Genomic DNA, 56,531 nt, shown 5'->3' with positions numbered 1-56,531 from the left:
AGATCTTGTGAAGCTGCGCCATCTTGATACCAGAGGATCAAATTCTTTGAAAGAGATGCCGAAGGGAATGAGCAAGTTGAAGCACCTGAACTTCTTAAGTGGTTATATTGTCGGGGAGCAAGTGGAGAATGGGATAAGAGAATTGGGAGCACTTGACAATCTTCATGGCAAACTTTGTATTTCCAAATTACAGAATGTGAAAGACAGCGGTGAAGCTTTGGAGGCAAAGATGGATAGCAAGGAGCACATCAGCATTTTAGAATTGAAATGGCGTAGAGAAGGTGATACTGTTGATGTTGAAACTGCAAGAGATATACTTGAGGAGTTGCAACCTCACCGAAACTTGAAAGAGTTATCAATTGATGGTTATAGGGGTGAAATATTCCCTGATTGGTTAGGCCTTTCTTGCTACTCCAATTTAACCGAATTGAGTATGTATCTTTGTAAGAATTGCCGTCAGCTTCCTTCACTGGGACAGTTACCCTCTCTAAAGGATCTCAGGATTTCTGAATTCGATGGGTTGGAGAGAATTGGTGGTGAGTTTTACAACAACGCTGAATCATCTCATCAGGGCACACCCTTCAGATCTCTTCAAACTCTGGAATTTGCTCATATGCCTCGCTGGCGAGAGTGGCATATTCCTGATGACTTTGACGGATTTCCCAAACTTAAAAGCCTTTCCATAGTCAACTGTCCGGTGTTAAGAGGAGATCTGCCTGCTCACCTTCCAGCTCTGGAGAAACTTAACATTGTTGACAGCGACGAGCTTGCATGTTCACTGCCGAGAGCTCCCAAGCTTCACCAATTACTTGTAATGGGTCCTTTGTATGAGTCTGAGGGGTATAAGCATTTATCGAAACCGCATGAGGTAGTAATTTGTAATGAGTAAAGAAAATGAAGTAAGGACAAAAGGGGTAATTCAACCACAAAGAAAGCCAAATGCAGAGTTAGTTAGAGTTGAGGGACAGATGGCAACAGATCAAATACGCAAAAGTTTGAGGCAAAGGCAAACAAATACTCAACTCAAGGACTATGTGCTGTAGGCAATGAGTGGTAATTCCTTTTCTATCTGAATATTCTTCTCTTCCCTCTGCTCCCTCTCTAGTCACTAAATCTCTTATCATTGTTAGGTTTATTCCCTTGGAAGAAGACTTGAAGGCTTGTGCTATGTCTACTGCTTGAAGACTTTTATTATTTTTATTGAATTCTTCTTATATGGTTGGCTACTGTTACATTAAGGAGCCATTATGAACTCTTGCTATTAATTCTGGTTTATTCTCCTTTCTAGTTAATTCTAGTTACGTTTCATTGGTGCTTTCATAGAATCATGGCAGAGAACACCCGAATGAAGGATTTGGATGCAGGTCTCAAGAATGCCCAAAAAGACCTAAAAATGCTACAATCGTTGATGGAGCAAAAAATCGAAGAACAGCGTGAGTTTGCGCTGAAATTAGCTATGGATCAGCGAGCGCTATCACTGAAAATGGCTGAGGATAATCAGCAGCAATTTGACGCACTACGCGCTCTCATCGAGTCGGCTAGTACGAGACAAAGAGATTCTCTGGACCATGATCCGAACTCTGCGTCTGGTGCCGTTTCCTTCAACCGTACCATGCCAAGCCCGAGAAAGCTCAATTTCGATTTCCCAAGATTTGATGGTACGAATGCCATATCTTGGATTTTTAATGCAGATCAATATTTCAATTATTACAATACACCAGAACAGGAGAAGTTGGCAATTGCTTCAATTCATATGGACAAGGGCACAGTACCTTGGTATCAAATGATGCAACGTAACCAACCCTTTACGTCTTGGTTTGAGTTAAAAAGGGCAATTGAAATTGAATTTGGCCCGTCCTTGTTTGATTGCCCACGAGCTGCTCTTTTTAAATTGACCCAAAGAGGATCTGTAGCAGATTATTATTCGGAATTTATTGCCTTGGCTAATAGATCTGAAATTAATCCCCCGGAAGCATTAGTGGATTGCTTTGTTAGCGGCTTAAAGGCTGATATTAAACGAGATGTGATAGCTCAATGCCCTGGTTCCCTAATCCGAGCAGTCTCTCTGGCCAAATTATTTGAAGAGAAGTACACCACTAATTTTCGTCACTCTTTTGGCTCAAATGCCAACCGAATCACTTCCACTCCTAACAATAGCCTCACACCGAAACCACCACCTAAACCACCATTACCACCATTGCTTCCAACCCCAAACACAAAACCTCTTGCTCGCCCTATTAGAAATATGTCCCCGGCTGAAATGCAATTGCGCAGAGATAAGGGGCTCTGTTATTGGTGTGATGAAAAATTTTCCTTTGATCATAAGTGCGCAAATAGAGGCCTCTTAATGTTGCAAATGGAAGAGGCTGAAGAATGTTATGTCACAGCGGATGAGTTGGATACACCACAGCAACCGGAACAGGGCGATACTCAGCAAGCTCAATTAGCAGTGGCTCATCACCTCTCGTTCAATGCGATGAAAGGGATTCCAGCCTTGGGAGTGATTCGCTTCAAGGCACTTATCAATGGAATGGAGGTGCAGGTTTTAATAGATGGGGGTAGCTCAGACAATTTCCTTCAACCAAGAGTTGCAAGGTTTTTGCAATTGGCAGTGGAACCATCACCAAGATTTCGGGTTGTTGTGGGAAATGGTCAAGTTATGGATGCCGAGGGGTTTGTTAGAGAATTGTCGGTGCAAACTCAAGGTCATACATTAAAGATGCCAGCTTACCTCCTTCCGTTCTCCGGAGCTGACCTGGTACTAGGTGGTACTTGGTTAAAAACTCTTAAGGAGCACTTAGCTAATTATGATGCTTTAAGAATTCGCTTCTTCCATCATGGAAAACTGATTACTCTACAGGGAGATTGCAACTATTTACCACAGGAGGCCCAATTCCATCATATCCGCAGGTTGCAAAACACAGATGCTATAGCGGAAGCATTTACCTTACAATTCACACAAGTGAAACAAGAGCAGTTGTCAGAAAAGTTGCTTGAATTACCTTCTGATATAGCTCCAGAATTGGCATTACTACTGCATAATTATAAGGATGTATTTGACCAACCTGAAGGCTTACCACCTCAAAGAGTTCATGATCATTGCATTCCATTACTGAGCAATGCACCTCCAGTGAAAGTCAGACCTTATAGATACCCACATAGCCAAAAGGAACAAATTGAAGTGATGATTGAAGAAATGCTAAGAGAAGGTATTATTCAACCAAGTAAGAGCCCGTTCTCTTCCCCTGTCTTATTGGTAAAAAAGAAAGATGGAACATGGCGCTTTTGCACAGATTATCGTGCTTTAAACGCAATTACAATCAAAGATTCTTTTCCTATTCCAACGGTGGATGAACTTCTTGATGAATTATTTGGTGCTAAATATTTTTCTAAATTGGACTTAAGATCTGGCTATCATCAAATATTGGTTACTCCCGAAGACAGGCATAAGACTGCTTTTAGGACTCACCAGGGACACTACGAGTGGTTAGTAATGCCATTTGGTTTGACGAACGCACCAGCCACATTCCAAGCATTGATGAATGATATTTTTAGAGAGTTCTTGAGGAAGTTTGTTCTTGTATTTTTTGACGACATCTTAGTTTACAGTTCTACATGGCCTTCACATTTGAATCACTTACAAGTTGTTTTGGAGATATTGAAACGAGAGTCTCTTTTTGCCAAACTTTCGAAGTGTTCTTTTGGTGCAGAAGAAATAAATTATTTGGGGCATACCATCAACGGGCAAGGCCTGAATATGGAGAAAAATAAAATCGTGGCAGTGGCAGAATGGCCAATTCCAATGAACTTGAAACAACTTAGGGGATTTTTGGGACTTACAGGTTATTATAGAAGATTTATCAAAAGGTATGCATCCCTGGCTAGCCCTTTGTCTGACCTATTGAAGAAAGATTCTTTTATATGGAATTCAGAAGCTGCTTCAGCTTTTGAGAAATTAAAGAGTGCTATCACATCTGCACCAGTCCTCGCCTTGCCGAATTTCGCTCAACCCTTCATCATTGAGACTGATGCATCTGGATCCGGGATTGGAGCTGTCTTAAGCCAAAGTAGTCACCCTATTGCCTATTTTTCGAAGAAATTATCCCCTAGAATGCAGAAACAGTCAGCATATGTTCGGGAACTTTATGCGATCACAGAAGGCATTGCCAAATTTAGGCATTACTTATTGGGACGAAAATTCATTATAAAAACTGATCAGAAAAGCTTAAAGTCGCTCTTGGAGCAATCTTTACACACACCGGAACAACAGCAATGGTTACATAAATTCCTTGGTTATGACTTTGAGATACAATATAAGCCGGGAAAAGAGAACATACCAGCTGATGCCTTGTCTAGAAGCCTCTTTGCTGCATGGTCTGAGCCACAAGTAACATGGTTACAACAACTACAACATGCTGTAAGTGATGATGCTGAGCTTAACCAAATTACACAAGCATGCATGGATCCCAACCAGATGGAATATCCAAATTACTCACTCAGAAATGGAGTTTTGATGTGGAAGGAACGCATAGTTATTCCAGAAAAATCTCAACTGCTACAAGATGTCATGACTGAGTTTCATACCAGCAGGGTAGGGGGCCACTCAGGAATAGCACGAACAATTGAGAGAATATGTGCTCAATTTTACTGGCCCAAGATGCAACGTCAAATCAAAGAATTTGTCCTTAATTGTGTGGTATGCCAAAAGGCAAAGACTGAAAATCAGCTTCCCTCGGGCCTCCTGCAACCGCTTCCGATTCCTTCACAATTATGGGAAGATATATGTATGGATTTTATCACAGCACTACCTCCCGTTCAATCTTATACTGTCATTATGGTGGTAATTGATAGGCTCTCTAAGTTTGCCCACTTTATTCCCCTCCGATCAGATTTCAATAGTGTTACAGTTGCTGAAGCCTTCATTAGTAATGTCGCAAAGTTATATGGATTTCCCAAGTCCATAGTTTCAGATCGGGACAAGGTCTTTATTAGTCATTTTTGGCAGCAGTTGTTCAAGCTGCAAGGCACTACACTCACAATGAGTTCTTCATACCATCCCCAAACCGATGGCCAAAGTGAAGTTCTTAACAAGACTTTAGAGATGTACTTACGCTGCTTCTGCTATGAGAATCCAAAAGGTTGGCTGAAACTTCTCCCATGGGCTCAATATTGGTATAACACTTCATTCCACAGCAGTATCAAGATGACTCCTTATAAGGCATTATTTGGCAAGGATCCCCCGAGACTCATGCGATACCACAAGAATTCCAATGATGCACCTCACTTACAAACTATGTTGCAAGAACGGGACCAGCTTCTTGAGAGGCTCAAAGTTAACATTTCCAAGGCTCAACAATTTATGAAAGATCATGCTGATGAAAAAAGACGACATTGGGAGTTACAAGAAGGGGACATGGTGCTGGTTAAATTACAGCCATATCGTCAACAATCGGTTGCGTTACGAAAGAATCATAAATTAGGGATGAGATTCTTTGGCCCCTTTAAAATTCTTACCAAACTCAGCCCTGTTGCATACAAGCTGCAATTGCCAGAAGGTGCTAAAATACATCCAGTATTTCACATTTCTTTATTAAAGAAGTTTCGTGGGAATGATACTCAACAATATATTCCACTGCCATTGACAACTAGTGAACAAGGTCCAATAATAATGCCACAAGTGATCTTAGCCAAAAGGGTGATTATGCAAGGCGGTAGTGAGGTACTCCAGCTGTTGGTGCAATGGGAAGGCACTCCTCAAGAACTTGCTACATGGGAAGATGCTAAAGAGTTCATGAAGTCTTTTCCTCACTTCAACCTTGAGGACAAGGTTGTCTTTAAAGAGGAGAGTATTGTAATGAGTAAAGAAAATGAAGTAAGGACAAAAGGGGTAATTCAACCACAAAGAAAGCCAAATGCAGAGTTAGTTAGAGTTGAGGGACAGATGGCAACAGATCAAATACGCAAAAGTTTGAGGCAAAGGCAAACAAATACTCAACTCAAGGACTATGTGCTGTAGGCAATGAGTGGTAATTCCTTTTCTATCTGAATATTCTTCTCTTCCCTCTGCTCCCTCTCTAGTCACTAAATCTCTTATCATTGTTAGGTTTATTCCCTTGGAAGAAGACTTGAAGGCTTGTGCTATGTCTACTGCTTGAAGACTTTTATTATTTTTATTGAATTCTTCTTATATGGTTGGCTACTGTTACATTAAGGAGCCATTATGAACTCTTGCTATTAATTCTGGTTTATTCTCCTTTCTAGTTAATTCTAGTTACGTTTCATAATTTTAGAAACTTTGCTTACCAAGTCCGTATTGGAGTGCCTGCCCCACATCCAATGTTCGTGTGTCCAACGTTTGACAATCGAGAATCTTTGGCCAGCACTATCATTTTCAGGAGATTATTTGCCCGATTCATTACAATATCTGCAAATCACTGGGTGTTCAAACTTAACATTCTCAGGGCCACTGCATTCCAAGTCCCTAACGGAGATACTTGTCCAAGAATGTGATTCACTGACGTTGTTGCCATTGGGGGCCCTTCCAAATCTGAAGACACTCTATATCATAGATTGCCCAGAAATGGATTGTTTTGGAGAGGAGTGCCTCCCGCCGAGCTTGACAACCCTTCGGATCAGAAGATGCCAAAAACTAGAGAGGTGGATAACTTGGAGGGGTTTGCAGAGTGAAGGCCTTACCCGTCTTTTCCTTGAAGACTGGGATGAAGTTAAGTCGTTCCCGAGAGAGGGTTGCCTTCCTGCTTCCCTCGAGTATCTATCTTTGTCGTACTTTTCAAATCTGGAGACGCTAGACTGCAAGGGCCTTCACCAACTCACCTCCCTCCAAAAATTAACAATTCAATACTGTGGAAAGCTGGAGAATATCACACAACAAAACCTGCCTGCCTCCTTATCAAAATTCATCATCAACAGTATATGTCCATTGAGGAGTAAGCTGGAAGAGATGAACGACCCACGAATTCAATTCGACACAGGTAATTGTTTTTGCTCTCATCTTCCCTAAACTCACTGCACGCTCTCCAATTATAATGCTAAATTGTTGCCACCAAACATTCTCTTTCCCTTGTTAATATGCCAAACCAATTTTTCCCCTTAATTTTAAATATATCTTTTCCCCTTGATTGCAGACTAGGAGGACTAGTTTCGTTGATTTCTGCAACATGCAAGGATTCTGTCTATTAATAATTTAATATGTTAAGGAGGAGGTGCGTTCGTACTTTATGAAATACATTATTCCGTTTGATTTGCAAAGTCATACCAATTCTCGAATTACGAAACAGAACATACTTTAGTTATGCCATTTAATTTCAGTTTTCTATTTCTGTCAGATTTTAGTTCATACAATTTTGCTTTTTATTTTTTAATTTTTGGACTCTGTTTATCTCATACTAATGTGTTCTATGTTGGTTTCCATTTATAATTGGTAAGGTGGAAGCAGGAGTTTCAATTCATGGATGTGGTAAGGTGAGAATGGGGGTGAACTAAAGTAAGTTTTGGCATATGTTCAAGCTTTGATGTTATTTATTATTTGAAGTTTTCTACAATGCCTCCTACTTTTTCCTTGTCTCCATCTAATTATACTTTTCTTTGTCCAAAATGCAGAGTTGAATGTTCCAAGAAATTCATAGATATGATAATGCAAGCATTCTATGAAAACCAGTCCAAGGATGTTGTGGTTTCAAGCGTCTTGTGAGTTCTTGGCACAGCACACTCTTCATCCTTTTTAGATGGGTAATTGCAATAGAAAATTTCTCATCTTTAGTTTAGAAGTCATAACCTGCAGAACCTCAGTTCCCATGCCGTAATGAAAAAATTAAATTGATTACATATTTGTATCTAAACGTAATTCTAGCTCCATTGGTTGGTTTATGTTTTCATCTTTCATAAAACAAATGTTCTTCTACTTTCTAACCAATCAGCATTGTGCGGTACTATCTCATTATGCTTATTATAATAAAACTGGTCAATTTTTGTTCTATGCAGGTTTCTCATGATCCAGACCCTGAAATACAATATGGATTTCTTTGCTGGAATGCTGAAATACAATACGACTGGGACTGCCATTCGTTCAAGTTTCATGGTCAACCATTACTAGTTCATTAAGTCCAAACTCAGTTTTACCAAGGAATACCCTGAGTTTGAGTTGGGAAGTTAGGACCCATTCTGTATATTTTAGTTAGGGTGTTAATTTCTGCTTTGCTCTTTCTGTTTGAATCTGTTTTGAATCTCTTATTCTATTGGATAGTTTCCTCACATATATAAGATTGCCTTTTGTATCTTATGTATAATCAATGAATGAGGTTATTCAGTCTCATATCATTTATCTCACAAAGTCCTGAAGCTTTTTCTTTCTACACATTTTATATTGCAGCACCTTCATCAATGCCTAGTGTCAATAGAGGGCATTAAGATTCCTAAGAAACATGATAATTTCTGTTTGCTGAGTTTGTTGAGTATGCAGTTTTTCTTTACTCACTATTTGTAGTGTAAATTTGTAAATTGGAACAAACATTATAATGCCGATGTTTTCATTCTAAATGTGATAGGAAAATGACGCGAAAGGAAAAGATACAAAAGTAGGTCAAGTATGGTGCATTAAAGAAGAAAAAATGAGGCTTACTATGTATTTGAAAGAAGGAAAGCCAAGTAGAAAGCTATTCTTTTGGAAGTATTTCTTCGAAAAGCATGAATGTAAGAAAAGCAGTACACTTGACCAAAGAAAACTGTAAGAAGGCAATTGGGGTGTCAGTGTATTTATAGTGGTGATCTAATAACCACCGTTAGAGTAGTTCCACTTCTAAAGGTGGATAACCGTTCTTTTTATCTTAGAGCTATTGGGTTATGCCTCTTGGAAGTGGGTTGAGACTTGAGAGATTTTAGGAGCAGTTACTTATTTGAATAAGTGTTATCTGTCAGCTATCTATCGAGTCCGACTTCTTTGGGAAGGAGTCTGTGTTGAACCCGACCTCTTCTACGGAAGTCAGTGGGTAGCGAAGGCCAATATTTAGATTGAACCTTTTGGTTTATTTAGGACCGGGACATAGTGTTAGAATAGGATATGAACAGTAGAATATATAAATAGGACAAATTAAACAGTAATATAAAACAGTTGTTCGTCCAAATGATGCGATCGATGGCATTCTTCTTCCAATAATTCACAACTTAAATAATAAATCATTTTTCTAAGAAAAAATATTGGGTTGCCTGAATCTGGAGTGTGATGGGGGTGCATAATATTATTGATTTCACATGGCTTTCTGACCCTACAAGGAGTTAGGGTTCATTTCCCAATCACTCAAAGCAATATTGTATCAATAGAAATTTACAAATAGACATAGTTGAATCTAGTCTATCTACCCACATCTAAGCTCACATATATTTTATTATCATAGAGGAAAGGACCACAAATTTTAAAAAACACAACAATAAAAATATAATAATATACAAGAAATATATATAATAGTAGAATATTATATTTTATATATATATATATATATATATATATGAAACAAAAAAGACAATAAAAAATATATGCAAGTCAACAATTTACAAAAAAATATCTCCACAAGAATACATAATAGGACGAAAAAAGAAACAACTCCAACAACAATTAAGAGGACAAATACTATATAAGAAGACAAATTCGTCAATTAAAACAAATCAAAAATAACAAATAACAAATAAAGATGTAACTTTATACAATTTTAATATAAAAAATGTTGCATTACAAAATATTTTAAATAAAAATAAAATTTAATATTAGTTGGTATTTATTTTAATAAAATATATTATATAATATCATTAATTTATCAATTTGCGTATTACACGGTTCAGAAATTATTTTTAATATAGAGATGAAGATGATGTTTTTGTTAAATATTAATATTTAAAGTGTATTACATTATTATTATAGATGTACCGAAAATGTGTCCAACATGTTGGACAGAATGTTGACACGTATCCAATACGTACTTTACCTATTAACTTTCTACCTACAAAATCTACCCACATATAACTACATCAAATAATTTTATTTTAACAAAAATACGAGGCTGTTTTTTTTTATATGGAAAAAATATTGGTGTTTTTTTGAAAAATGAGATTATTTGGTGTAATTACAGATGGGTGGATTTTGTAGGTAAAAAGTCAACACGTGGGGGGCGTGGTGGACACGTGGCAGCATCCTGGCCAACACGTGGGGGGCGTGTTGGACACGTGGCAGCGTATTGTGCAACACGTGGGGGCGTGGTACAACACGTGGGGGCGTGTTGAATGAGTTCCATAATACTGTAATACACTTCAAATATCAATATTCAACCAAAACACCATCTCCATTTCCATATTAAAAATAATTTCTGTACGAATGTTTTTTTCATATAAAAAAAATTAAACGTCTCGTCTCACGCTGGTCATTATTTTATGGGATAAGTATAATTTTGGTCCCTAACGAAGGGGCTGAAAATTTTTTTCGTCCCTCGCCTTTTTTTTGCTCCAAAATAGTCCCAAAGTTTCAGTTTGTTTTAAAACCGTCCTTCGGACCAAAATGACCCTATCCCTTCTTCCCCAAAATTCTCCCTTCCCCACCACCACCACCACCACCACCGCTACCGCCGCCACCGCCACCGCCACCAGAACTCAGTATCAGAACAACCACTACCACCACCACCACCCACCATCCACCGCCACTCCATCACCAGCATCCATCACACCAAAACATTAGAAAAATCAGAAAAATCAACATCAGAAAATCAGAAAAACCAAAACATCAGAAAATCAACATCATCATCGTCCTCCTCATCAAAATCCAAAATTCAGAAAATTTAGAAAAATTAAACAACAATAATACTCAGAATCAGAAAATTATCATCATCATCAAGAATCCAGAATCAGCAAGAAGAAGAAGAAGAAGTGGCGGGCGGCGGACAACAGCTCGGCGGTGGTGTCGGCGGGAAGAAGAAGAAGAAGAAGAAGAAGAAGGGTCGGCGGACAGCAGGCGGCGGTGCGGCGGTGGAGAAGAAGAAGAAGAAGAAAAAGTGGCGGTGGGGTCGGCGGGCGGCGGGAAGAAGAAGAAGGGTCGGCGGGCGGCGGTGCGGCCGCATGGCGTCCCTCCCCCACACCTTTCTCGGCCCCCCTCCCCCCCCCTTTTCTTTCTTTCTTTCTCCCCCCCCTCTCCCACCCCGCTTCTGTATCCCCTTCTTTCTTTTTTTTCTTTTTTTTATTTATTTTATATTTATTTTATTTTATAATTTTTTTAATAAAGGGTAATTTGGTAGTAAAAAAAATATAATTGGTAAAAAGGACGATTTTAAAACAAACTGAAACTTTATGGACCATTTTGGAGCGAAAAAAAGGCGAGGGACGAAATAAATTTTCAACCCCTACGTTGGGGATCAAAATCATACTTATCCCTTATTTTATTATGAATAATTGAATATGAAACATAAACAGCTCATGAATCATGATGATTTTTGCTTTAACACAATTTCTACAGAGACTACAATTTTCCATTGATCCTTCAAAGACAACTTCAACATAGCCCATCATCTCTCATTCTCTCTTCATCATTTAGTCACATGGTCAGTTGGTCACTGCTCCTTCGCTGCCCCTTGCATCATTCTATTAAAATTATAGGAAAGCTTTCACATATACCACACTACTTTAGTGGAAATGTGCTATTCCATGTACGGTCCGTTTTCAAGTTAATCATTTGTTTTTTACTGTATACGGAAATTACTAAAGAATCCCTAAAATGATACCTAAAATGACAAAAAAGACTAATCTAATAAGCGGCTTTCATGATACCTTGAATTGAGTCTGAGGCGAATTGAGCCAAACTATTGTTCCAATGGCTTGAAGTTATTGGATAGCATTTCGGACTTGTAGAGCTGGGCAAATCCTGAAAAATTTATTGCAAATTATTTGGCCATAATTTTACCATTTTTTCTCACTTGTGCCCAATCATAATTTTTCTACAATACAGTTATCCTCCAAATAAAATTAAAAAAAAAAACTAAAAAATTATTAAAATTTATTATTTTTTATTATTAATTAGTAGAATAAAATATGTTGTTGGATTATTAAACTAAAAGAGTAAAATATCGTTTTTGTCCTCAACGTTTGGGCTAAATCCTATTTGTGTCCCTAACGTTTAAATCGTCCTATTTGTATCCCTAACATTTGTAAAAGTAATTCAATGTTATCCTGGCGTCAATTACACATCATGAGCGCTTTAGTTTGAGTTTTAAAAATCTTTTCTTGAAATTAGAATACAAATGTCTGGGATAGGATCGATGATCTATTTCGAAAAATAGCTCATCAAATGTTGAAACTAATTCCTACAATATTTACACAATTCACTTTTTTAGGGACATAATTGAATCTAAACACAAATAGTGGGTATAATATTAAAATCGAACACATCCAAGTGAGACCTAATTGAGAATGAATACATTCAAGTGAGAATAATTGAAAAATATAATCTAATTTGTTAGTATAATTGATAGTAGGATAACATTGAATCACTTTTATAAACGTTAAGGATACAAATAGGACGATTTAAACGTTAGGGACACAAATAGGACTTACCCCAAACGTTGGGGACAAAAATGATACTTTACTCAAACTAAAATAACTGAATTGATGGCTAAAAATAATGACAAAAAACAATAAATTTTAATATCGCTAGGGAGTTAGTACTTAGTAGGTTTTGTGATTTGTAGTCATTAATTAATCATTATTAATATTTTTAATGGTGTAAAATTACATCTAATAATTTAAGATTACTCACTTTTCTTTTATTAATTAAGTACGGACTAAATTTTAATAAAAATACTAGGCTCTTAGACTTTCTTAATTACCCTCTAACAGTCTAACAATTTTCAAAATTCAATACACATTTATTAATACATTACTTTTATCATCTGAAACAATTAAAATAAAATTTAATTAACTTGTGTTCTAAAAAAATAAGGACACATTTTAAAAAAATAACAATAGAATTTTTTTAATATTTTTGATGTATTTAATGCATTAAAAATATAAAAATAAATCATTTTTGTAATAATTTTTATAAAATATATATTTTTTAATTTTTATGGTATGCTTAATTTATGTTCTTAAGGGACGAGTTAGCAAAATTCTTAAAATAATACTACACAAATAAAATAGTAAAATTTATATATTTAAGGTGATTTACATAAACAATTTAAATGCACTTTAATATTATATCAATGTCCTAAAATAAAAAAGAATAATTTTTTATATCTGATTTATTTATAAGTTTTATTGGGTATACTTTATATATTGTTTTTGGACAACCTTCCAACAACTAAAAGATTCATTCGAAGAACACAGAGACTAGTTGAAGTAATGAGCTCTTAATATATCAATATTGGGGCTTATTACTTCAATAGAGATGATGAAAAATTATTTCGTCTTTTTAGTTGGAGCAATTACTTAGAAGTACATTTTTTGAAATAACCCTCCCTAAACGATCCCATGATCTTGAACTGATCTTACCTGGGATTGCAAATCCCAAGTTTATATATGAAAAGCAGATCTAATTATATTAGTGTCTATAATGATTTTTTTTATAATACTAATCGATAGGACCTCGTTGATAATTGCTACAAGATCTCGTACATTAGAATCCATAGTTATGGTTATGTATCCGAGTCCATTAGTAGGGAACATTCTCCTTTCCAAGTGAAATCTCCTAGTATATGAAAGAGTGAAAAAGTACTTTTGTTGTTGTAGAATAAGAAGCCTTCGTATCTTAATGCATGTATTTAATTTATTCGGAGCTATTAGAGTGGGATTCACTTTTTAAGGAATATGAGTCGAAGCAATAACAAAAATATTTCTAGTGGAACATCTTTCATAATTGCTAGAGAGATAATTCACTAATAGATCAAGAGATAAGTAATTCGATTCATTCACATCTATTGAATAATGGAAATGCAATAACCGTTAGTTGATTAGGACATCCTAATTTTAGAGATAAAGAGGGGCATAAAGTTTTTGTAAAGTGTATGTCTAATTTTTGAGACATTTTCAGTTGTTTTAGAGCCAATATTCTTTTTCGAAATATAATATTAAACAAATGTAATTGCTTCTACAGAATAAATGTAAAAACTAAAAAAAATAATTAATTTAATAAAACGTAAATTATAGTATCATAACTATTTTTTTATCCACAGCCATAAATTTCTTTAATTTCTATTTATATTCTGTTGTGAACATACATTTTTATTTATATAATTTTTATTTTTTATGTTTTTAATATATAAATATTATAATTGATCGAATTTATTTGATCTAAAGATAATTTTATTTTTTTACTTTAAATTTTTTTATGATATTAAAATGATTATTTATTAGATATTATTAAACGAGTATATTTTACATACTCTATTCAATACTTAATAAAATAAATTAATTAACAAAAAATAAAAAATAAATATGTTTATATCTTATAAGAATAAAGATAACTTCTTTATTTGACAAAAATTTATTAATATCTTTTAATTAAAAAATACTAATTATTATATATTATTAAATATATAATATTATAATTAATTGTAAAAAATTTTAATTTTCAATCTCTTTTCTACTAAAATTTAAGATCCATCCTGTCCAAAACTTTTTTTATAGATAAATTGTGATAAGTGGCTGGATATTAAGTTTATCATAAAGATTCATAATAGTACCAAAATTTAATAACACAAATTACACTAAACCAATTATCACCATTTAGTAAGAAAATAGAAATTTTAAGATCCAACCAATCACCAAGATTTAGTAAAAAATGACATAATCACTAAACTATAGTAATAGATTCTCATTATTTAGTATATTTATGTAAAAAAATAAATATATACAATAATTCTTATCGAATCAATCACTTATAATTATTTATAAAATCTTTACATATTTTATTTAAGATTAGAGATGAGAGTAAGTTAAACCAAACTAACCTCAAAATTCAAGTTCAGGTCATCAAAAATTCACTATCCGAACTTAAACTCACGAATTGATTAAATAATAATATAAATATAATCAATAATTTTATATATAAATAAATTATAACTTATATATATTATTTATCTATCAATTATAATTTATTTCTTATTTTAAATTATACATGAAAAGATCGATGACTATAAAATTTTATATCAAAACATTAATTAAATTTATTACATTTTAGTTCATCTTTTATTCAACCTCTAATAAAATAAAGAAAAATATTTCAATTTAGATATGACAAGATAAAAAGTAATGCACAGTTGCACACTCATTTTAATAGGCTTTAGTACTAAAAAACCCGGAAATCGGGGACCTATGGTGGCCAATAGACTCCCAAAAGTTTAAAAAGTTTTTAGTAGTTAGTAATATTAGTTTAATTATATGTTAATATGTAAGTGTGTGTTAGTATGTAGTGTCTACTTATGAAATTTTTTGTTAATGTACTATAATGACGGATTAGTATAATAATTTTTATCTATTTATGAGTAGTGATAATAAAAATAATATAAATTAATAACTTAAAAGCTTAAATAATAAAAATATTAGTCCAATATTTTAGTTGAGACTCGAGATTAATTTTTTTTTGTGTTTATATTTATTATTTCTTGTACAAATACTTTGATATTTTAAATGTTTATATAATTATTTATTTATAAATTTATTGTCCAATATACTTTTTTAAATTGGATTTGAGACTTTGAGTCATGCTTAGTGTAGACTTAACTTGGCATGCATAAAGACATAATTTATAAATAAAATACTCATTTTAAAGTAAAATTAATAAAAAATATTATATTTTTATATTGTAATTGATATTTTTATAATATATAATGTTATTTTTATTTTAAAATATTTTTTATATAAATATTATATAATTATTAAATATAATCTTTAAAAATAAGATTTTATGAATTTATTATATAAAATTTACAAAATTATATATATTGAATTAATTGACCTAATATAAATTGTTGTTTTTAAATTGTCACCAAAACACACTTGTTGTTTTTATATTAAGTTAGACTAAAATTTGAATATTTAAAATAAGTCTAACAAAAATATTAATATTTTATTGCAATACACCAATCACTGTTACAAATTACAATAATCTACACGGTATTTTGTTTCCATATCCAAGGTCCATCAAACCATTAAAAAAAAAAATTCTTAACCCAATATTTTACAATCGGCTCCCCAGGCAATTAGGCAACCGACTTCCCACTATGGCTTGATGCGTTTAGGAAAACACAAGGGTAATTGACAACATGGTGCTTTTGGATAAGGGTATCACAGGTTGAAGGTTTTCCTTGCACTCTCTTTTTATGGAGTATATTGCAGATTTCTGGCAATCAATCATGTCCATTACAATATTTTAATATAGATCTGAACGCCTATAAATAATGGAATAGCAGATTTTCAATAAAGTGGTTTGGTACATGTGAAAACTTTCCAAAATTATAAGGATGTTTTCAAAATTACAAATTACACGTGAAGACAAAATCCTGACCGAATACCTTATCGTACCTGCTATAGCGCTATACCAATAAAGTAAATGGTATATGTGAAAATTTTCCTATTTTATTATGAATATGAAACATAAACAGCTCATGAATCATGATTATTTTTGCTTTAACACAATTTCTACAGAGACTACAATTTTCCATTGATCCTTCAAAAGTTAGTTGGAATTTTCCACGCCTTGCTTTCACATTGCATCTTTCAAAAGATTGCTAGGACATGATTAAAGGTTTTAAGCAATTACATTGCACCTTCCAAAATAACAATTAACAATAACAATTAAAAATTAGAAGTATAGTGTTATAATTAAGAGCCAGCAAGACACTCCACTAAATTTTTTTAATGTTACCACTGAGACCCCGAGTCAATTGACAATTGCCTTTGTCTTTTTGCCAACAAATTATGGCGTGAAACCATCTATGAACCTTACATTATTTTATTACTTAAGGTGTCTAGGGAAATGTTCCTTTTGAAAAAAAAAGAAAGAAAATATTGCTATTTTAATAATTTGTTTCATCATTCAAACAAGAATTTACAAAAATCATGAGTTACTACTTTGAAATTTAAATTATTTTAAGTTACCTCAGAGACTTGCCTGACACCTTGGTTGTACACTTGATTAAGAAAACCACTCTATCAAGTTCACTCTACCCGGCAACCATTGTTCTCTTACCTTTCTCTGAAAATCCATTCACTTTGCTGTTGTTGTTGAGATCATACCATGGCTGGTGCACTTGTAATAATAATAATAAAAAAACTGATTGCTGGAATTTAATTATGATAGTGACAAGTTTTTCCCCCTCAAGTTTTATGTAAACATGACCTAAGGCTCCTTTTAATCAATATTTTATTTCATTTACTAAATTATATATTATATTAATCCTAAAGCCATTAGTTAATCTAAAAAGAAGTTTTACAAAACAAAAAATAGAAAAGGAGTGTGAACAAATTCATGCTGGAAATAAAGCAAAAATATCCCCACTATAAGCCTGCTTTATAAGTCTTGTTATGTTTTGTATTTTTGGTCCAACAATTACAAATCAATATTCTCTTATCACACGACCTCTCCATGTGAAAGGGCCATGCTCACCATCAAAACTTTCAGTGATTGGTTGCCGTATACATCAAAAGGTGGCATGTCATGTCCACATTGATAAGCCATGTGAATTTGTCTCCAAGACCATAAACTCATCAAGTCAATTTCTCTATTATTTGAGTGCACTTTGAAAAATATCTTTCACTTTTTTAGTTTTTACTGTAACGATATCATCACCACCACACAAAACACAACAAATAATTAAACATGTAAGGACACTGCGAACACTTAACTGTGCTTGAGAAAACCCAGATATTTGAGTGCATTGCTATCTACCTACAACCACTTCCCGAGTCACCTTTCTTTCTTTCTTTCTTTCTTTCTTCTCTTTTGTTGTGATCTCATCATCCCCTGAACTTGAGCCTCAATCATGGCTGCAAAACTTCAGGGTAGAGCTTATCTCTCTTCCTTTGTTGATGCTGTTTTGAACAAGCTGTCTTCCCTCGATGTCAACTCAACCCCAGAAGCAAAGAGGTTAGCTGACCAGAAGTTGTTTCGAAGGCTGAGAGCGAGTCTTCGTGCCACTCGACCTGTGCTTGATGATGCTGAGCAGAAGCAGATCCGAGATCAAGAAGTCAACAAGTGGCTTGTTGATCTCCAAGATGCTCTTTATATGGCTGATGACTTGCTCGATGAACTCTCCACTAAAGCTGCCACTGCCACTCCCACTCCCACTCAGAGGGATCCAGGTAACTCTTCTTCCTGGTCTCACTATGTTGATTCAATTTTGGAAGATAGTGATGACGATGAGATGGGGGTAGTGACTAGCATGCAAGACATAGTTGACAAACTAGAGTCTATTGTTGAAGAGAAAGATGATCTTGATCTGAAACAAGGGGTTGCCAAAGATCTGGAGGACATGTCATGGAGAATTCAATCATCCCTGATTGAAAGTTCTGATATATATGGCAGGAACGATGACAAAGAGACCATCATAAAATTTTTGTTAGACGACACTTGTGATGATAATTTGTCTGTGATCTCTATAGAAGGTATTGGTGGAATCGGAAAGACTACTTTGGCTCAATTGGTTTACAACGATGCCAGAGTGAAGAAAAAGTTTGCCATTAAAGCATGGGTGTGTGTTGCAACAAAATTTGACCCGGTTAATGTTACCAAGGCTATAATGGAAGACATAGCTTCTTCTCCTTGTAACATGGTTAACTTGAATTCAATTCAAACAGAATTGAAGGAAAAGTTAACTGAAAAGACATTTTTGGTAGTTTTAGATGATGTTTGGGATAATCAGCAAAACTTGTGGGACAATTTTCTAAAACCTTTTTTGAGTGGGAATAAAGGAAGTAAAATTCTTTTAACTACTCGTACTAGAAATGTTGATTCTGTAATGTCAACTACAAATAGGCATTACAAGTTAGATATATTGTCCGACGAGGATTGCTGGTCTTTGTTTTTGAAACATTCATCTATTTCTACTAGTTCTAGAGAATATGTAATCTTAGAACAAATTGGTAAAAAAATTGTTGAAAAATGTAAGGGATTACCTTTGGCTGTGAAGACACTCGGGGGTTTACTGCGCAATAAGGATAATGTAGAAGACTGGGAGAATATACGGGAAAGTAAAATTTGGGAGCTTTCTGAAGATGAGAGTAAGATTGTTCCTGCATTAAGAGTTAGTTATCACTATCTTCCTTCGCATTTAAAGCGGTGTTTTGTTTATTGCTCATTATATCCTGAGGATTATCAATTTGACAAAGAGGAATTAATCTGGTTGTGGATGGCTGAGGACTTCGTACAAACAATAGAAAGTTACACATTGGAAAATATTGGTCGTGCATATTTTGATGAATTAGTTGCAAGGTCATTTTTTCAGCCTTCTAGTGAAAATGCTAGCTTATTTGTAATGCATGATCTTATGCATGATTTAGCAACATTTTTTGCTGAAAAATTCTATTTCAGAGTCAGTGAATTAGGAGATCCACAAAAGATTTGCAGCAAAACTCGTCATTTGTCATATATGGTAAATCCTCGTGATCCAATTTTAAGACTTGGAGAGGCCTGTAAGGGAGCAATACATATGAGAACCTTTTTGGATGTACGTTTTCCTCATCAGCCAGATGGATTAATTAAGTTAGAAAGTGATTTTTGGCTCTTACAATTACAAACGAGGTGTTTAAGAGTTCTGTCATTTAAATGTTTTCCTATTGAGTCATTGCCTGTTTCAATAGATAAACTGATCCATTTGCATTATTTGGATCTCTCTCACACACCTATCTTGACATTGCCTGAGTCATTGTGTAAATTATACAATCTCCAAACGTTGAAGTTGAGGTGTTGTCAGAAGCTGGAGATGCTTCCTAGCCGGATGCAAGATCTTGTGAACCTGCGCCATCTTGATATAGAAGATGATTTTCAGTTAAAAGAGATGCCAAAAGGCATGAGTGAGTTAAAGCATCTGAACTACTTAAGTAATTACATTGTGGGGAAGCATGTGGATAATGGGATTAGAGGATTGGGAACACTTGACAATCTTCATGGCTCACTTTGCATTTCCAAATTACAGAATGTGAAAGACAGCGGTGAAGCTTTGGAGGCAAAGATGGGTAACAAGAAGCACATCATCATTTTAGACTTGAAATGGCTTCCCAATAATGACGATGACGATGACGATTACGACATGGATGACGATGGGGAGGATGATGGTGATGATGATGATTGTGGTGGTGGTGGTGGTGGTGATATTGTTGATGTTGAAAAAGAGAGAGAGATACTTGAGAAGTTAGAACCTCACCGAAAATTGAAGGAGTTATCAATTTTTAGTTACAGGGGTGAAACATTCCCCGATTGGTTAGGCCTTCCTTGCTACTCCAATATGACTAAATTGAGTTTTTATTTTTGTAAGAATTGCCGTCAGGTTCCTTCACTGGGACAGTTACCGTCTCTGCAGCATCTGTTGATATGGGGAGTTGATGGGTTGGAGAGAATTGGTGGTGAGTTTTACAACAACGCTGAATCATCTCATCAGGGGACACCCTTCAGATCTCTTCAAACTCTGGTATTTCGTGATATGCCTTGCTGGCGGGAGTGGCATATTCCTGATGGGTTTGATGGATTTCTGAAACTTAAAAGCCTTTCAATAGAAGACTGTCCGGTGTTAAGCGGAGATCTACCTGCTCACCTTCCGGCTCTGGAGGAACTTACCATTATTTAGGGCTTGTTTGGGTGAGCTTTTGAGAAAAGATCTTTTTTCGAGTTATCTTTTTTTAAAAGATCTTATAGAGAAGTAAAAGTAATTTTATGTTTGGATATCTCATGTAAAAAGGTCTTTTTATCTATCAATTATGTTTGGGTATAACAATATAAAAGTACTTTTTTGTTCATTTATTACACGAAAAACATCTTTTTTTTAAGGAAAAAAGATCTTTTAAAAAAAGATGTAAATTACAGCTTCTCAAAAAAGATCTTTTTTTGATTTTACTAGTGCTTTTACTTTTACTACTAGAAATTTGCCAAACACGTTAAAAAATAAAAAAAGATCTTTTTTCGTTGAAAAAAGATCTTTTTTTAACAAAATAATGGCGCCCAAACATGCACTTATTGCAAAGAGCTTGCATGTTCACTGCCGAGAGCTCCCAAGCTTCACCAGTTACTTGTAACGGATTCTTATTTACATCATCATGCAGAACCGCATGCGGTAATAATTTCAGACACTGAGCTGGCCAAGTCCGTATTGGAGTGGCTGCCCCACATCCAATGGCGGTGTGTCCAACGTTTGATAATCGAGTATTATACGTCAGCAATATCAGTTTCGGGAGATTATTTGCCCAATTCATTACCATATCTGCAAATCACTGGGTGTTCAAAATTAACATTCTCAGAGCCACTGCAACCCAAGTCCCTAACGGAGTTAGTTGTCGAAGAATGTGATTCGCTGACGTTGTTGCCATTGGGGGCCCTTCCAAATCTCAAGAAACTCTCAATCTCAAAATGCCGCCGTTTAGTATCAGTGCCGTGGCTAGGCTTTGCTGCGCCACACCTAGAGGAACTTGAAATAGAAGCTTGCCCAGAAATGGATTGTCTTGGAGAGGAGTGCCTCCCGCCGAGCTTGACAACTCTTGAGATCGTTGGCTGCGAGAAACTAGAGAGGTGGATAACATCAAAGGGTTTGCAGAGTGAAGGCCTTACCCATCTTATCCTTGGACAATGGAAGGAAGTTAAGTGGTTCCCCAGAGAGGGTTGCCTTCCTGCTTCCCTCAAGTCTCTACAATTGTCGAACTTTTTAAATCTGGAGATGCTAGACTGCAAGGGCCTTCACCATCTCACCTCCCTCCAACAATTAAAAATTGAATACTGTCCAAAATTAACAATCTCAGAGCCGCTGCAACACAAGTCGCTAAAGGAGATACACGTGAGTGACGTGACCCGGTGTGATTCACTGACGTTGTTTCCATTGGGGTCCCTTCCAAAACTCGAGGCACTCTTTATCTCAAAATGCCACCGTTTAATATCCATGCCGGGGCTAGGCTTTGCTGCGCCCCACCTAGAGAAACTTGAAATAGCGGCTTGCCCAGAAATGGATTGTTTTGGAGAGAAGTGCCTCCCGCCGAGCTTGAAAACTCTTCGGATCGTTGACTGCGAGAAACTAGAGAGGTGGATAACATCAAAGGGTTTACAGAGTCAAGGCCTTACCCATCTTTTCCTTGAAAATTGGAATGAAGTTAAGTGGTTCCCAAGAGAGGGTTGCCTTCCTGCTTCCCTCCAGTCTCTAAAATTGTCGTACTTTTCAAATCTGGAGACGCTAGACTGCAAGGGCCTTCACCATCTCACCTCCCTCCAACAATTAACAATTGATAAGTGTCCAAAGCTGGAGAATATCACACAACAAAACCTGCCTGCCTCCATATCAAAACTCCTCATCAGGGGAGAATGTCCATTGTGGAGTAAGCTGGAAGAGATGAACGACCCACGGATTCAATTCAGAAAAGGGTAATTGTTTTTGCTCTCATCTTCCCTAGACTCACTGCACACTCTCCAATTACAATGCTAATTGTTCCCACCAAACATTCTCTTTGCCTTGTTAATATGCCGAACCAATTTTTCCCCTTGATTGCAGACTAGGAGGATGAGTTTCGTTGATTTCCGCAACATGCAAGGATTCTGTCTATTAATATGTTAAGGAGGAGGTGCGTTCGTACTTTATGAAATATATTATTCGTTTGATTTGCAAAGTCATACCGATTTCTCGAATTACGAAAACAGAACATACTTTAGTTATGCCATTTAATTTCAGTTTTCTATTTCTGTCAGATTTTAGTTCATACAATTTTGCTTTATATTTTTAAATTTTTGGACTCTGTTTATCTCATAGAAATCTCTTATGTGATGCCTATCTGAAATTTTCATCTTTAATCCATAATGATTAAACCAAGGTTCTTGAAGAGAGAAAGACCCACAAATTAAATCCGAAAGTCATGACAAATGTAATTAGGAAGCAAACGGCTTGTCATCAGATTTCATTTCTCTGTTTTTACATTTGTGCCATTTTGGGTACTTCCGAGACAAGTAATAGATTTTGAAGGTGCTCTAATTTTTATTTCAGTTTGACAAGTTTTCTTTTTTCCCGCATACTCTTGCGTTGGGTCTTCCTCATTTGACTTCATCGAATTCTATGATGTGTTGCTAATCTCACTTTCATCATCTTCAATCAAAATTGATCTGCCCAACATTTTTGTAGTTTTTTTTTAGTATCCCACTATGCTTCAATATCTACAATATTTGATATACTAATGTGTTGTATGTTGGTTTCCATTTATAATTGGTAAGGTGGAGGCAGGAATTTCAATTCATGGATGTGGGAAGGTGAGAATGGGGGTGCGCTAAAGTAAGTTTTGGCATATGTTCAAGCTTTGATGTTATTTATTATTTGAAATTTTCTACGATGCCTCCCACTTTTTCCTTGTCTCCATCTAATTATACTTTCCTCTGTCCAAAATGCAGAGTTGAATGTTCCAAGAAATTCATAGATATGATAATGCAAGCATTCTATGAAAACCAGTCCAAGGATGTTGTGGTTTCAAGCGTCTTGTGAGTGCTTGGCACAGCACACACTTCATCCTTTTAGATGGGTAATTGCAATAGAAAATTTCTCATCTTTAGTTTAGAAGTCATAACCTGCAGAACCTCAGTTCCCATGCCGTAATGAAAAAATTAAATTGATTACATATTTGTATCTAAACGTAATTCTAGCTCCATTGGTTGGTTTATGTTTTCATCTTTCATAAAACAAATGTTCTTCTACTTTCTAACCAATCAGCATTTTGCGGTACTATCTCATTATGCTTATTATAATAAAACTGGTCAATTTTTGTTCTATGCAGGTTTCTCATGATCCAGACCCTGAAATACAATATGGATTTCTTTGCTGGAATGCTGAAATACAATACGACTGGGACTGCCATTCATTCAAGTTTCATGGTCAACCATTACTAGTTCATTAAGTCCAAACTCAGTTTTACCAAGGAATACCCTGAGTTTGAGTTGGGAACTTAGAATAAGTGTTGGTTGTAACACCATTCTGTATATTTTAGTTAGGGTGTTAATTTCTGCTTTGCTCTTTCGGTTTGAATCTGTTTCGAATCTCTTATTCTATTGGCTAGTTTCCTCGCATATATAAGATTGCCTTTTGTATCTTATGTATAATCAATGAATGAGGTTATTCGGTTTCATATCATTTATCTCACATAGTCCTGAAGCTTTTTCTTTCTACACATTTTATGTTGCAGCACCTTCATCATGCCTAGTGTCAATAGAGGGCATTAAGATTCCTAAGAAACAAGATAATTTCTGTTTGCTTAGTTTGTTGAGTATGCAGTTTTTCTTTACTCACTATTTGTAGTGTAAATTTGTAAATTGGAACAAACATTATAATGTCGATGTTTTCATTCTAAATGTGATAGGAAAATGACGCTAAAGGAAAAGATACAAAAGTAGGTCAAGTATGGTGCATTAAAGAAGAAAAAATGAGGCTTACTATGTATTTGAAAGAAGGAAATCTAAGTAGAAAGCTCTTCTTTTGGAAGCATTTTTTCGAAAAGCATGAATGTAAGAAAGGCAGTACACGTGACCAAAGAAAACTGTAAGAAGGCAACTTCAAATTTGGAAAGTGTTGTATCATTCTTCTTGTATTCTGGATATTCATCAAGTGTGTGCTTTCACTGCTTTGTGTTGAGTGAAAAGACAAATGAAGAAACTAGTTAATTTAATATGCATTAAGTTGTTTTAGTTTTTGTACATAAAGATGTAGTATCAGATTATGAACTAGTCTCTTAATACAGCGGTATAGTATATTATGTTCCATATACAGACTTTCCTGTAAAAAATTCATGCTAGAAAGAGCAACAAGAACATGTTTTTCATTTGTTAATTTGATAAAGAAAGCCTGTGTCTATGCGCTAATGTGATGAGTGCACAGTTCAATATCTTTGAGGAAAAAACAGTGGATCGCGCCAGGTAGGGGTCGAACCTACGACTTTCTGCTTAGGAAACAGACGCTCTATCCACTGAGCTACAGGCGCTTCTTAGAAGTTTATTTCTTATTTAGTTTTTGAAGATTTTTGTCATTGATCACAGATAATATCCTTCTTAGTATGAGATATTGTGTTATATTTTCACTTTTCAACATATTAGTGTCATGTACCATAGGTAATATAATATGTTTTTGGGTGTTTTATAGAGACAAACAAGATGCTTCTTCATATGGATATAGATATGCATTTAATATCCTACATATACGGTGACACTAATATGTCTATATTGATGCTATCGTATTTTAGTTTACCTAGTACATGGCATTATTCCCCTTGGTGTGCTCACTAAATCTTTCTTAACTATTTTAAAGTTCATGTTAATAATAATAATAATAATATGGGTTAATTATGATTTTGGTCCTAACGTAGAGCCTGAAAATCGATTTCGTTTTCAACTTTTTTTTCGCTACAAAATGGTCTCCAAAATTTTAGTTTATTTTAAAATCAATATTTTTATCAATTTTTTTATTTTTTATTACCAAATTACTCTTCATTAAAAATTAAAAAAAAAAGAGCCACGGGACGGAGAAAGAAAATCGGGGGTTTGGGGGAGGGAGAATCGGGGGGAAGGGGAGGGAAGAAGAGGGAAGGGGAGGCCGCACCGTCGCACCGCTGTAGCGCCGCACCGCCGCTTGAAGGGGAAATAAAGAGCAAGAGAGGAGAAAGCTAAGGGAGAAGAGAGAGATCGGAAGGGAGAAAGCTAAGGGCCACCGCCGTTGCTCCTCGCCGTCGCCGCTACCGCTCCTGCTCCTCGTCGTTCAGTCCTCGCCGCTCGCACTGCTACCCGCGACCTTGCCGCTGCTCCACGACGTTCACCGCCTGCCGCTTCTTCTTCTTCTTCTGTAAACTGGATTTTTTGTGTAATTTCTGAATTTTTAGTTTTGAATTTTGTTGATGGTTCTGAGTTTTGATTGTTCTGGTTTTTTGAGTTCTGATTTTCTGAGTTTTAATTTTCTGAGTTCTGAGTTCTGATTTTCTGAGGTGGGGGTGGTGGTGGGTTCTTGTGTTGATGATGATGGTGGGGTGGTGGTGGGTTATGTTTTGAGTTTTGTTGTTCTTTTGATGATGATGATGATGATGACGACGACCATGATGATAATGGTGGTGGTGGTGGGTTCTTGTTCAGCTTGGGTTTCTAGTTGATTTTGGGAGAAGTTCTGATGATGATGATGATGACCATGATGATACTGGTGGTGGTGGTGGATTCTGGTTTGGTGTAGATTTCTGTTCTACTTCTGTTGAGTTTGGTTGATTTTGGGGTAAAGGGAAAGGGTATTTTCATTCGAAGGACGATTTTAAAACAAACTGAAATTTTGAGGACCATTTTGTAGCGAAAAAAAAAAAAAAGATCGGAAACGAAATTGATTTTCGGCCTCTAGGTTGGAACCAAAATCATACTTAACTCTAATAATATAAGAGAAAGAAGAGTCAATATTATAAGTGTCACATTTTACAGAAATTTCGTTGGTAAATAAGTCAATTTGTAATCTTCTTTCTTTGTGCAACTCAACTAAGTGCAAGAAATTATAATGCTATTACACGAGTTAGTCATACATACACATAGGTTCATTGGTTCCTTAAAATATCTGCATAGATTAAGTGAATTTCAACAATATGAATCTAGGGTCCATATCCTAGTTTACCATCCAAATCTCTCTCTTCAAAGCCTTCTTCAACTTTCACCAATTCACTTCTTGCCATTTCAAGATCAACTTCAACAGAAGCAACCATTGCCTCCAGCTTCTTCATTTCCATCTCCAGAGCAGCCACATTCTCCTTCACACTTTGCACTTTAGCGGATCTCTCCGTGTAATTTTTCATACTTAAGGCGGATTGAACATGTGGCTCCAGCCAAGTTAAATCAAATCTAAACGTCTCAAGTTCTCCCCATAAGATTTGAAGATTGCTACAAGCCTCTTCATCCATATCTCTCACCTTTTTAGTCCTGAGAAAATGCAGAACTCTTCCCAAATCCGTGAATGCCCATTCGCTAAACCTTCGACTTCTCTTCTTCTAGCATTAAATAACTGAGGGATGCTTTGCACATACTTCGTCAAGAAGCGAAACCAACGCTTTTTCTATTTTTCCTAAACTCCTGGAATCAACAAGCTCGTCAATTGAGATTGCACACATGTCCATAGATGAAGGATGATCAACATGTTCAATAGGCTTTAGCAGGCACTTCAACAGGAACTGGTGGAGCAGGTTGATCAACATTTTCTCAAGCTCTAGGGTGCTGACGGAAATCTTAGCTTCAATTATACAAGTGTCATTCACAATAAACCCCTTTCTAAGATTATAAAAGTCAGCTAAATGTAAAAATGAATTGAAGCCCCAGTCACTCTCTTTGGCATTGAATGTGTGTTGAGCTTCTGAAAAATCCATATATACATATCAAGAGTCAACCAGGGTCAACTAATTGTAAGTAGAACATTCGTTAACACCATGCTAGTATTGCAGATTAGATAAAACTCATAATGAATTAGAAAATAGCAATGTTGTTGTCATACAATTGGAGTGGTTTTGAGAACTTGTAAAATTGGTATTATTCAGACCAAACTTGTAAAGAAAGTAATCTATATAATAATAACAGGCATGCTACACATTTATGTAACCATATAATTAAGTTGCCCTAAATCCAAAGAATCACCAAAACACTATGCATATTATAACATACATGACCCATGTGTAGAAATGAGTGCATAAGCTTAAGTAGTCAAAACCAAAAAAAAAAAATTTAAAATCGAACAAAGCATAAGGGCACGAGGGCAAGGGAGAGGGAGATATAAAAGTTACCTTTTGCTTTTGTGGGCCGAAAATATAATTCATTATTCACATTGTTTACCATTTTCATTTTTTATCTAGTAGAATTTAATGCATAAATAGTTAATACTCTTCAGATTATATATTTTGATAAATATTATATTTAAATAATTTAAATAAAAAAATCCCAAATATCATACTATATGCCTGTTTGCCAATTTTTGCTAATATCACAAAATTTAGAAAAGAAATATTTTTTTTTATTATTTAAATAAAAAAATATTAATATCTTAAAACTATTTTAATACAGTACTTTTTGAGTATTATTTTCGATACATTTAAGAAATTAACTGATTTAGAATTAAAATTTACATTGAAATTAATAGGTGAATAAAATCGATCTCATCTTAAAGAGATGATATTACCTTGATGAAAAACCAATAAAATTTTTACAATTTATATAACTATTAAATAATATAAAATTCTAAATGAAGTAAAACTAAATATAAATCTCATTTTTAGTTTCAAATAATTATATATGATATATAGTCCTAAGTGTTATTTTATGAAATCCAAAATAAGATTAAACTTAAAATTAGCTCGAGAGATGGTCTTATTAAGAGAATATGCATGTATTATTGTTTCTTCTTTAGATTTTACTACTATCTTGTTATTGAGTCAACCAACATGTCTATATTGATACTATGGTATTTTAGTTTACCTAATATATGGCATTATTTCCTTTGGTCAGCTCAATAAATCTTTCCTAACTATTTTTTTTTTATTAAAGTTTTTTTTTTACTAAAGATAGAGAGAGTCGAACCCACAATATGGAGAGATTATGCCATTAACTCATTGGCATCTTTTCTATTTATTTTAAAGTTCATGTTAATAATAATAAATAAGTATAATAACTTCTAATATTAGGTGATATATGTACACAAACTCTTAGGTTTTTCATAACTATAGTAGCTTCCCTAAAAGAGGGGATCAATATTAGCTTCGGTAGAAATAAGTGTCAGTTGGATTATGGTTTGTTTGGGGATGTCGTGACATTTGATGCGACATATCAGAAAAATAAGTATGTGTCCACTGGTTGTGTTTTCTGGAGTGAATCACCATAATCAAACAATTGTGTTTGCCACTGCGCTAGTTGCAAATGAGAATGAGAAGACTTATATCTGGTTGCTGCAACAGTTTCTGGACGCTATGAAGGGTAAAGCACCTGGGTGTGGGATAACAGATGGGCATGGAGCAATGAAAAAGGCAATCGAAGTGGTGTTTTCTGGGGCCTATCACCGTTTGTGTGCATAGCATCTGCTGAGGAATGCCACTTCTAACCTAAGCAACCCCACATTTACTTCTAAATTTAAGAAATGCATGCTGTTCGATTATGAGGTGTCGGAGTTTGAAGATCATTGGCATTATATGGTCGAGGCGCTTGGTCTGTCTGATAATCAATGGATTTCTGACCTTTACTCTAGGAGAAGGATGTGGGCAACTGCACATATACGGGGCAACTTCTTTTGGAATTTTCGTACAACGTTAAGGTGTGAAGGATTGCACTCAATGCTAGGTAAATTTGTCCAGTCTTGCCATAATTTGAGGGACTTTGTTGAGCAATTTATGCGTTGCATATCCCAAATGAGGTCCAGGAAAGCACACTTTGATCTGTTATCCGTGGTTGGGGAACCAGTGCTACAGAGTCCATTTCATGATTTGGAGAGGTCAGCTACAAGGAAACTCACAAGGGCAATTTTTTTCAACTTCAGGCCCATGCTTTTCCGCGCTTGCACACTTAAGGTACGAACACACACATGGAGCCAGACTTTTGATACATTCACTTTGTCGAGGTCAGGTAATGCGCGTAGGGAGTGGCAAGTGTGTCACTATGGTGATAGTAACAGTTTCAAGTGCTCTTGCTTGCGAATGGAGTCCTTTGGTATACTGTGTGATCACATTGTAGCAGTACTGAAATATTTGGAGATGACTAACATACTAGACAGTCTTGTTCTGGATCGTTGGTCCAAGAGTGCTCACTCGAAAGTAAGGACCTTTGTGGAGAAAGGTCCATTTTGCTGAGATTCAACGATCACCTGCCGCAATTGGATGTTGAATGATCTATGCAACGAAATGTGTGTTCTTGCGTGTCGTCATGAAGCTGAATTTGCTGGCATGACGGATAAAGTTCTTCATGAGATAGAGCGGATGAAAAAGATTAAGTATTCTGGTGATGCAAGGGGTCTGAATGAAGTTGGGGAAGCTTCAACACTAGAGGGCTGTGTGAGGGATCCACAGTTGGTGCGGTGTCGAAAGAGGCAAAGAAAGGAAACGGTGAAGGGAGTGAAGAGGTGCGGTCTTTGTCGCCAGACATGGCATAATCGACTATCCTGCCACTTAAATCCCAACAGCAGAATGAATACACAAAAGGTGCATCATACTTTGGTGCTGAGGTGAAGGTGAAACTGGCACAATGGAGGACTCGTCTAAGGAGGAGGAGGTAACACTTTGTCAACAAATTTGTTTAGTCGTCATTTTCATTTAATATATTGACCATTTATCGATTGGTAGTTCATGGCTAACTGAATGTATCATTGTAGCTGGCATGGGACGATGCAGCGGACGTTTGGCTTGGATGAGGGCTATGATTCACAGGGCACAATTTAGTAACCATTCCTGTGGTTAGTGCGCTCACAGCTCAATCCAGTGGGAACGTGGGTCTTCATATTAGGCAAAGGTTATTCAGCAGGTGTTTTAGTTTCTTAGAAGATCATGCGTGATGTTCTATGTTTGGACAAACAATAGCTAGCTATAAAAAATTCTGTTTTGGACTGTTATACTTCAAAATTGACTATATTGTGGTCGCCATATGACATTAATTTGTAACGCGCTATATTGAAATTGGAAATTATTCTAGAGCATCCACGGTGCTGTATGAATTGAAATTGCAAATTAGTCTAGAGCATCCATGGTGCTGTATGAATTGAAATGGTAAATTAATCTAGAGCATCGATGGTGTTGTATGAGACTTTAGAAGGCAAGATTAACTGTAGTAACTAAAGATAAAGAAGACTTATATTTATAAAAGTACTTACTTAAACGTCATAAGACTGTATCATGTACAAAAAGTTAAGTCTAGGTCTCTAGGAGTTCTAACATATCAACAGATAAAGTTTTTGCCAAATCAGAAAAGGCAATCCAAAATAACATGGTCAGCTTGTTCATCAACCCAGTTGGATTCATTCAAAGTCAACAAATTGGACCAACAACTCCACGTCTGGGTTGGTCCTGGAGATCTCAAACACGGCCGACTTCTCCTCAGTTATGTTGCACTTGCACAAGAAATCCGCCAACCCTCCGCTGATGGTGCCACAATTGCGCCTTCTATTGCCCCCGTATCTACCGTAGATGGCCCAGACGAAAATGTCCCCTGCACGCAGAGTGATCATCACATCATCGCTGACGTCCTCTCCAAAGTGCGGCACATTTGGCTGGACAAACCAAAAATGAGAAGGAGATGTACTTAAAGGCATGTGTAACATGAACGCAATGTGCATGAAGTCAGCCAGAATGAAACGGCCACTATTGATGATGGCATTATGAACAGTTAGCATGCAATTGGGTGCTTGTTTCCCAATAAATTGGAATTTAAGAACAACATAGAAGGCATTACCAACAAATTTGTCTAATGAATTTCAACTCAACAACAGCTCCACCACATAGCCAATCATTAACAATTAAGCAACAGCACAACACACAAGATGTGGACCACGTACAACGGCACATAGACCAACAATATAAGGAGCAGCAAAAGAACAACACTTAATGTGGACCACCTAGGTCGCCACATTACCTTCAATAGTGGGAACAATAGGGAAACAAAACAGATAATGTGAACCCCATTTGAACTATAACTCATGGGTTTAATTATTTAATTCTTGCTATAATATATATCATATAAGAATGATATATACATCATAGTACTTCAAGTAATAATAATTCATTTAAATTATAAAATCTAAAAAGCATATATATGATATAAAATAGGTGAATTTATGTATGTTAACTTAAATATAAAAATAAACTTGTCTAATAAAATAAAGCACTAAAATTTAATTTAATAATTAAATTAATTTAAAGATCAAAGTCTTTAAAAAAATAAAGACAAAAAACATAATATAAATAAAAAAACATAAAAATAAAAATATAGACAAAAGTATAGGTTGTACATATTTCAAACTAAAATAATGAAAGCTAAAAAATACGAAAATTTAGAATAATTATTAATATTATTTTTTATTATAATAATATAAGTAAATTATAATTAGTGTCTGAGAAGTTATCAGAAATGGATGTTAACTATACTCCGTTTAAACTACGCTAAATATGGATAAATTAATTTGACATTCATTAAAAATTAAAGTTAAGCTAATAAAATTATTAAATAATTTAATACGTAATTTTAATTAGTATTTTGTACAATTTTAATAAATTAATGTGAGGACAGTTATGTTTTGCTCGGACAATTTATGAAATGGATAAATTTATATTTACATTATACAATTAATTTTACGGTTCCGCTACGTTACCAACAACATATCTGTCAACTTCTACCAATTTCTGCCAACTCTTATTTATAATTGTGTTTCATGGAAGTGTGTTCGTGGATGTGTCTAATAAAAATGTCTTTTTTATAGCTGTGTTTAATAGAAGTGTCTTTATAGATATATTTTCTGGATGTGTCTCTTTATATATGTATTTAAAATATATTAATTATTAGACACATCCACGAACACACTTCCATAAAACACAATTATAAATAAGAGTTGGCAGAAGTTGGCAGATAATATGTTGGTACCCTATACTTTTCCTTAATTTTATAAGTTAGGTTACACCTCATATAATTTTTTATCCAAGTCCTTTTAAACTTGTCCAACACCAAAAAATCTAATCCCATTAAATAAGCATGTATTACACACGCCAAAACTTGTTCACTTATTCATTCGCCCCTTCATTATGAAACAACGTTCCTTCTTCAATCTCAAAATCATTACTGGAGAAGTTCAAGTATCTCTCAAAATCTCTCAAAACTCATTTGTGTTCTCTGCGGAAACTGTTGCTACTTCAGAATCACGTCAAACTTTTAAAAGAAAGAAGAAAAAACAAACAAAAATAAGAACAGAGACTCCGTAAGGTATAAAAAAACTGTTGTTATTATATTCATTTAATTTCTCTCAAAACTCGTGTTTTTCCTAGTTCGATTTAAGGTTTAGTAGATTGAGTTGCTTCATTTAGTAAATCGACTTATTTTGATTCCATTTTTATTGCGTAACTAGGGCATATAAATAGAAAATGTGTTGTTATTTTCTTTCTATAATATGTTCATTGGTTCATTGGTGTTGGTGATTTACATTCACTTTATTGTTAGTGTGTTCAATTGAGTTCTTTTAGATGCAGAAATATTTTTCTTGTTTATTGAATATTTATGATGTTTTATTCAAAACATGAACGAAATTTGATTTAGTAGAGTTGGTCATTTTGATTCATTTGATTATTAAGTGTTCAATAGAGTTATTTTGCACATGCAGAAATATTTTTCTTGTTTATTGAATGTTTATCACATTCTATTCAAATCATAAATAAAGTTCGGTTCAATAGAATTGCTGATTTTAATTCATCTGATTGTTATGTGTTTAGTTAAAATTTTTTGCATGCAGAAATATTTTTATGACTGTTTGAATTTTTATCATGTTTTATTTTAAACATTAAGAGAGTTCAATTCAGTGGGATTAGTCATTTTGATTTATTTAATTAAAATATAAATCCTTGTGCTTGTCGTTATATTAAGTGAAGTATTGATAAAAATTTTTTGTATTTACAACAAAAATGAAAAAAATGATAGTAATCAAAGAGCAAGCCGCGGTATAACGGTGTAATCCCAAATGGTTCTCATATAAAAGTAGCTTCAAATAACACTCAAGTTCTCACAACAGCAACAATTACATTTTTTTTTTCTTATTGGAGAAAGAAAGAAACTTCTCATTCATGGTTTGATACTTTGATGATCAACGTTATATTTCTACAGCTGCCCAATAATTCTCACAAAATAACTGAAATATTATTATAAAATAGCAGGGAGTAAGTGAATTCTTGTTGACATTTCATATTTATGAGAAATACGAAATAAGAAACTACATATATATTAACAGAGAATACTAGAATAGAGATAATACGTACAAGTTTATTTAGATAGACGCAAAGTGCAGGCAAACGGAATGTAGAAGGTAATAGGATGATGAAATCATATTCATATTTTTATATATAAAACGGAGGAGCAAATTGGTCCAAAGATTCATTCCTAGTTATGATGATACAGTAGTATCGATGTCTAATCTAATTGGTTGCACAATAATCAGTATCTTTTTTTATGTTGAACATACATGGGAAAATGTTAAGAGTAATAATAATTCTTCTCGTTTTATTTTATTTGAATTACGTTTCCGAGCAGGGACGGATTCAAGTTTATGGAAGTGTGGGGGCACTACCCAGTGGAATTTAAATTTTTTAATTAATATATAATAATAAAATTTATTTGTTTTTATTATATAATTAAATTTGATCCCACTATGATTATACTTCATTCATCAACTTTAATTATATAAAAATAAATGGTAATTCAATATTTAAATGAATTTGTTATAATAACTTAAAAAAAACGAGTGAAATAAAATAAGTATAGATTTGTTATTTTATAATTATAATTAATAAATAAATTTAAAATTTGAAAAAATCTGTTTATATACTTAGTGAATATTACTATTGTGCCTTGTGTATATGTGTATATATATATACATATATTTGATTATTTGTTCAAAATAGAAATAACTATTAATTTAATATCCAAAAGATTCAAGCGCAGATAAAAAAATTTCCTAAATGATTTGAAAATTGTAATAAAAATAACTAATAAATAATATATTTATTAAAAGTGATAAAAAAATTTAGTATTTAACCAATGACATATCTATTTAATCTTAAATTGTTTTGTCAACATTTGAATAAATATTTAAAAGATGCATAAAAATATTTAGAGCAAAATTTGATCTCTAAATTTTTTTTTTCAAAAAAATTTATTCACAATTAAAATTTTTTTAAATAATTCACTTGACATAAAATTATAAATTTTTAAGAATAAAAAGATCTTATTTTTTTAATATTATTTACAAAAAATTACAACAAAATATCACATCTAAAGTCTTTTTTTAGAATATATATTTAATTTATATTTAGTTTTTTGGAACTTTTTTTATATTGACTATTAAAATTAAAATGGTTAAATAAATAATAATAATAAAATAAAAAATACTGTTTATTTATTGATATTTTTTTTAAAGTTAATTTTAGCTTTTTTTTTGGGACAACATCAGTTGAAATTTTTTTTTTTAAATATGAATATTATAAAGAATCAATTTCATAATCGATCATATGAAAGATGAATTTTTAAATAATTATTTAACGACGTATATAAAAAGAAAGATATTTGATTATATTGACAATAAAAAAAATTTCTTAATCTTTTCAAAATGAAATTTAATTTTTATATTATTATTTTAATATTTTAATTTGTTAGTTAGATAATTTAAAGATTAATTATATTTTATAATAACAAAATATAATTATAAAGATTATTATCATATTATATATATATATATATATATATATATATATATATATATATATATATATATATATAAAAGATGGCTTTTCCCGGATGAAATGGTTGTTGCTATCTTCTCTAATAACGAATCATTGGTTTAACTGAATAACTTAATCAAATAGATAGACCTTTCTTTTTCTTTGTCTCAAGTCGATAGCTCTTCTCAATTGAAAGATACCCTATATTGATAATACACATTCCAGTTGACCGAGTCTAATTCTAATTGTTTTGTTCCGAAGTAAAGATATCCACGGGACGGTTTGTCTTATTTAGATATTCTCTTTCTTTTCGGATAGTCCTGAAAGGAGAAGGAAGGTTGGAATGCCAACAGGCGTCTATTATGGAATTCACCTGACCTGAGAGTACCCATTTAGAGAACGTCCGGTGCAAAAGTAATTGAATGGGTAAGTCGCCAATCCCTAAAACGGACTATTTAATGTACTTTATAGGGTTACGGGTAGACATTTTACCAGAGGTTTCTATTGTATCAATCTACCCCTGTGTGATTTTTGTTGAAGCATATTTCGGGAGTGCAGGGCAGATGATTTTAAAACGGACTCCCCATTCATTAGATAGAGAAGATCACCAAGATTTCGTGATGCGCTGCCGAACTTATTCCGATTCAATAAGAGATCTCAATATTATGCCTTGAAGAGGACTCGAACCTCCACACTCTTTAGCACGAGATTTTGAGTCTCGCATGTCTACCATTTCACCACCAAGGCATCTTAAAAGTGAATCGTATTCCATGAATATGATATCTAGCTAGTATTATGTATGGAATATATGACAAAGGTAGAATGTTAAATACATGCATTAAGATACGAATAAATTAAATACATACATTAAGATACGTATATATATATATATATTTATTTATTTATTTATTGCCCCATTTACAAAATTTTCTGGATGAAATAGAAACGAAGAGGATGAAATTGAAAAATGTAATATCTTGAGAATGTGAATCAGAGGCCACATTTACAATAATCATTGTAATGTTATGGTACAATGAAAAATGTTATGTGTTGTTTAAAATTTAGCTTTCAATCAATCTTTTAATTCAAATAATATTATTTAATTAAATTTTAATTAAAATATGTTCTTAATTTGTAACTAAATATGTTGATAATTAAAATTAATTTAAATTTTAAATACTAGAATTTCTATTACTCTTCTGTAGATAAATTATTATTTTATATTTAATTTTTTTATTATTATTATTAGATGAATCGTGCTATTTTATTCTTAGTGACTTGCATGCTAACTCAAAACTCATTCATTATCATTGTCGAATGAAATTTTAATAAGATTATATCAACATTTGAATTAAACAATAAATAAATTATTAGTCTATGCATCAATATTCTTTTTTTCTTTTTTATTTTTTTAATCTTTATCTCCAAAATAATTAGAGAAGACCAGCAACATAAAATAATTAGATCAAATTAAAGATAAATAAAGGAGCAATTATAGATATTCGAAAAAAAAAAAGATAACAAATAAAAATTTAATAAAAGTTTATAGTTTTCAACAAATTTTTTTTATTAGTTGGATTTTTCATTACTTATTTAAACACTAACACTTTTAAAATTATTAAAATGTATGTTCGTAAAAATTAATTTTTTTTCAATTGTAATACATTTAAAATTATTAAGTTATACAGAAAATATTTTTAAAACACATCCAAAATCATAAATCTAAAATTTAAATTTAAACATTAAAAATAAAATTAATTTTTTACATCTTATTCGATAAAAACTCATCTAATATTTTTTTTAATAGTTAGAGTTTTTCGTTACTTATTTGAATATTAACGTTTTTAAAATTATTAAAATGTATGTTTGTAAAAATTTGTTTTTAATTTCAATTGTAACACATCTAAAATTATTAAGTGATATACAAAATATTTCTGAAATACATCCAAAATCATAAATCAGAAATTTAAATTTAAACGCTAAATATAAAAATAATTTTTTTATATCTTATTCGATAAAAACTCATCTAATATTTCTTATTTCTTTATTATTTGTTGGATTTTATTGTTACTTATTTAAACATTAACACTTTTAAAATTATTAAAATGTATGTTTGTAAAAATTAGTTATTTTTTTAATTATTACACATCTAAAATTATTAACTTATATACAAAATATGTTTGAAACATATCCAAAATCATAAATCTAAAATTTAAATTTATACGTTAAAAATAAAACTAATTTTTTTTGTATCTTATTCGATAAAAATGCATCTAATATTTCTTATTTTTTTAATAATATTTTTAAAATTATTAAAATGAATAATTAAGGTAAATTTTTTAAATCTTATTCAATAAAAGTATATCTAACATATTAGTTCAAAATATGATCTCTTTTAGGGATTTTAGATATATGGATTAATAACTAAAACCCTTAAGATTTACTTTTGAATTTTAAAATTAAAATCTTCAATCTTACTGAATTTAACTTTTGAATGTGTATTTAAATGATAATTTATTAATAATTAAAAATGCTAAAACTAAAACAGAAATTTAAATTTTAAATTTTAAATTTTAAATTTTAGTTTTATTTAATTTATATTTTAGATATGTATTTAATTTTAAAAAGACATCAAATCTATTTAGATGTATTTGTTTTACTTTTTTTTTAATTATTGTAATAAAAAAAATGAATAAAAGATCACTTTTAAAGAATACCTAATCATCCTATGCCACAATTACTATGACACGATGTGTCTATATTGATACTGTGGTATTTTAGTTTGCCTAATTTATGGCATTATCCCCTCATGTTAATAATAATAAATAATTATACCAACTTCTCCTAATATTAGGTGATTGTTTGGATAAATAGTTTAATACTTTAATTAAACTTTTTTTTAAAAAAAAATAATTTAAATAATAAATATTTATATTAAAAGTAATTTATAAATAAATTATTTTGTATTTAATTTTTTAGTTCTAAAAGTATTTATTTTAAAAAATATATAATAAAAAGTTTTTTATTATGAAAAAATATATTTTTTTTAACTTCTTTATAAGTACTTAAATTTAAAAAACTACAATTTATTTTAAAAATTATACCAGACATTAATACTACTATTTTTCTTAAATCAAATGCTCAAAAAAATAACTTTGGAAGCTTCCATATGGCCCATAGTACACAAACACTTAGATTTTTCTTACCTACAGTAACGTCCCTACAAGAGGAGATTAATATTAGCTTCAGTAGAAATAAGTATCACGATTCACAAAATCACAGCAATTTCTTAGTTAATGTAATTGGTAATCTTCCTTCTTTGTGCAACTCAACTAAAATTAGTTAGGACTGTTTTCTTGCGCAAGGATTCATTTGTTCCTTACAATCTCTGAATAGATTAAGTGAAATTACAGCAAAATAAGTGAGTCTATGGTCCATATCCTACTTCACCATCCAAATCTATCTCTTCAAAGCCTTCTTCAACTTTCACCAATTCTCTTCTTGCCATTTCAAGATCAACTTCTACGGAAGCAACCATTGCCTTCAGCTTCTTCATTTCCATCTCCAGAGCAGCCACATTCTCCTTCACACTTTTCACCTTATCGGATCTTTCCATGTAATTTTTCATACCTAAGGCAGATTGAACATGTGGCTCCAGCCAAGTTAAATTGAATCTACACGTCTCGAGTTCCTCCCATAAGATTTGAAGATGGCTACAAGCCTCTTCATCCATATCTCTCGCCTTTTTAGTCTTGAGGAAATGCAGAACTCTTCCCAAAGCCGTGAATGCCCATTCGCTAAACCTTCGACTTCTCTTCTTCTGGCATCCAATAACTGAGGGATGCTTTGCACATACTTCATCTAGAAGAGGAACAAACGCTTTTTCTATTTTCCCTAAACCCCTGAAATCAACAAGCTCATCAATTGGGATTGCAGACATGTCCATAGGTAAAGGATTATCAGCATGTTCAATAGGCTTAGCAGGAACTTGCACAGAAACTGGTGGAGCAGCTTCATCAACCTTTTTCTCAAGTTCTGGGCGGCTAATGGAAATCCTAGCTTCACTTATACAAGTGTCATTCACAATAAATCCCTTGTTATAAATATAAAGGTCAGCTAAAGGTATAAACGATGTGAAGCCCCAGTCACTCTCTCTGGCATTGAATGTGTGTTGAGTTTCTGGAAAATTCATATATACTCATCAAGAGTCAACTTTTTATAAGATAGGACATACATTAACACCATGCTAGTATTGTAGATAAGATAGAACTCATATATTACTTAATGAATTAGAAAATAGCAATGTTGTTTTCACACAATTGGAGTGGTTTTGAACTTGTGAAATTGGTATGTATCTCACAAAACTCGTTAAAATAGTATATTTAGATCTTCTAAAGTGAGGAAATTGGTAAAGTGATAAAGTGAGGAGTTAATCACTATTGAATTTGTAACTCCTATCATATGTGAGATATGCACTATCTTAATTTAAAAGTAATTAATTCCTCACTTTATCATTTTACCAATACTCTCCCCATAAAGGATCTTGATCCAAAAAAGTAATCTATATAATTAGAATCACCAGAAGACTATGCATATAGTAAGACTAAGATACATGACCCATATGCTCATTCTTTATCATCAATGACCATGAATTCAAAAAAGGTAGAAATGAAAGCTTAAGTTTAAGTAGTCAAAACCAAAAATCTAAAACCCAATCAAAACACAGACTTTACAAGAAATTGTTAAGAAACACAAATTTTCATTCATGAAAAACATAACACAGCTAAAAGAAGCAACAAAGAAAAGAACAGGAAAACACATACAGGACAGGAGAGAAGTAAATACGAAAGATACCTTTTATCTGTGTCAATTTGTCATTGACCTGATTAATTAGAACCAACTTAAACTTGGAAAATCTGGTCTCTACATCAGGCAAAGTACCAGCATCTAAATAAATTGACAAGTAATCCACCTTGTTTCCCTTTGGATACATAAGAATCCGCCTAAAATCAAAGTCCAAAACATGTTAAAATGCACTTGTCAAACGGTCATGTCAACTAATCAAGTATCATACATATATAGTAAACAAGAATTAATTCAATTACCATGAATGACCACCAATGTAGAAGTTCTGAGAGTAAATCTTCTTGGATTTCAACTTATAGAAGTCCTTAATGGTCCATTTGAACGTCTCAAACGTTTCTCCAATCTTTTCTTGATTCTCCATTTGACACCACCACTTATTTAATTTATTCTTTTATTTATTTTTTTTTCCTCCTCCATTATCATTATCACCATCATGGTCATTATTGGTCTTCTTATGATACCTAAATAATAATATTGTTTATTCTTTTTCAAATTTTTGCACTTATTCTACGTAATTTTACTGCGTTATCTACTAATTTTCTAGTTATTTTTTTTTCTATCAAAATATATAAATCTATAACTCAAGCCTTTATAAAATAAATTTTTAGTTCCATCATATCATTTAGTTAAATATTTTAGTATCAGAATAAAGATATTTCAGTATTTTTCTTTAGAAATATATGTATTGTTTTATATATCAAATACGTCGTTCTCTTCTTAAACGTAAATGTCACTGTTCATTCTCTTTCGAATGTTTATACTTATCCTGCTTAAATTCGTCGTGTTATTACATATTTTTTCACTTATTCTCTTTTTTATTAAAATTTGTAAATTTGTACGTCAAATTTTTATAGAATAAGTTCTTAGTTCTATTGCATCATTTAGTTAAAAATTTCAGTATTAGATTAAAGACATCTCGATATTGTTTTTAATATTTTTATGAGTTTTTTTTATATATAAGATAAGCATTCAATTCATTAAATGTGTAATGATTTTTAGAAAGGTTCAATATTTTTGTGTTATGTTACTGAACTTCTTATGTCAATTTTAAGTAAAGTTAATGTGATATTTTAGTATACAATTTATTTTTAGTATTCTGTATCATTGTATTTAAATTTCAATATTACTTTAAATAAATTTTAATGCTATTTTTGTTTCTAGCAAAAATTTAATTCAAACCTATATTCATTCAATTAAATAAGATTGCAATAGAATACAGATATGTTCATTCAAGTCTAATATGAGAAACAATACTCCTAAAAGAAGAAATAAGATCAACACAAAAAAAAAAAAAAGAAAGAAAAAAAGAAGAATAATAAGAAGCAAAAAATGCAACATTAAAGAAGAGATTTCTGTGTTTTTGTAGCAAAATTTGAGTGTCAAAATTAAGAAATTTCCATATCATTGTTAAGAAATTTCAGTCTTATTTTTTTGATAAATTTTATATAATTCGAAAAAGAGAAGAAAAAATCAAACAAAAAAGAAGAAATCACTGCAATAACATATGAAGAAGAGGAGGAAAAAAAAAAACAAAACAAAGTAACAACAACACCAATAGAAGGAGGCAGAGGACGTCGAAACAACACGCGGAAAAAAGAAAAAACTCGAGGAAAAAGAAGTGTGTAATTTTATGTGCATGTTGTGTGAGTGAATTTCGAGCAACTTGGTTGAATTTAATTGTCAAAAAAACTTAGGAAAACTAAATTTTCACTATCCAAGTTCTAGACATGCAATGAAGTAGAAAGCTTCTAGGCCTAGACTCGTATATCACGGGCTCTACAAAGTTGGTGCAGGCCCAGAGCGGTTGAGGAGCATCTAGATCGTCATCCGCATATTGCCTCTCTGTTTATGTGAGTTTTTAGATACTTTCTTTTCCGTTTATGCATGAAATTGTAAATTCAAACTAACTTCTTAAGTCCACACTACTGACTGACTCAGTCAGAATACATTTTTCATTAATTCGAACAGAACATACGAAAGAATCTTCACACTCCAGTATCAAATTTGAAAAAGGACTCGAATTTCCCAACATACTGTGCATTGAATTCTTCCTCAATTTTGTTTCGTTGCTCATTGATCTTTAAATCGAAAAGGAGAAAAAGAAAAAGGCAATTATAGTGCCGGCAAAAGATGTTGGTTTGTCCTAGGTAAAATATTATGAATCCAAAATTGCTGATAGATATGAAATTAAATATTGACTAAAAAATAATTAACAGAAAAGTCATTGGTTTTGACAATGATCAGCTCAATCCCAAAGTAAACTTAGTTTAACATTGTGTTTCTCATACAAGAAAGACAGTCTTTCCTCCACCTAAACTTTTCCATCAAGAAAAAAATGTGTTTCTCTGTTATCAGGGGGCATCTGATTTCCCTACAAGGAAATACTTGGTTTGAAAATAGGTCCCACAAAATATTTTTAAACATACAATATTCTATAATAGTTTCAAGACAGAACCAGCAGTTTGTGAAATCTGAAACAATCATGTTAGATTTCCTAAGACACATAATCTTCAATTAATAATGATTTTGAGATTATGTCTCTCTGAATCATAGTAAACACATTCAGCTTAAGAAAGAGAGCCAAACATCCTATTTCGGAAGGTTCTCGTCTGCAACATCACTAGGGAGGTCCAGACCTGGAGGTATCTTCCCTGGATAGTTGGTTGTTGATGCTGTTGATCCTGTCATACTGGAAGGAAAACAAAAATCAATGAAAAGGAACCTATTTTTACTGTCAGCTTGTATTTGCAAACTCACCTTCTATCGACAATGACCATCGAGCGAAGCTCACAATTGGCAAAGCTGCAAGGATATGTGAAACAAGTCCATCATTTACTTTAATTTCAATATAAAAGTTGTAGGAAACTGATCACAAATCAAAGTGCCCCATCCAACGGAATATTACAACATATAACCTTAGTACCTTACATATCAAACTCAAAATACAGCAGTCACTCTCTACGCGTCTATTACTGATAGCAAAGCAAATAATAATTCTTTTCTTTCTAATAAAAGCATAGATTCAGGAAGCCATTGTAAATTGTATTATCGGAGCTTACTGCTTGGATATTTCCTTCTTCACCAAGGGGTTGCAATCATTTCCGAATCCATTCAAAGTATGAAACAAGAATCCACTATGTGTCACAATTGCTATCTCCTTCTCATTTCGTGTCCATAACCTGTGATGAAGTTAAAGAGTAAAAATAGATCCTCTCAATTTAACGTATCTATCACATTCGATGGAAATTCTCATATTCCTTGCATATAACTAGTTGGATGGTTTGCTAGTACATCAGAACAGAATCACACAAATTCTCTTATTTTCCAAATTTCAAGGTCACAAGGAGATCTAGGCTTTGAGAAGCTTAACACATTCAGCTATATCTAGAAAACTTTATTGAAGTACATTAATTTATGGAAGATACGAGTGATTATATCTTCCAATTGCTAAGAGACAGAATAGAACTGAATTACCTAATTGATACATTAAAATATGATTTTAGTGTGGCATAACATTTAAGGTTTTTGATGATAATAAACACATACCAGTTCATGAACTTCATCCCCCTAGCTGCGAGTTCTTCCTTTGTCTCTCTAACATTGGCCTTCCACCAAATATCTTCATCGCTGTCTATCTGAAAAGAAAAGTCAAATAGATTATCACAAACCAGAGGAGAATATATTAAATCTTGGCCAACCCTTTTACGGCTTAGATAAAGGTGTCAGCCATCTTCAGTGAAAAAAAGCATTGTAGGTATTTGAAGTCTATGTACTTGCCAGCGAAAAATCAACAGCAGGAAAAAGAAACTGATACTCGCTAACACTTCTTCTTCTATCACAAGGATGAACTCCCTGCATGAGAAAACATGCGGAGAGATTTGTAAGGCTCCTATATGTCAATTTTAATATCACATACAAGGAACCTTCCATAGAAATGTGTTAAACTGTATTTACTCATAAAAGATAAACACACAAAGAGAAAAAAAAAAAAAAAACAAAAGAACTGGTAATTGATGTAGCCTAGATGTATCGGTATATGCACTATTCTTGCTCAATCTTCTATTCTCAGCATATAACATGAATTCCTGGATTACTTATTGATTAGAGAGTCCAGAATTAAGACCCCGAATCCATGGTGAATTTGCAGGCACTACCTTGAGGGTTAAAAGATTTTATTCCCATGACTAAAAAGGAAAATATCTCACATGCTGAGTTGGAGATTGAACTTCTTAACTGTAGTACATGTAATGTGATGTAATATCCCTTGTAGAAGAATGTGGTGCCCAACAGGTAAGAAGATTACCAGACTGTAGAATGGCATACCAAATGTTCACGACAAAGCTCAACAGCAACGATTGGCGGGGCATTTAGACTTGAAATTGCAGCTCGATTGCAAGCTCCTGCGTTTGCCACCATAAGAGGCAGCACATCCGCTTTATCTGTGTAGCCTTCACCACCAAACACTCCAACAGCTGTTTGTAGAGTCCTACAAACATAAGTTGCATTATGCAGCTGTCTTTTGCCTCAGTGCAGTTACAAAGTAAATGTCTCAAATAAACGGGTCTCAGATTTATAAGTAGGATAAACAAAAAAAAAAAAAAAAATTTATACCATACCTAGCTTAGCATAATATAAGGTTATAATTTGATAACTAATGTCCCTTAAGTTTCAGTTACTTCAATCTGTTCCCAATTCCCATACAGCACATGCATTGCTAGAGATGCCAAAATCTATATATGGATCCACTAAATGGCAACTAGTTTTGGTGGTATGATAAGAAGTAAGTCTCCAATTCAACCACAAAATCCCTAGATAGTTAAGTTGACTCTTCCAATATACAATACACGTCTGAGTCTCCTAATCCATGATGGATTCTAAAACCATAAAAGGGTAAATTGTTAAAGGAGACGTGGATACCTCATTAAAGGAGACGCTATGACAAGATCAATCTTGTTTATGAGACCGGAGGAGTGAACATGATTTCGCAAATTGTCAACCTGCAAAAACAGAAATCATTACACTGACAAGAAGAAGAAGAAGAAGAAAGAGAGTAAAAGCTTGATAGCGAGTTGGAGGGATTTACAAAACCTGTTGCCAGCCCAAGTGGGTGAGATGAGCATCAAAGTAATCGGGGTTCATGTAAGCCTTGTAGTTCTTGTCTCCCTCGACATTGTGGATCCCCTGCGCATGCCTGACCTGGCTGGATCAACACTCTAATTAAGTTCCCGAAAACAATGTAAGAGAGAGAGAGAGAGAGAGAGTAACCAACCAGGTGAATGGTTTTGCAGCGATGAAGCGGGAACAGAGTTGGAGCAGCAGCGCCACCATCCATGGTCAAGCAGATCGAGAGGTGAGGGAATATCTACGCTATCTTAGCCACCTGATTAATAATTATATCTGCTTCCGTCACTTCTCTTCTTTTCTTTTTTATTAATGTTAATTTTAATATCTTGATATAAATTATTTTTGCCCAACTTTATTGTCAAAACTTTATCCACTTGACAAAAATAAGCTTAAGCTTTCCTTTTTCTTTTCCAAAGTAATTAATAATAATAATTATGGTTTTTTAATCGATGGTCTTGATCTCTCCTTCTCTCGTCGGAGAAGCAGTGGAGAGCAATGAGAGGAATGTCAGCGAAGCTACCATCACCACTCTTCCCATGGCTCATCTTCATAACACTCGCATCCCTCTATTTCCTCTCTTCTTTCATCTCCCTCAACACCCCTTCTTCCTCTTCCTCTTCCTCTTCCTCTTCCACTTCCCAATCACTCTCAATCCCACACTGTGATCTCTCCAAAGGTCGCTGGCACTTCGATCCAAACCGCAAACCTCTCTACGACGACACCTGCCCCTTCCACCGAAACGCATGGAACTGCATCAGAAACCAGCGCCAAAATCTCACCTTCATCAACTCCTGGACCTGGCTCCCACGCCGCTGCGATTTGCCTCGGATCGACCCGCTTCGCTTCCTCACTAAGATGAGGAATCGGAATGTTGGCTTTGTCGGCGACTCCCTCAATGAGAATTTCTTGGTTTCTTTTCTCTGCATTCTCAGGGTCGCTGATGAGAGTGCTAAGAAGTGGAAAAAGAAGGGTGCTTGGAGGGGTGCTTATTTCCCCAACTTCAATGTCACTGTAGGGTATCATCGTGCTGTTTTGCTCTCCAAATACCAGTAAGTTTGTTATCATTAATCAAGCACTTTCCTTGTTCTTTGTTTGATTCTCAGTATTGCAAAGGAGTTAACTTTTTTTTCGAAATTTAAATTTTATTTTCTTGGGGATCTTTGATGAAACATTTTTGTTAATGTTTAAAAACACGATTAGAGTTTATGGAACTTGAGATAAAAATGTAAAATTGTGAGAGTGTGGATTTTACCAATGATGGAAAGTAATTGATGAAATGCAGGTATATTACATGCTTATGCCTCTAATGAATGTAACTAACTACTATGTCATATAACTAACGAACTCAGTTGACCTCTAAATCACCAGAAAACTCTTAATTATCTAAGCAATACTTAAACTGGAAACTGTTTGGTTGTCGTAATCAACTGACTCTATATTAGTTGTTCCCAAGTATATTCTTTTTATGAGTGATAGTTAAGTGTCCTGGTTACTTTGTTCTTGCTTTAAATGTTTGAAATGGCAACCTTATGTGCTCATTACTGATCAAACAAAGGTGGCAGCCAAAACAATCTGAAGCTGGGGTGGGAGATGCGCCACAAGGTATCTATCGAGTTGATGTTGATGTTCCTTCTGATGACTGGGCTAAAATTGCCGGGTTCTATGATGTCCTAGTGTTCAATACTGGTCATTGGTAATTCTTCTTTTCCTTTTCCCAAATTTTGGAAGTTTTGGATGATCGAGAGTTACTGTAATAGTGGGAAAAAAATTAAGCAAATATCATAAGGAGATAATTATCTACCAATATGTCTTGATACAGCTACTCCCCAGTTAATTCCGGTTTGCCACTGTATTTTCAATGGTTTGTTCAGATTTTGATAATTGTAATCTTTACAGGTGGAATTTTGACAAATTCCCCAAAGAGAAACCTCTTGTCTTCTACAAAGCAGGACAACCAATAGTTCCTCCACCTGCAATGCTGGATGGGCTTAAAGTAGTCCTTGATAACATGATCGCATATATTGAAAAGGAATTCCCCAGAGACACTCTTAAATTCTGGCGTTTACAATCTCCAAGGCATTTTTACGGTGGAGATTGGAATCAAAATGGAAGCTGCCTGTTCAATAAGCCACTTGAGGAGAATGAGGTTTGTATTTCTGAGACCTGCCTTGATTTTACGTCTCTTTCTTTTCTTTTCTTTCCTTCTTTTTTTTCTCACGGTGAAAATCATTCTCCTGGTCCTCCGGACATAGTTTTCATTTGAAAATGGTTTTAGTTTGAAGTTACTTATATATAGTTTTCATAGTTTGCATTGGCATAGAGATTTGGATACTAATACCTGGACAGCTTGAATTATGGTTCGAACCCAGGAACAATGGAGTTAACAAGGAAGCAAGACAGCTGAATGCTGTGATTGAAGAGGCATTACAAGGCACTGACATCCGAATGCTCGACTTAACTCATTTGAGTGAGTTCAGAGCTGATGCTCATCCGGCAATTTGGTTAGGAAGGAAAGATGCAGTGGCAATATGGGGTCAGGATTGCATGCATTGGTGTCTGCCTGGTGTCCCCGACACATGGGTTGATATACTGTCTAAACTGATACATGATAGTTTCGAGTAACTGGTGTGCAATGTAAAGCTGATATCGGATCTTGTATGTCATACACTGAAAATTTCCACTATAGATACTGGGGCCTGGCTGCCATGAATGTTTCTGGGACCAAGATGTGAGAATCTTGTGTTGTACATTATGATGTGGAAGGCTGTCTTTGATGGAAGAGAAGTTTTACTCCGCGATGTTTGATGGAAGAAGTGGTTATTTTGGTTGAGCATGAGCCTACTATAATATTAAAAGCGGCTCCCTTGTAAATCCCATACGCTTAAATTCTTTTATTCAGATTGTAATGATTATTATTTTTTGCGAACCTTCCGTTGTGCGTTACACCTTTACTTGACAATGAGTGATGTGATCCATAACACAACTAATGATTTGATGCACCACTATTTAATTAGAGTGTATCTACATATCTTTTATTTTTCCTGTAACAATTAAACGTTGCTGGTACTAAATGTTTGTAGCCGCTGCCACTTTGGCAATACTGTCATGGCACAAAAGCTAAACATATTTAGTGCATTCATAATTGTACAAAAGGAATGCAGACAAGTGCCTTCTTATAACCAATGTTTGATCATGAAAGCCTCTGTACAATGGTTCAAGGTTGAAAATGCAAAAAAATTGTCCGGTAAACATTGATCATGTGGAGCCCTGTCTCCCATCAATTCCTGGTCACTAGAGACCATGTCTCACAACGACACTACACCTAACGGTGGAAAAGTTGAGACCAGAGCAGCAGAATGTAAATAGATTCCCTCATTTTATTTCACCCAAATGTAGACGAGAATTCAGTAAGAATATACAAACAGGTAAACTGTAAAAATACTGTTAGAGAAATTCACACCCAGCCACGCATCTCAGAAATAGAGTTGTCTGCACTGTGCAACCGTAGCTACTGCTGGACAATACGGACACTTGAATACTTGTGCGCTGCTTTTTGATAACCTCATAATTGATTGCTTGCAGAGAACATGATAACAGGGCAGCAGCATTGGGGGGTTTTCTTCACTACATTGATCCCTACTCACAGGGCAAACAAAAATGGAATGAAAATGGAATTCCTTCCCAAGTTCTAGTGGCACCGGCAACTGTTTCATCGACTGCCACTCGTGCTTCTTTACGGCCATCACATTTGCCAGCTTTAAGAGTGTAGGCAACCCCTCAAATCCAGCTGCCATTGCTACACTCAAAGGACTCTTGTAGGACTGTCCAAAGAGAGTGCAAAACTGCCTATTAAGCTCCTCAGTTATCTCAGTCCAATTGGATGGGCAGACCAAGTCAGGGTAGGGGGAGTTCTCAACCCTTCCAGAATATAAAAGGCAACCCATAAGCTTTTGGAAATCGTTCTCGTGGAGGGAAGCCAAAGGAGCAAGATAAGTCCGGGCATATTTTAAGGCATCTGCTCGGTTTCCATTTCGCAGGAGCTCTATAAATTGCAGCCTGTGTATTCTAAGCTCGAGATTGGTACCATTCTGGGGAAGTTTCTCTCGGTTGGCAGAGACCCATGTGAGAGCGGGCTGGATGTTTTTAACCCTCATAGCTTCTAGAATCTGATGCATTTCCAAGAACAGAGATCTCAGTGCAGTTGCTTCAGGCTCACCAGCCTCTTTCATGATGCTATCTCCAACATCAAATAAACCTTGATGGTAGAAGTGGTTGGCCAAGATTTGGTTTACAACGTGAGCATCATAGTCAGCAGTTCTGTATACCTTGGATATATCTGGGTATAATAGCTTGTCCAGGAGCTTTTGGTACTTGGTAACACTTATGTTCAATTCCTTCTGTGATCCTTCTAATTGTTGAAGTGCCCCGATAGCATTAAGCTTAAGCATAAGTTCTGTAAGAATGGATTTCTGGCTCTCCTGAGCTAACTGAATTGATATCAGTGCCTGCTCAATTTCATGGCCAATCTGGTCAACAATGTCTTGAGACTTGGAATAAGATAACTTCTGCTTCTTTGCCACATGGTCAAATGCATCTCTAATGTCATTCAGGTCCATCTTAGGTTTAAGTCAGAGAGAGACTCCTATAAAATTTTGACAAAAAGCAGTTACCACCAATTGTATTTATTAAAAGGTTGCAAGAAAGAAGGTTTGCATAAAGGTTTCTTCACATCTGTCTTATAGCCTCTTATCAACCACTCCCAAGGAGAATTCAAAATACTATATACTCAGAAGATTACAAGGATTTCAACCAGCCACCAACAGACCTATTATCCTGTAACCTTCCCTTTTTACCCTCTTTGAGTACTAATTGAGCAGTAGTAATATCCTATAATTATGACTAATTAACATAGATCAAGAGGTACATCTCAATCGGGGATATAAACAGAAAATTGACTGATTAGAGGAGAATGTAGAGTGTAGACAGGCTCACAAAAATGTATCTTTCATATAAAATCAATCTTGCCCATAAAATAGTATCAAAATGGTAAATGCGATCACAATGGTCAAAATAAGTAAACTTTTGACAGAGAAAGCATGCACTATCACTATGAACCCCAAAGCGCAAACCCAACAAATTCCCTGCAGAAGCGTTACAGACACTTACGTATAACGTGAAGCGTGAAATAACAAATGCAGACTAAAATCATCAAAGGAACAGAATTTTCAAGAGCATGCTTATGTCACACGCACACCGAACAAAGGGCTCAAACTCCTTCAAATAACGAAATAAAATAAAAACACCAAACTTTTAATTAGAATTAAAAATAATGCATTCAATAGCAAATTGGATCCTAGTGGAATGAAATTTACATAGGGATAAAACAGCAGAGACAAAAAAGTGCAAAGCTCATATTCTTTTACTTCAGAAGTGTTGTATATAATATATTCAAACCCCTTGTGAGAAGATCACACAGTCCCTGATTGCCACGAAATGGTTCCAACAAAACGAAACAAATTCACACCTTTGAAACGGTGGACTCCACATGATGAATGAAGCACCGAAACAGAACAAAACAAAGCCTTCGGGGGAAAAGAAAAGGTTCGATTACTTTGTCGTTGATTTTGTCTAAAAACCTTCGAATTGGTGCAACAAGGTTAAGGAGGAAAAAGGGGAAAATAACAGCAAAAAGAGAGGGGGAAAACAGAAAAAATAGGGATTAAAATGAGAGGAAGTTAGTTATTGCGTTACCTGAGGGGTGAGGTGAGAGCGTGAGAGGGAAGGAATAATAACTGAGGTCGTGAAAGTGGTAGATAGAATGAGAGTGTTTAATGTTTATGTGTCACGCAAATCTAAATTGGTGTCAACTCGCGTGAAATCGTCTATGAAGTTACGTTTGTACCCTCGTGTTCCTTGCAATGTAAGTGCTAGTTGCCTAGTTGGTGCTTGTATTTTGTGCATGGACCGTTACATAGGAACAAAAGGAACCAGACACTTCCCCCTCTTTCTTTGGCGGCTGGCTCTCTCCATACAGATTGGTGAAAACTTAATTTCTTGTTTTTTACATAATTTTGACTAAATTATCTTTTTTTTTTTTTTTTTTTTACCAAAGATAGGAGACTCGAACCCGCAACCTCTTAATTGAGTATGGGGAGACTATGCCATTTGAGCTATTACTCATTGGCTTTGACTAAATTATCTTAATAATTTTTAATTATTAATTTTACATAATTTTGACTAAATTCTCTTATTATTATTGTTATTATTTCGATATGTAGTAGATCACAACTGTGACAACGCTATTGTATTGACAAGCACACTGCTCAGTGCTCACAGCAGAATCTACTGTTGAGGTCCAACCAGAAGTGAACGAAGAATTGTTTTCAGCAGATATTCTAAGGGCTGACAGTGAACAGATTATGGAAGAAGAATCGAGTAGAAAAGTTGTATTCAATTTAAGATGATGACGTTAGATAAGACAATGTTAACGATCAGAGTATTATATATAAAAAGAAGAATAAAACAATTAATAGAACAAAACAAATTTTAGTCTTAAAAGGAGAAACCGTCATCCCTGCTATTACAGAAAACATCTCTATCAATCAGCAACGTTGTGATCATCTTGCTAATCAAATTTGGAAGGTAACTGTTACGAGGGTTATTTGAATGGACCCGAACATGAGATTCAGATTCTTTCTATAGGAAACTAAGTTAGCAATAGTTTTAGACAAATTTTGAGGGGGTTAGAGTATTTATATTTGCAGGTGGAAGATCGATAAAAAAAGTTGTTAAGTGGTAGCATTAGTATTGTAATGTAGATTAGACCAAATAATTAAAAAAGGAGGAAAGCAGATAAAGATATTTGACGAAAAATATACAAAGCAACGACTTTAATTTGCAATTATTTTACATGAATAATCAAATGTCTCATCACGATCATGAATCGTTAACTACCATCCGCTGTAACAAGCACAACTCGAAAATTGTGACAAGCTCAATTCAGTGTGTGACATCTACATCTATGCACTTCTATAGTGTTAAACAAATAATGAAAAGAATTTCCCTCCAAAGGGCCTCAATTTACTATTGTAGTATACAAAATGGTGATGATTGTAGGCACCATATAAAAATGAGGACAAAATTAAGACGACCTCACTTCTGAGACCGTCCCATTTTGACTCTAATCTTCTCTTCCATCACGGAAATTTCTGTCTCCAGATCATACATTCTGTTAAGAGCACGCATGTTCTCAAGTACTTCATTCAGACAGCGATTATCATTCCCATCACACCTCAGGTGTTGCATGGGACCATGAAGTAACTTGTTCACAATACCCATACTAAGTGCATAAATTGCTTCTTTCTGCTCCTTTGATATGTCATTACCGATCTTGGACAAACACTTATCCAGCTCAGAGGCTCTAATCCTTTCAACATAAGCTCTAAACTTCTTAATGGTAGGGACAGTTTCCAGCGAGTCCATCCATGCTTCAAATTTATTCAATTCCTCCAAGATAATAGCCTGGGCTTCTCTTGCTTTTTGGAGTCTGTCCTCCTTGTTAGCTACTACAACTTCCTGCAGATCATCCACATTGTACAGAAGTGCATTATCCAGATCCGACACACTCGGTTCTACGTTCCTGGGAACACATATATCAATGAAAAGTCGCCTTCTTTCTCCTCGGCTAATTGGAGGAAGCATATGGACATTCTCTTTTGTGAACAATGGGGATTTAGATGCAGTGCTGGTGAAGATAACATCAGCTGCAGCAGCACATTCAAGTATTTCTGAAAGAGGCCTGTAAACAACTTCAACATCTTTCAACTCATTACGAATAGCATTGACCTTCTCTTCAGTTCTGTTAACAACAACCATTTTCTTGCACCCTTTTGCTACCAAATGTTTAATTACGAGTTTACCCATCTTTCCTGCCCCAATTACCAATACTCCAGCATCGACATAGGAAGACTCTGAAAGCTTCATTAGTCCCAGCTCCACGGCTGCAGAACTGACAGAAACTGATCCCGACGAAATGTCAGTCTCACTTCTAACGCGTTTTCCAACAGAGATTGCCTGCTTGAACAACCCACTAATTTTCCTATCAAAGCCGTCAACTCCTTGTCCAGCCTTCACAACTTGTTTTACCTGAGCAAGAATCTGACCTTCCCCAAGAACAAGAGAGTCAAGCCCAGCAGCTACTTCAAACAGATGCTGTGTGGCATCCTTGTTGTATAGCAAGATTTGGTGTTTACAAAGCTCATGTACCGGAACCCCACTTGTCTGCCAAGGAAACAATATCAACGGTTTCAGTAACATATGACATGTTTGTCAAACAACAACAACAACAATGATATGACGGAAGAGTACCTTTGACATCCATTCAGTTACTTCTTTAACACCACGGTGCTGTGAGAGGGCCACAACATATATCTCCATTCGGTTACACGTGCTAAGAACAGCAGCCTCTTCAATATGGTTCAAAGCACAGAGCTCAGTGATGACCTGAGGCCACTGGGCTTCTGGGATTGCAAGCTTCTCTCTTATCTCAACTGGAGCAGTGTGAATGTTGAGTCCAATGGCAATAATGCTGCTCTTTTCCTTAGTATATCCTAAAGGGGGTAAACCAAACAAACCAAAAAGTCAACACCAAAATCCACATCCTATCCTATATCCTATTATGTATCGTCAGTTTCCTGGGCTTGAAAAGATTGAAACTTTTATGCGGAATTCGAAAGACTTACTGTTAGCTGCGGAAGACTTGAGCAGCTCGAGAGGGGAAGGAGTGGAAGAGATCGGTTTTGGAGGGGTCCCGTTTCCCTGCGAAACGGCGTCGCATCTAGGGTTGATAGATGGTGTTGATCTTGCGGAAAGTCGAGCGCCGGCGATGGAGGAGGGTTTGGAAAAGAGGGGGAGTTGGGAAGGAGAGCGCGGGAATGAGGCGGAGGTGCGAAGGGACGGAAGAGCGGCGGTGGCGGCAGAGGAGGAAGAAGCTGCCGCCATGGAATAGGGATGGGTGGTTGAAATTAGAAATGGAATTGAAGAGGGATGGATCGGATTGGGTGCATGTGAGGTGCAGGTTGCAATTACATTAATAATGAAGAAAAGGAGGGAATTAGGGAGGGGGATGAATGGGGAGAATTGAAGATATTGTCTTCGTCTGACGAATCAACAAAAGCAGCAATGGAAGGGGGAGTCCACACGCCCCCACCGACCCATTCCTCAACCACCAACGTTGACGATCTCAGCCACTTTACTTTATAGCTTCTTTAACCCCATTATAAAACGTTTGAAATTTCTGATTTCTCTCTTTTAACCACCGCGGCACAGTAGATCATCGCTTTTTATTTAGAAAAAAAATTATTTTTTATCCATCAAAATCAGTTATTAAAATTAATTATTAATTATTTAATTTATTTTTAATTTATATTTATATTTTAACATATATTTTATATTAATAATTAAGTTTAATAATTAATTTTAGTATATATATGTTACGTGGGTAACCTGTAGTTAATAGGTTGGACTTGTAAGATTGGTCTATGTGTAGAGTGGAGATAGTCTCCGACTAGAAGGTAGCTCAAGCCTATAGAAATAAGGGCAGTTCCCTTGAAGATAAGTTGACCTCACCCAAAGATAAAATAACTTATCTTATCTAAGAAGGTCAGCCTACAATCATTATAAATACTCATACTAAAAACCTGTTTAATACCCATGCTAACTTAAGCATCGGAGTCTCTTGCAGGTACCCCCCACCCTCCGGTGACGAAAGATCAGCAGTGCAGTCAGTCCCACAAGTCGGACACGACAGCTCCGGCCACCACCCACAGGCCGAACACGTCATCTCCGACCAGCACAGGAGATCTCGACCAAGATCGACCTACAGTTTCAGGTAACCCTCGGAACAGGTATCAATGTTGGGGAGTGGATATGCGTCTTTAGGACACGCCTTGTTCAGGTCAGTGTAATCGATGCACATCCTGCACTTGCCGTTTTGCTTTTTGACCAGCACCACATTCGCAAGCCATGCCGGATATTTGACCTCTTTGATGAAGCCGGCTTCTAGGAGGGCTTTTACTTGCTCTTCTACTACTTGAGCTCGTTCAGGTCCGAGCTTCTGCCTTCTTTGCTGAACAGGTCGCGATCTGAGGTATACCGATAGTTTATGTGACATGAGTTCGGGATCTATCCTTGGCATGTCGGAGGCTTTCCATGTGAAGAGGTCGGAATTCTCTCGTAGGAGCCTTATAAGCTTCTGCTTCAAATCTTCTTTCAGGTTGGCTCCTATGTAGGTGTTTTTTCCTTCCTCTTTTCCAACCTGTACCTCCTCAGTTTTTCCTCCGCGTTGTGGTCGCAACTCTTCTTTAGCCTTGATTCCTCCGAGCTCAGTGGTGTGCACCTCCTTACCCTTTCCTCTTAGGTTTAGGCTTTCATTGTAGCATTTTCTCACCAATTTCTGCTCTCCCCTAATGGTTGCAATTCCCTCTAGTGTTGGAAATTTCATGCAAAGGTGGGGAGTGAAAACACCACTGCTCCGAGCCAATTTAGGGTGGTTCTACCTATCAGGGCGTTGTAAGCTGAACCCACATCAACGACTATAAAGTCGATGCTCAGAATTTTGGACTTTGCCCCTTTTCCGAAAGTTGTGTGTAGGGGGTATGAATCCCAGTGGCTTTATTGGCGTGTCTCCCAACCCATATAAGGTGTCAGGGTAAACTCTTAATTCCTTTTCATCCAACTCCAGCTTATCAAATGCTGGTTTGAACAGGATATCGGCCGAGCTCTCCTGATCTACCAGGGTTCTGTGTAGATAGGCATTGGCAAGGATCATGGTTATCACCACTGGATCGTCATGTCCAGAAATGATTCCTTGCCCGTCTTCTTTA

General features: G+C 34.6%; 7 protein-coding genes, 1 non-coding gene and 1 pseudogene across 15 annotated transcripts; 3 read left to right on the top strand and 6 right to left on the bottom strand.

Moving 5' to 3' along the window:
• The first annotated feature begins 17,873 nt into the window (after positions 1 to 17,873).
• On the top strand, positions 17,874 to 24,338 carry LOC107628003 (putative disease resistance RPP13-like protein 1). Of its 2 annotated transcripts, XR_015905001.1 has the most exons (6): positions 17,874 to 20,836; positions 21,298 to 22,600; positions 22,728 to 22,797; positions 23,438 to 23,495; positions 23,612 to 23,739; positions 23,992 to 24,338. XR_015905001.1 is itself a non-coding variant. In XM_088504175.1 (2 exons), exons 1-2 carry the CDS (start codon positions 18,027 to 18,029, stop codon positions 22,602 to 22,604), a joined length of 4,191 nt encoding a protein of 1,396 aa, XP_088360301.1. In that variant the 5' UTR covers positions 17,874 to 18,026. The 2 variants fall into 2 exon arrangements, 1 of the variants encoding a protein (XP_088360301.1); XM_088504175.1 differs by lacking the exons at positions 22,728 to 22,797; positions 23,438 to 23,495; positions 23,612 to 23,739; positions 23,992 to 24,338 and having other exon boundaries at positions 17,874 to 20,821; positions 21,209 to 22,604.
• Positions 24,339 to 25,115: 777 nt separating this feature from the next.
• On the bottom strand, positions 25,116 to 25,188 carry TRNAR-CCU (transfer RNA arginine (anticodon CCU)). Its single transcript has one exon. It is a non-coding gene; the product is annotated as a tRNA-Arg (tRNA).
• Positions 25,189 to 26,820: 1,632 nt separating this feature from the next.
• Positions 26,821 to 27,585, bottom strand: LOC148575466 (uncharacterized). Its single transcript, XM_088506247.1, is given in 1 exon segment — positions 26,821 to 27,585. A coding segment is annotated over 1 exon segment (765 nt).
• A 1,461-nt stretch (positions 27,586 to 29,046) lies between these two features.
• On the top strand, positions 29,047 to 30,045 carry LOC107628002 (protein FAR1-RELATED SEQUENCE 5-like). The gene is made up of 2 exons (XM_016330805.1): positions 29,047 to 29,229; positions 29,338 to 30,045. Exons 1-2 carry the CDS (start codon positions 29,047 to 29,049, stop codon positions 30,043 to 30,045), a joined length of 891 nt encoding a protein of 296 aa, XP_016186291.1.
• An 8,809-nt stretch (positions 30,046 to 38,854) lies between these two features.
• Positions 38,855 to 40,900, bottom strand: LOC107628001 (MATH domain and coiled-coil domain-containing protein At3g58370-like). The gene is made up of 3 exons (XM_016330804.3): positions 40,764 to 40,900; positions 40,513 to 40,661; positions 38,855 to 39,837 (listed from the first exon to the last, which is right to left on the bottom strand). The coding sequence occupies exons 1-3, from the start codon at positions 40,883 to 40,885 to the stop codon at positions 39,086 to 39,088; spliced, it is 1,023 nt and encodes a 340-aa protein (XP_016186290.1). The 5' UTR covers positions 40,886 to 40,900; the 3' UTR covers positions 38,855 to 39,085.
• Positions 40,901 to 42,733: 1,833 nt separating this feature from the next.
• LOC107626279 (Phosphoglycerate mutase family protein) lies at positions 42,734 to 45,971 on the bottom strand. 3 transcript variants are annotated; one of them, XM_016329122.3, is made up of 9 exons: positions 45,794 to 45,971; positions 45,613 to 45,720; positions 45,442 to 45,521; positions 44,848 to 45,010; positions 44,302 to 44,376; positions 44,071 to 44,159; positions 43,584 to 43,703; positions 43,282 to 43,326; positions 42,734 to 43,213 (listed from the first exon to the last, which is right to left on the bottom strand). In XM_016329122.3, the coding sequence occupies exons 1-9, from the start codon at positions 45,854 to 45,856 to the stop codon at positions 43,114 to 43,116; spliced, it is 843 nt and encodes a 280-aa protein (XP_016184608.1). In that variant the 5' UTR covers positions 45,857 to 45,971; the 3' UTR covers positions 42,734 to 43,113. The 3 variants fall into 3 exon arrangements, with proteins under 3 accessions (XP_016184608.1, XP_088360299.1, XP_088360300.1); XM_088504173.1 differs by having other exon boundaries at positions 44,298 to 44,376; positions 44,828 to 45,010; positions 45,794 to 45,951; XM_088504174.1 differs by having other exon boundaries at positions 45,613 to 45,724; positions 45,794 to 45,948.
• A 42-nt stretch (positions 45,972 to 46,013) lies between these two features.
• TBL12 (trichome birefringence-like protein (DUF828)) lies at positions 46,014 to 48,647 on the top strand. The gene is made up of 4 exons (XM_016329116.3): positions 46,014 to 46,697; positions 47,204 to 47,341; positions 47,545 to 47,794; positions 47,995 to 48,647. Exons 1-4 carry the CDS (start codon positions 46,144 to 46,146, stop codon positions 48,268 to 48,270), a joined length of 1,218 nt encoding a protein of 405 aa, XP_016184602.1. The 5' UTR covers positions 46,014 to 46,143; the 3' UTR covers positions 48,271 to 48,647.
• A 110-nt stretch (positions 48,648 to 48,757) lies between these two features.
• On the bottom strand, positions 48,758 to 51,518 carry LOC107626278 (protein RMD5 homolog pseudogene; annotated as a pseudogene). Of its 4 annotated transcripts, XR_015905000.1 has the most exons (3): positions 51,400 to 51,507; positions 51,173 to 51,284; positions 48,758 to 50,290 (listed from the first exon to the last, which is right to left on the bottom strand). The product of XR_015905000.1 is annotated as a protein RMD5 homolog pseudogene, transcript variant X4 (transcript). The 4 variants fall into 4 exon arrangements; XR_015904999.1 differs by lacking the exon at positions 51,173 to 51,284 and having other exon boundaries at positions 51,400 to 51,518; XR_015904998.1 differs by having other exon boundaries at positions 51,173 to 51,474.
• A 1,005-nt stretch (positions 51,519 to 52,523) lies between these two features.
• Positions 52,524 to 55,003, bottom strand: LOC107626276 (glutamyl-tRNA reductase 2, chloroplastic). Its single transcript, XM_016329115.3, has 3 exons — positions 54,390 to 55,003; positions 54,016 to 54,257; positions 52,524 to 53,928 (listed from the first exon to the last, which is right to left on the bottom strand). Exons 1-3 carry the CDS (start codon positions 54,646 to 54,648, stop codon positions 52,801 to 52,803), a joined length of 1,629 nt encoding a protein of 542 aa, XP_016184601.2. The 5' UTR covers positions 54,649 to 55,003; the 3' UTR covers positions 52,524 to 52,800.
• Between the last annotated feature and the right edge of the window lie 1,528 nt (positions 55,004 to 56,531).

The sequence above is a fragment of the Arachis ipaensis genome, chromosome B2 (genome assembly GCF_059453495.1).
Source record: "Arachis ipaensis isolate K30076 ecotype BB chromosome B2, ASM5945349v1, whole genome shotgun sequence".
Taxonomy (NCBI): Eukaryota; Viridiplantae; Streptophyta; class Magnoliopsida; order Fabales; family Fabaceae; genus Arachis; species Arachis ipaensis.
Note: the sequence above shows the minus strand (reverse complement) of the source record. Positions and strands in the feature narration are given on the sequence as shown.

What these genes read in the sequence shown, in the direction of transcription:
- LOC107628003 (XM_088504175.1), top strand. Translation starts at nt 18,027, where the DNA reads ATGGCTGCAAAACTTCAGGGTAGAGCTTATCTCTCTTCCTTTGTTGAT. An exon ending in CTGGAGGAACTTACCATTAT is followed by an intron (nt 20,822 to 21,208) that starts TTAGGGCTTGTT and finishes CCAAACATGCAC; the next exon opens with TTATTGCAAAGAGCTTGCAT.
- LOC107628002 (XM_016330805.1), top strand. Translation starts at nt 29,047, where the DNA reads ATGTGTCCACTGGTTGTGTTTTCTGGAGTGAATCACCATAATCAAACA. An exon ending in GGCATGGAGCAATGAAAAAG is followed by an intron (nt 29,230 to 29,337) that starts GCAATCGAAGTG and finishes TCTAAATTTAAG; the next exon opens with AAATGCATGCTGTTCGATTA.
- LOC107628001 (XM_016330804.3), bottom strand. Translation starts at nt 40,885, where the DNA reads ATGGAGAATCAAGAAAAGATTGGAGAAACGTTTGAGACGTTCAAATGG. An exon ending in TACATTGGTGGTCATTCATG is followed by an intron (nt 40,662 to 40,763) that starts GTAATTGAATTA and finishes CTTTGATTTTAG; the next exon opens with GCGGATTCTTATGTATCCAA. An exon ending in CAAATTGACACAGATAAAAG is followed by an intron (nt 39,838 to 40,512) that starts GTATCTTTCGTA and finishes TGAATTTTCCAG; the next exon opens with AAACTCAACACACATTCAAT.
- LOC107626279 (XM_088504173.1), bottom strand. Translation starts at nt 45,856, where the DNA reads ATGGATGGTGGCGCTGCTGCTCCAACTCTGTTCCCGCTTCATCGCTGC. An exon ending in GCTGCAAAACCATTCACCTG is followed by an intron (nt 45,721 to 45,793) that starts GTTGGTTACTCT and finishes TGATCCAGCCAG; the next exon opens with GTCAGGCATGCGCAGGGGAT. An exon ending in AAGAAGGAAATATCCAAGCA is followed by an intron (nt 43,327 to 43,583) that starts GTAAGCTCCGAT and finishes ATATCCTTGCAG; the next exon opens with CTTTGCCAATTGTGAGCTTC.
- TBL12 (XM_016329116.3), top strand. Translation starts at nt 46,144, where the DNA reads ATGAGAGGAATGTCAGCGAAGCTACCATCACCACTCTTCCCATGGCTC. An exon ending in GTGTTCAATACTGGTCATTG is followed by an intron (nt 47,342 to 47,544) that starts GTAATTCTTCTT and finishes TAATCTTTACAG; the next exon opens with GTGGAATTTTGACAAATTCC. An exon ending in AGCCACTTGAGGAGAATGAG is followed by an intron (nt 47,795 to 47,994) that starts GTTTGTATTTCT and finishes ATACCTGGACAG; the next exon opens with CTTGAATTATGGTTCGAACC.
- LOC107626276 (XM_016329115.3), bottom strand. Translation starts at nt 54,648, where the DNA reads ATGGCGGCAGCTTCTTCCTCCTCTGCCGCCACCGCCGCTCTTCCGTCC. An exon ending in CAAGTCTTCCGCAGCTAACA is followed by an intron (nt 54,258 to 54,389) that starts GTAAGTCTTTCG and finishes TACCCCCTTTAG; the next exon opens with GATATACTAAGGAAAAGAGC. An exon ending in TAACTGAATGGATGTCAAAG is followed by an intron (nt 53,929 to 54,015) that starts GTACTCTTCCGT and finishes TTTCCTTGGCAG; the next exon opens with ACAAGTGGGGTTCCGGTACA.